The sequence below is a fragment of the Chelmon rostratus genome, chromosome 24, assembly GCF_017976325.1.
Source record: "Chelmon rostratus isolate fCheRos1 chromosome 24, fCheRos1.pri, whole genome shotgun sequence".
Classification (NCBI taxonomy): domain Eukaryota; kingdom Metazoa; phylum Chordata; class Actinopteri; order Chaetodontiformes; family Chaetodontidae; genus Chelmon; species Chelmon rostratus.
Genome location: NC_055681.1, coordinates 7,239,097 through 7,296,946, shown reverse-complemented (window position 1 = coordinate 7,296,946; position 57,850 = coordinate 7,239,097). Strand labels below are relative to the sequence as shown.

Sequence of the window (57,850 nt, the reverse complement as noted above, 5' to 3'; positions counted from 1 at the left end):
CTTTTGATGACTAACAGTGGAAAAAAAGGAGCTCAGCAGATAAAACCTCCTGCATGGATAGCTCCTGCATCTACCTGATCCCATCACCTCGCCTATTAATATTTGAGTGAGGTTTTTACATAAGTGCTTTCTGAGGTTATGGCAGGAGATGTTTTACATCCACATCCTCTGTTTTCTTCAAAATGCCACTGGGCTGATGGATTCTGAGTCAGACGTGAGGAGACTTGAAAAAAAAAGAAAAGCCGTTTGGCATCCCCGCCACCGTGGATGTTTCTCCTGCGAGACGAGTCGCAGCCAAATAATTTCCTCTAATGGAGACAACTCCCACTCAGAGCTCAGCTAATGTCTGATTCTCCTTTTGCCAAACGGTGGGTGGTAAAAATGATTAGAATGAACCGAGCTGAGCGAGCAGCCTGGCCTTCAGGAGATGTGAGACCAACAAAATGTGGCGATATGAACAGAACTGAATGTGAAATGTCTTGCGACTGCCTGCCAGCCAGGTGTGCTTGTATCTCACGTGGTGCTTCTGTTGTTGATGAGGGTTATGTTCGAAAGACTGTGCATTAGTAGTGCAACAAATTAAAACAAAAACAGAAGTTACGTTTGGATTACAAAAATATAAATATATATTTAACACTATGTGCAATTGAGATCGTGTTAAAAACCAGTTTGCAAGTGAGCAGAGAGGTATAAAGTGCCTAAATGATTAAAACAGTTAGCTAAAAGTAATGGATAAATGAAACCACTAGTACAATGGTTGAAATGTTGTAGGCTGATTAGCTGGATAAAGGGTGTAAATAGCTGGCAGGAATAGATAAATGGTGGATAAATGGTTAAGCTAGATATATTGAGGGATATGCGGTTAAATAGCTCAAACCTAAATGACAGGTACCTTATTTTGTTTTATCTTCTCAGATCTACATTGTATTTCCACATTTTGATTACCAGTGTTTGTCTACTTTTTCTTGCTATTTGCACTTCAAGTTCCCGGTTTTCTTCTGGCTGGGAGCTTATGTAATCAGGAGATTTGCTTTGTTATTATTACCTCTTAAAGTACCGACGTCAACCGGCAGCCAGCCTTGACATTAACAAGCCTTTCAACAAGTTAGACGTTTATGAGCGAATTCTCCTGACGTTTCCAAACTTTTAAAGGCGACCCCTCGTGCCTCAGTGTCTTCAGGCAAAATGCTGACTGCCGACTGGCCTTGTGAATGACACAGCACTTTAAAAACCCCTGTGGACAGCAGGAGGGGGGAAAAAGAGAAGAATCCACTCCTCAAGAGATGAAGACGATCACAGAAAATGCATTATTCAACTCTGGAAAAGCTGTTTTCTTGCCCTGAGCATGGCAGCAATCCACGTTTTCTGGGCATTCAAGTCATAATTTATATCCCTTCAATTTGTATCCCTGCAAAATTAATTGGCCTTCAACCAAGTGAGAGCTCAGAGAGGGTAGATCAGGGTGAATTTGATGAGAGACAGATTGACTGAGTTTAATGAGCAGTCTGACAAATAATTTTTCAGGCTTTTTGAGGATTAAACCAATTTTAAAAAATCCATCATTGAGCTCAGTTGCCATGCTCGAAGTAATATTCACACAAAGACACACACACACACACACACACGTTCAGTGATGACATGAGGCTATTTCACTGTACCTGCTGTGAGATGGCGTATCCAATGACTGTGTCTCCCTGAGGGACGTTCCAGGTCACCATGGCCGAATGCGCCCGCAGCTGGGTCACAGACACGTTCACTGGGGCCGCTGGCACAGCTGTTAAAACACACACACACAGACACACACAAAAATGAATGTCCTACTGCAGCAAAGGCAAAGTATCACAAAGTGAGAGAAGTAAAACAATACACAATGTGGCCAAAAGTATGCGGACACCCTAAACAGTCTACCCAGTAAGCAGACATTAAGCTGCATCTGTAACTGCCTCCACTCTTCTGGCGTCAGGCTCGTAAGCTGGCCACAGGGATTTGCTCCCATTCTGCCAAAATAGCATGAGTGTGGTCCAGTGATGTTGGGTGGTGCACAGTTGGTGTTCCACTTCATCCCAAAGATGCTGGATGGGCTTATGGTCAGACTTCTGTACAAGTTCTCTCACAGCAGACTGGGAAAACCATTTCTTTGTGGACCTGGCCGAGCTCAGTCATGTTGAAACAGGGAAGGGTCAAACTTAAACTGTTGCTACAAAGCTGGAAGCACTCTGTCTAAAATATCATTGTGTGTGCTGGCAAGAAGATTTCCCCTCACTGGAACTGAAGCCTTTATCAGAGGTGTCCACATACTTTAGGCCATGTTTGCATACAAAACCAATTGGAACAAAGCTATTATCTACTATATTAAAGATGAATATTCTTATTGTACGTGAATGTTGCACATCATCCCTTTGGCCATTCTGAAAGACTATTTCAGCAAGTTTAACCATTTCTTTGTTTTTGTTGCATTTAATCAAATTCTTCTGTACAAGTTCCCCGAAATGTGCAATATAAATAAAATAGCCTTTCCTCACATATTTCTGTGGAACAGGAACAAAAAGTTAAAATTCCACATTGAGTGAATAAGATTTAAATATGATACCTCCATTTGTGATAAATAGTCCTTTTAATTAGTTATACCAGTTTGACTAATGGCGAATTAAACATCTGGCTCATGAGACAATACAAAATATGTTACTTTTGAATGGAGTCAGATCAGCTGCTTCCCCCTGTTTTCAGTCTTTATGCTAAGCTAAAGTAACCATATAGACATAAGAGTGGTATCAATCTTCTTGCAAGTAAGTCAGCAAGAAAGGGAGTTAAGTATTTCCAAAAGTGTCAAACTACTCTGTTAGTGGTTGGGTTTTTTTTTTATCAGAGTGAGGAACAACTTCGACTAAAATGCGAAAAAAAAAAACAGAATCAGAAACACGTTCAAACTTATAACCTGAACCAAAATCACTGACACATCGAACACTTAACACGTGTCTGTACCTTCTGAGGGTGATTCAAAGAGGCTAATAAATCTCTCGCTGGACGTCCTGAACACAAAAACAATGACGGCCACGTGTCCCATCAGCTGCCTGTCCAAGTGTCCTTGAGCAAGATGCTGGCGAGGATGACTTTCCCAACTACTCTGCCAATGTGAGTCGCTTTGGATAAAAGTGTCAGCTCAATGACCACAATGTAAATGTATGGCCATGTGCAAAAGATGAGAAACACACACACACTGTACTTACACACTTGAAGGCTCATACTAATGACTCTCTGGGGACAGATTAAAATTAATGGGAAATCTGAAGAGTGTGAGATTTTTTTATGTCACTAAATCATCAGTCAAAGCTGTGGCATTCAGAAGGAGAACAGCTGGTATTAGGAGGGAAGAAAAAGGTAAGTGAAAAAGAGAAGAAATAAAGGGTTACAGAACGGTAAAACAAGTCAGAAAACAGAATGAGATGAAACAAGAAGATAAAAAGAAAGACTAAATCAGACAAAAAACAGAGAGCAAGACACAATGAGAAAGAAAAAGAATAGAATGACATTTAGCAGCAAAAAGACGGGCAAAACAGGCCAGAAAGATCCAAAAGAGAGAAATGACAAAAAATAAAGAACAATATAGGACAAAACAACAGAGAAAGATGAAACAAAAAGAAATACAGAGACAGAGGAAAAGACGGCAAAACAAGACAGACTGACAGACAGAAAGACATGAGCAGGAAAGAGATGAGCAGTTATCTTTCCATGACTTCCCTCTTAGTGATGATATGATATCTGATGGAATCAATAAGTGCATTTTTATTGTGAGTCGAGAGCAACTGCACGAATTGACGAGTTCAGTTCATCCACTCCAACTTCTTCTTCTTTTAGTGCAGGACAAGAATAGCACTCCACATTTCTCATCAATTTCTCTGGCTGCAGAATACAATTAATATGTGCCCACTGGAAGTGTGTGTGTGTGTGTGTGTGTGTTTCCATGTGTGCATGTGATTAAAAAAAATAAAAAACATCATCAGAGGGAAAAAAGCCAGCACAGCAGCAAATTAGGGCATCAAGGCTCAAAAAGGACATTAAAATGCTGAGGCTGAAATTTGAATTCTCTTCACATTGTGTGTAAGAAAATAGAAACAATAAAGATATGACAGCTATCGTGCTTATTTTATCTTTTTTCCAATGGCAGCAACGTGTTTTTCCAGTTCTCAACAAATCCTCAAATAGTTAGCTAACTGCTGTATATTCCCACAAAGAAGGATAAGAAAAATTGCCATAAAAATATACTGCCAATCACACATCAGTGCAAAAACCTGAGAAATCTGATTTTTTGGCCACTTCAAGGCAGTAGAAACAAGGTGTACACACAACACTAACATTTCCTCATCTTTTAAGTTGATGCGCTGACCTTGTTTACAAACAGTTGCCGGTGAAGGTAACTCCAGTATTAACTCTCTTATAGCTCTGTTTTTGGTCTTAACAAAAACCTGAGGGAAAAATGAGAACACAAAGTATAGCACAGATGCAAGAAATCTGAATTTTTTATTTAATTTTATTATGCAATTTTAGAATTTTAATAACATTATTTCCATTGATTGGTCTTTGAGGGAGGGCTGGAACTGGTAGATGTAGGTCAAACAGGTGTCTTGAGAGGACAGTCCAGCGCCAGGCCATAGCTGCAAGCAACAGAAGGGACAGCAGCAGCCAGTTGTTGAGGGAGAAAATGTTTGAACACCCATATGATTTGGCCTATTTTTTGTGGCAACTTTTTTTTTTTTTTTTTCACACAATACGTGGTGATTTTGGAAGGTGGGAGGAAACCGAAGCACTCGGAGTAAACCCACGCAGACACAGGGAGAACATGAAGACTCCACACAACAAGACCTGGGCTGAAACCAGGACCTTCTGTGAGGCTCCAGCGTTGACCACTGAGCCACTGTGTCGCCCTGACATGCTGCACCACGCCGCTCAGACGTTTACCGCACTGACATGGTGCTGCTCCTCCTGCTTGTTGTTGTTGTTTCTGAGGTCGACATGTAATATGAATATAGTTTTAAAAGCAAACTTAAGACCCATGTTTTTAGTCTGGTCTTTACCTCCATTTTAGGTACTTTGTCAACAGCCAGCAGTAACAAAAACAGTCAACAATCACAGAACAACAACATATTGCACAGAGGAAATAATAAATGGAACAGCAGATTAATCAATCACTTATTCAGAAAAAATGTCATCTGATGAGCGAGCATCGGACCCAAACGGAATTACATGTATGACAGTTCGCAGTCTGGATGATGATTCCTTCTCTTGTGGACGGGGCGACGCAGGTGGTGCTGTTGGGATACTTCCATCCCGGAGGAACGGTGGCCGCCAGTCATCCGGGTAGAGGGCCGGTGGTTCCTCCACAACCTGTGGGGCAACGTGGGAAGATCGCAGGACTTTTTTATTCAACCAAGATCCTATCCTCTGGTCTACTGGCTTGGTTGCCTTTTGAAGCTTCTTATTAGTTTCTTTGAGTTTTAGTTTTAAGTCGTGCAGCTCCAAAAGCCTTTCATTCAGTAATTCAACCAAATGGATTCTGGTGTTGTCCATTTCATCAGTGGCTTTGTGTAACCGCCGTTGCAAGTCTTTTATCTCCCTGGACTGATTTTCATTCTTTTTTACAGCACATTGGATCTTGTCCTCGAGGATCTTAATTTGTAGTTTATACAGGGTCTCTTTGTTTTTCTCCATCTCCACATCCTCATCATTGTCTACGTAGTGTCTTTTGAGAGCGATGATTTTGGCGTTGAATTTCTTGGGGTCATGGATTAAAGGCATGCATGCCTGCAGATGCTCCTTAAAACGCAGCTGATAGGTCTCCAGTTCGCTGACCCTCGCCCTCATCTTGTTAAGGTCTGGCACAGAGGTCCTCACTTTGTATCTTAGTTTCTCAACAGTGTCCGTCAGGACGTTCTTCTCTGCTTTCAACTTGCTTAGGTCCTTTGTTAGTTTGGTGACTTCATGTTCTTTCTTTTTTAGTTTTTCCGTTAGATCCTCGTTCATCTTAGTCATGTCTTTATTTTGAGCTGTGACAAAAGCACAGTTGTCTTTCTCCATATTCAGCAGCTCTTGAAGTTTTGACTTCCCTTCCCGCATAGCAGCGATGTCATTCAAAATAGTTTGAATTATGTCATCTTTCTTCATGACAGTGCGCTCTAAATGTTCCACTTGATCAGTCAGATCCTGTGTCTTGTATACCAGAGGTTTATTTTTCTCCTCCACCTTTTCAAGATTGCTCTCATACTCTCTGCGGTTGATTTTATTTTGAGATTGTAAGTCAAGTCGCTGTTTTCTTAGCTCTTTAATTTCTTTGTCTTTACTACTACTACTTTGACTGAACTCTTTTTCGAGTTTGGCCACTACCGTCTTGTGCCGCTGCTCTTCCTCATTCAAGCGCTCCTTCCATTCCTCCACCACTTGCTGGTGTTTGTTTTTCAGTTCCTGAAGTTGCCTGTCTTTTTCCTCCTTTAATTTGCTTTCCTGAGCCAGCAACTCCTCCGCTGGCACCCTCTTGTCCAGCTCTTTTTTCAGAGACTCGAGCTGATCAGTCAGTTCAGTAATTCTTTGCTTTGATGTCTCGCACTCTTCCACACGAATACATAGTTTTTGTGTGAGTGATGCCTCAGTCTTTCCAAGTTTTGTGCTTTGGGCTTTCAACTTTTCCTCGAGAACATTGACTTCAGTCTCAAGATTTCTTATTTTCATAAGGTTGGAGAGGTTGAGTTCTTGCCAGAACTTGTCTTGTCTCTCATAATCCTCCTGGAGCTCCTGCAGCTTCCAGTGGAGCAACTCCTCCATTGAGGAGTATTGTTCAGTATGTGGTTCTTCCATTTTTTCACTAATACTACACACTTTGTATCACAGGTTTGTTAGAATAATGAATTGGATGTTCTGAGTGGTCTGAGTGGTCGAAGACATAGGTTATGGATGTGACATCACTGCCCTTGATCTTTGTGGACTTTGATCTTAGGCCCCGCCCACAAGCAGGCAAAGATTCAAATGAGGCAAAATTGCATTTTGTGCCTTTGATCTCTGTGGACTTTGATCTTAGGCCCCGCCCACAAGCAGGCAAACCATCCAATGAAGCAACATTGCATTTTGTGCCTTTGATCTCTGTGGGCTGTGCTTTTAAGCCCCGCCCACAAGCAGGCAAACCATCCAATGAAGTAAAATTGCATTTTGTGCCTTTGATCTCTGTGGCCTTTGCTCTTAAGCCCCGCCCACAAGCAGGCAAACCATCAAATGAAAAAAAAAACATAGAACAAAATTCAAAAATAAACAAGTATGTTTTTCTGTGTGTGCCTGTTTGTGAGCGTGCGTGTGCTTGTCCACTTCCGTGTATGTGTACCAGCTATCACAGAGAAAGAGGCTCAGCAGCAACAGTAGGTTAGCTTCTGCTAACAAGCCTATATATTAAAGTAGTACTGTAATGTTTTTTGAGAATCAAGAGAATCAAGAATCCTTTTATTATCACCCAGTATTGCGCTAGAGCCTAATATGAGCTCCTACACACTGTGGTCTCACAGCTGCGAACATCGCACCCCCATGCCTTCCTCCTCATGTCTGGAGATTTTAATCATGCTTCCCTGTCCTCAACTCTCCCCACCTTCACCCAGTATGTCAAATGCCACACCAGAGACAATAAGACACTGGATTTACTGTATGTGTAAATGGCAGTGAATTTTGTTTGTGATATTTAGTCCTGCCACTTTATTTTTGTGCTTTTATTTTGAAGAGCGCCGCTCGTACTTTGCCACTTCCTGTTTTGCCGAAGCCAGGCTTCTTGCTCCAGTCTCAGAAAACAACATGCACAGTGTCACGAAATGGGCGGACAAGAAGTGTAGTTTTATAACTTTTACTGAAAATGCTGAACATAATACAGTTTATACGCTGCTTGGTGGATATCAACTTACTTCCTGACTGCCTGACGCGTTGCGTGTGACGTATGAGATCATACCGATCAAAACCCCATCAAAATAAAAGCTATCTCATCACACACAGGTTGCTCCAGAGCTAGTAAAACATGCAAACGAACTATTTACTTCTTGTATGCTGTGTTGGAACTTGTTCAAAGTTATTCTATTGTGGTTCGCTTAGTGTTTTTTTTGTGTGTGTGTGTGTTTCATATATCTTGTGTAAGGAGTGTGACCGCGAGGTGTGTGTGGAAGACAGGCTGCCAGCAGGCTGAGTTCAAGTTTAGCGCCCTTGGAAAGCAGTATCATTCATTCTATTTTCAATTGGCAATCAAAAATGAAAAAATAAAAAAGTGACAGATTATTTTGTTTTTCGTTTTTTAATGTAACACAAAAAACGAAAAAATGCTTGGTTTTTAATGTTTCAAATCCAGGATCAGATCAAAAATACGAAATGTAAAAACGGGCCACAGGAATGAATTTGATTTTAATATTTAATTGATCGGGTTTATGTGACCCCGGAAATGGCTCTGTGCGCAGCAGTTCGGGTAGTGCAGCAGGCAAGACTGCATGGCAGCGCTGGAACCACACACTATTTTAATCAAACAGTTGTTCAACAGCGGTTTGACCCGCGCGGGTCTCCACGTTGCAGCAGATGGGTATTCTGCAATGCTCGGAAATGAGCGTCAGAAGATTATGTGCCAGAAACAATCTGCAGAGAAAAAAAAACATTTGTCAGATGCAGAGCTAGTGCGCCTTGGTTTGATCCATGTATGAGGTAAGTTTTCAGATTCAGATTTCTACAGTATATTGCAAATATTATAGCAAACATTACCAGTAAATGTGTAATCTCATGACAGACGGGTCCATCATATGGTCGGAAGTTCATGACCGGCTACCTGTCTACACTGGGGCTGCATGTGAATCCCGGCATCAGTACACCACAGTAGGTGGTGACTTTTTTTCGTTAACATGGCATGTCCTTTTGATCATGATCCCGTGGATGAAGGTGCAGCAATACTGCGCAGAGAATGAAATATTCAACGGGAGATAGTTATCAGACCACGCATAGATGTTCTTGCTTTTCCAGACAGTTATCTTTTTGAGCGGTACCATTTCACGGCACAGTCCATCATCTACATACATGATCTAATCCGTCCTTACATTTGCAACTTTACCAGCCGTAGTCATGCCCTGACATCTCAGCAGATATTGTGTGTTGCGCTGCGTTTTTTTTTTTTTTGCAAATGGGAGTTTTCTTACAATGTCGGAGATGCAGAGCACTTGAGCAAGGCGACTGTATGCAGGGCGGTGAGAAAAGTGTGCCTCGCCCTGAAACGGCTTTTACCAATCTTTGTCGTTTTCCCTGGACATATAGTCATCAAGGAGGAGGTCCACAGGATTGCAGGTGAATGATGTAGAGATCCGTTAAATGAATTTTAAATTATATTTGGTTAATGACGTGCTGCAACCTCAGACTGGGATTAGTAATTTTAATGTCTTTTAGGATTTCCCAGTGTGATTGGTTGCATAGATGGCACACATATCCCCATCACAGCTCCTTCACATAATGAAGCAGACTATGTGAATAGGACGTCCATTCACAGCATAAATGTGCATGTACATGTAGACTACTGTTTCAAAATGTTAAAGACTGCATCATAGTTGAACATCTGTCATTCTCTGCACTGTCAAGATCATATGTGATGCCGGATACATTATTTCCAATGTGGAGGGTCTGTTCATGACTCAAGGATTTATCGCGAGTCTAACCTGAGCAACAGACTGCAACGTGGTAAGCAGCCTAAAGATTTGCACAATTCAGTTGTCTCCCTCCTTTAATATACTCTAACTATACATTACAGGAGAGTTTGACGGCCTTTTGCTGGGTGACAGGGGTTACCCATGCCAACCCAGGCTGCTGACCCCTTACCCTGACCCTGAACCAGGCCCCCAACAGAACTTCAGTCAGGCTCATTGCAGGACGAGAGCCCGGGTGGAGATGACCATAGGCCTGCTGAAAGCCCGTTTCCAGTGTCTACGTCACCTGAGGGTGACCCCTGCGAGGGCCTGTGATATTATTGTGGCTTGTGTTGCTCTTCATAATATTGCTACTATTAGAGGAGAGCAACAACCTGCCCTACAAATGGACGACCCTGATGATGACCCCTTCCACCTGCCAGCTATGCAGGATGGCAGAGCAGTCAGAGACACCATATGCCATAATCATTTCCGAGATGAAGTCACCATCATCACCACCACCACCACCACCACAGCAGTCAAATAAATCAATAATACACATTTCATTTGGTCTTCTTTATTTCCTACAAATAAAAGAGCTTGTTTAGTTAATGTTCCAATTGTTAATATAATTAACATAGTTCACCATGCACCCACCTATAACTAGTGCTCCAGTATTGTAGTTTCTAGGTCTGCAATTTCTATCTTGCGGTCCAAGTATTGCATGTCTTTTTCAGTTTTTTGTATTTTTATCAGGAGATAAATTTTGAAGATTTCTTTTACAGGTAACTGGGAATACATAAGGAGGACATTAAATGATACAGTTGCACACAAATTCCACAGACTGAACCTCTGGTGTTTACTGAATATTCATCTCACTGTGTCAATGTGCAGTGGAAGTTGAGGGACCTTCCTGCTGCTGCACAGCCATGCCCTGTTAAAAAGGATGAGAATGTGTTAATACTTCAGTGTAGGCTAAATGTCACACTCTATATTCCACCAGAATGTTAATAAATGTAAATGGGAAGGCAACTATCAGTAACATATGAAGATGTTACCTATAGGCCTTTCTGGATCCCCCTCTGTGAAGGCAGCAGTCAGAGTTTCGTTTTGGACTTCATCCTAGATGAGTGATATGTTTCAGTATACTTAAATGGACCATTTTGCAAAATCTTTGGAGTATTGCCTACTTACAGTTACAAGGTCTGTTGTGGCTTGAGGTGGCTCCACCAGGCAGACAGTACCATCAGAATCTGTTGGGACAAACGGAGAAAAAAAAGACATGAAAGGAAAATAAATATTTTTATGAATAGGCTTTAATATATATATATATATATATATATATATATATATATATATATATATATATATATAGGCCAAGGCATATTACATTTTATGAAGGCACTTGTGTCTTGGGTGGTGGTCTCAGAGGATGAACTCCCTCCAGGGATTCCCTCAGCCACTGGCCTTCCAACATTCTGGCTTAGGGCCAGCTCCACTGCCTCAGTTGGAGGTGGTGGTGCTGGGCCACCCCCCGTTCTTCGTGCATCTGCCTTCTTTCTGTTTGCCGAGTAAAAGTCTGTGTTAGTTTAAATATAGGCTTAATTATTTAACATAACATGATATAGATGAGAACACTTTTTTTTCATTTTTTAATTTTATTTCATTCATTTACAAAAAACAAAACATTATATGAACACAATATACCCAATTTTACAATGAAAGGGAGCAGAAAGAAGAAAAAAACTTATATTTATGTGTGTGAAAACAGAATTATGTTGGGGATAAAACAACTGCACAAACAGCCACTTAATATTTACTTTACAATGTAAAACATGATCAAAATGAGGTAGCTACCTCCATGAGATCGTGCCGAGGTCTTACCTGTTTGAGCAATGTTTTTATATTTCAATTTAAGCTGCTGCTAAGTGCGCTTCTCCCCCGCGGGATTGCACCGAAATGAAATAAATTAATAGGCTACCATTCAAGCAGTTTTGCCCTGTAATAGTATTGTGATTTCAAAGGACTACATTTATACTCACGCATTGACCCAAGCAGCAATGTACTCCCACGCCGTCTCCCTCTCCTTCGCAGCTGCAGCGGTGTTGTACTTCCGTCTAAAAACATGTTCATATTCGCTGTAAAAGCGCATTAAAATGTCTAATTCCAGTGGCGTGAAGTAGGCAGTCCTCCGCTTCCCCGTTGCCATGGTGACTCCACAAATCGGGGTTCCATTGATGATGTCTTTTTATAGCTGCGGTGCACGCGCTTAACTCGAGGTGAACCTACTCTGAGTTAACAAACTAACTCAAATCTGCTGTTGTGGAATCGAAAACTCAGAGTTTCGTATGTCAGAGTAGATCAACTCAGAGTTCAGGGTTACACTCAGAGTTTGGTCAACCTGCTTTGTGAAACGGACCCCAGATCGATAGATTGTTGTGACTAGCAAGCTAGCGTAGCTATGTTTGCTAACTCTCATTACAAAACTTCCGGGTCACGTACATCCAACCAATTAAATATTAAAATCAAATTCATTCCTGTGGCCCGTTTTTCCATTTCGTATTTTTGATCTGATCCTAAAATTGAAATATTAAAAACCAGGCATTTTTTCGTTTTTTGTGTTAGATTAAAAAACGAAAAATAAAATAATCTCACTTTTTTCTTTTTTCATTTTTGATTGCCAATTGAAAATAGAAAGAACGAATGATACACGGATTTGTATGCCTTGTGAAAAGAGTGTTTCATTGATTTAAAACAAGACAATTTGTCATTATTTTTATTTACATATGAGCTGTAATTCATTACTGTTTAAAAACTGATTATTTCATGTAAAATTCATGATTTGAGTTTACTAAAAATGATTGTTTATTAAGTTAAAATGTGAACATGATTTCTGCATTATTTTCTGAAATATAACACCATGCATGGCATTTGTATTTTTGTCTGTTCTCATAGTTTTCATGGTGTCATAAGGTGACAGATGGTGTTGAAAGCCAGTAATGAGCAGAGCGTGTTAAGGTGGTTTAAGGTACCAATGTTTTTTGATCTGTACAAATTGCACTTGCATGGTTTAGTTTTGGCACATAGACTTCTGGGGGATTTTTTCCTTCAAGATGATTGTTGATGTAAGTTAGTGGCTAACTGAGTTGAGAAAGCATGGAAACAAATGTAATCGGGTATTTATTTTTGTTTTGACAAAATTGTTGTTTGAAGTCAGCAAATGAGAACATGATTGCAGTACACACTTTTGTGCTACACAATGTGTAGAAAGTCTATAAACGTTTTATTTCTGTAACATCCAATGTCATTTGAGTTCTGTACTCTCTGGGACATAGATTAGAAGCATATTTAGATTCATTGCATTGATCAAATTCAGATCAATGCAGTGGTCAATGCAGATGATTATTACTCCATTCCATATTCTTTTGCATTTGAATCTACTCATATTAAATGGATAACTATTAAGCACTTTTAGCTGTTTTGCTTTCTTTGATTGAACTGCCACAGCTTCATAGAGTTGTTTTTTTTTTTGGCCTGATGCTCTTATTGATGGTCCATGAAGTCCTAAAATGACACAACCTTTGGAGCAGTGACAACCAGGACAAACACACCAGCCCCTTTCCTGTCAAAACAAAAAACTGCAAAATTTTCGAGCTGCTGGAGGCAGCACTGCTGACACCAACTCTCCAAACAGTGGCGGCTGACTAAAACATTTTAAAAAACCATTGAGTTTTCAAGCTGAAAGCATCCAGTCAGGCTCTGTGGAGTATGACCGTGAATGTCAAGCTTTATCTCGGGCTAACAAGCTAACCACAGCTCATTATACAAGCCAGCCTTCCCCCGCTCCCTGCAGGACATGCTGGACTGCCTGCCAGAAATGGTCTGGATTCATTAAAGCAAAGAATCCACATTGTTTCACTGCAATCTGTGATATAGTGCATCCTCAGCTTGTGCTTTCCTACATTTCCCAGAATTCCTTATGACAGCTCACAGGGAAGGATTAAGAGCCTGTTGCACCCAGAGTGTGTTGGTGGAGTGAATGAAAGCATGGCAAGAAGAGAGTGGGAGTTTTTTTTTCAGTGGAGAAAAAGGAGCATTTGTGGCTGCGATGTCCTGTGGCAGCAAAGCATTCTGGTCTATTCCCTGATGCCGTGGGTGGAGAAATTGGCCACTGTGTCTGTTCTGTGATAAACTCCTCTCTCTATAATTACTGAATGTCTGTGTTAAATGGTGGCTGTAGAAAGACACTCTTGATCGTGAGGATCTGACTCAAAACCTGATGTTTTTGGCTGAAGTTTTCCATTTCTGAATCACCTCCTGAGATTAAATTCTGCACTACATGGACAAAAATATGTGGACACCCATACATGACACACAAATGTGATTGCTGAGCATCTTATTTTAAAACCATAGGTGTAAATATACTGCTATACCAGCTTCCACTCTTTTGTGAAGACTTTCCAAAATTCAAGTATAAGAACCTCAACGGAAGTTGAATTGCATCAAGGGAAGATGCAAACACAGATTCACTCCAGGCTGCACAAAGTAAGGAGAATTTGCAACTAAGTGTGCAGAAAAAGAAAATTCCTGCTGATTTCTGAGATCAGTCAGGGGCTGAGCACAGGCCAACTCCACACATGGTGCATACGTCTGTGTGCGGGCGAAAGCTAACATCTGAGCAATACAGTGGAGCAAATAAACAGTCTGCACCAACAGGCCAGAGGTCAAATTCAAGTTATATTCAGACTGACTTTAGCTCTGTATTTAAAATGCAGCCTCCTAACTTAACTTTGAGCTAAACACCCACAAACGCAATGCAAAGATTTGCTTTGCATTCAGTCCAGATAAATGTTTTGTGCTGTTGGTGTTGTTCCAGCTCATCCTAAAGTGTTAGATGAAGCTGATTTCAGGTCAGGTCTGTGCAAGTTCTTCCAAATCAAACTGGGAAACCTTCTGTGAGGACCTGGCATTGTGAAACAGGGAAAGATGCCACCAACATGATATTGTGCAAAGAAGCGTGTCCACATACTTTTGCACATGACACCACAGGCGGGCATTTATGGAGGAATTTTCAAAGACTAGAAGACATTAAAAAAAAAACACCCAAACAGTTGTCCATATAATAAAGAAAGCAGAAGAATCCCATCCTCCTCCTACACACACACACAGACAGACACACTCCACAGAGGAAAACACATTCAAAACCATGTTCCCTTGTCTCTGCCAATGACAGCCAAGATCCTCCCGAACTCCCATCATGTTACGGCTGCTAAATCCCAACCGCTTTCATCTGTCAGGGCTGCAATGGAGTGCACGCATGGTGAATAGACTTCTGCAATTACATTATACACACCAGGAGAGGAGATGAGAAGGGAGGCCGAGATAGAGTCAGGAAGACAGAGGAGAGGAGATGGAGATGAGAGGACGACAGAGAGAGGGAGAGGGAGGATGAAAGATGACAGGAATATGACAGAACAAGGGATGAATGAGTCAGAGGAAAAATAAAAGATGGAGAGAGAGCAATTATCTCATATCACGAGGTGGGCGAGTGGATTTTTCAATCTTTTGGTTTTGAGAGGAAAGACAGACGAAGGGCAGAGTGAGATAGATGGACGGAGAGGGAAGGAAAAAGATCAATGTTGGATGGAGTGGTAAAAAAAAGGCGAGAGATGGAGGGAGGGGGGAGGGAAAACAGGGAGTAGGAGGAGAAGTAGAATGTGGATATTGATTAAATGATGAAATATAGCAGCTCAGGTGGGTGTAAGTGAACACATACACACACACCATCCTCACATGTCCTTGTTTGTCCTTCATGTTTCAGGCTGGTTTGTCCCAATTAATTATTTATTCCCAGTCATTATTTTTTAAACACTTCAGGAGGCTTTTAGCCACTCTTCAAGGCTATAATCGCTCTGCACAAAGCCAAATTTGTGATTCGAAAGTTTCTCACCTCAAATTCTCTAAAATCTAATGATATAAAATATTTCCTGTCACCATGGACAAAATGTAACATAACATAGAAGTCTCACACCCCTCAACCTGCTTACCAATGGAAAATCAGCTTTTAAAAAAAAGGACATTAAGCCACAAAAGAGCCACAAAAAGTCAAGACTCAATACCCCAGCAGTTAATCTTTAGTGAGCTTCATTGGTGATTTGAGCTGAATGCTATTGTTCGCAATGGAACTTGCTTACAACGATAATGCTAACATATTGAGGAGGTATGTCTACCATGTTCACCATTGTAGTTTAGCATGTTAGCATGTTCACATTTGCACTAAACTAACAAGCTGCAACTGAAGCTGATGGGATTATTCGTTTTTTCAGCCATTTAGCCATAAACTAAAGTACTGGACAAGTTTCACCTGATGGTGACGCTGAGTGAAAAGTAAAATTCATCTTCGTGGGAATATAACCGTCTCAACCTGATATTGTGGTGACGCATTCAGTATTTGTCCAGATATTTCACTCAAAGCGACAACTGTCAAACTCGTGGTGGCGCCTCAGAGTAAAAGTCGAATCTAACATATTTCACAGGATAAAAAGTCTGTGCCAATCTAACAGACATTTCACAGGATAAGTGAAATGACCTTTGACCTGCTGGTGGCTCCAGATGAAATGTCAGGGGATTGCTGAAGTCAGTGAGATTCATCCTCTTGGGAGCATGAATGTCTGCACAAAATTTCACGGCAATCCATCAAATTGCTGTTGTGATATTTCAGTCTGGATCAAAGTAAGGCCTTCAGTCAGTCTAATTCTTGCTTGTGATGCTATAGGGATGCTGTGTCGTGTTTCCAGATGCCAATAATATAATAATTATGTAGAAAACTCATGAAAAGGACGAGAACTGAGAACACATTAAATACTTTTGGTACAGTGGCAGTATTAAAAACACTAATCCTAATCCTGCTTTTGACGCAAAAGTCAAATTAAAAAGAATGAAGAAACAGAACAGAACAGTCAGGATGTGATTACTGGGGATCTCCTTCATCTTTGTCCTCATTTGGTCCTCAGAAGGTCAGTAAGACACACACACACACTCACACACGACGTGCCGTTCATTTGTTGCACAACGCGACGGACAAAAGCTTCCACCACACTTGTCAGATCCAGCCCTGTGCTTCCCTGCAGCCCCTCACAACTACAATGACTGCGTCTCCAGCAGCGACACAACAACAACAAGCCTCGTGACAGCCACTGTTTACATCGTTTCCCCTCTGAGTAGAGTAGCTTGTGACGTACGACTCGGCCCGGACAGTTGACAGTAAATCACAGCGAAGTAACAGTTTGCTGATAGACTCAGACAGCCTAATCTGGCTAATGGCTCCCCACCATGTCTGTGATGGATGGACGTCTGTGCGTGCCTGCGTGTGTGTGCTCGAGATACAGTAACAACCTGTGCATGCTGATCAAGATACAGTATGACCACGGACGGAATGAGCACTTGGGCTCAGACACAAGGACCCCCACCTCCTGCACAAGAGCAAGACCCACAGGCCGAAAGACATGCAAAGGCATTGTTTTGTGTCTCATCTGTCTTTTTAGATGTGCATCTCTTGTGTGGTTGTTTTGCATCTCTTTTTCTCTGAGGTCTCTATGTGTCGTTTTGTAGTTGTTTTGTGTCTCTTTGTGGTCCTTTTGTTTCGCTTTGTGGTCCTTTTGTGTCTCTGTGGTCATTTTGTCTCTCTTTGAGGTCATTTTGTCTCTCTTTGAGGTCATTTTGTGTCTTATTGAGGTCATTTTGTGTCTCTTTGGGGTCATTTTGTGTCTCTTTATGGTCATTATGTCTGTCTTTGAGTTCACTATTTGTCTCTTTGTAGTCATTCTGCATCTCTATGGTCATTTTGTCTCTCTTTGAGGTTGTTTTGTGTCTGTTTCTGGTCATTTTGCGTGTCTGTGGTCATTTTGTGTCTCTTTATATTGCATTTTCATTTCTCTTCTTGTGATTTGATTTTACAGCCATAAATGTTAAATATGTTGTGTAAAAGAGTAAAGGTAATGCAGGACATAATAGGTTGGATTTTTAATTCTTGTGTAAATCTATGAGTCACCTGAAAGTTGCTAATCATTTTCAGACTAATGATCACATTATGCAACAACATTTTTGAACCAGACCCAAATGTCAGCAATTAGCTGAGAATTTTAATTTGCCCTCGGCCGGCCAAGTTAAGTCATTTCCCACAAGAGCCCATCAAAGCGCGTTCTGCTGAATGCCTGAGCAGCATCGCGGCAGTGATGCTGCAAAAAAACTGAAGAAACCCAGGTAGAGGACACAGGGATCATTCAAATCATCAGGGTGCCCGAGAACACCACAGCAAGAAAAGAGGATAAATAAAGACAACCAGCAATGAAGACAACAGCGATGTGAAGCAGAGCAGAGAGAGAGCCTCCCCTGCATGAATAAAGAAGCACTTTGCCCTGCTCCTATTTAATAAAGACCTCTTGTGGCCACAGTTGGGTTTTTATACCTCCTACGTGCTGCAAATATTCAGCTCCCTCTTTGAGCTCCTTTCCAAAAACCCTTGCAGGTTTTTCGGTCTGAAAATGAACTGCTTTTCATTTCATTTCAAGGGTTTTCATCTGGGAGCAGTGAGATGGAACGCAGATAAACTAAGGTGGAGTGCAGCCAGATCTGACCAAAATTTGCCTTCTTGAGCACAGAGATCCACCCCTGACCTTGATGCCACATACATATGATCAATATTCTCAATACAAGGGCCACTTACACAGCTATTCCCAGAGCATTTGACCACCTCCCATGGTCAACATCAGTGAATGGACCTTGCTGAGAAGTCGTCACATGACTGAAACACTGACTCAGGTGTCAACAGGTGGTTGTATTTGAGAGGAAGAAGATCATAACCTCTGCCTCGATCTTCACGGTATGATACCTGAGACTGAGGCGATGTCTTCCTGGAGAGTTGTCTCTCCCAGGTGCAGTTAACGCCTTCTTTTCAAACCACATTTGTTTGCATCCTAAAACACTGTGTGCACAAATCTGTTCATCCTCCCTTTGGTCTCATTTTCCAGCGGTTTTAACTAATGCTAATGCTGAACAAGAAAAAGCTCTGGTTGCTTTTCATGAATGAAAATCCTGATTTAAACCCGAGGCTGAGAACAGCGTGGTTAATGAGCGCCTGCAAAGACAAGCTGTTTATGTCATGAGCCGGGAAGATGAAGGCCATGTGGGGAGGAATAAAAGCACACTTCACTGGCTAAATCAATACGGAGCCTCGTAAACGCCCGTTTGCCGCCTCTTGGTCGTCGGCCAAGGGGAAGCACGTTGATTTGGTTTTGTTTGCCAAAGGTTGCTCTGATTTTGTGGAAACAGAAAGAGCGGGAATCTGACCAGCAGCTGGGATGATTTAAGCGCTGGTGCTTTCCTGCCACAGCTAATTAAACAGGCCAGAGCGCGAGCGAGAGATTGCTTTGAAATTCCAATCCCCTGATAGACATTCAATTAAGCTTCGACAGTTTTACAACAGCTGTTTGTCTCGTTGAAATATCGAGCACAAACATGGTACAGCAACCCCCAAATCACCCTCAATCAAACAGCCGAAGCAACATGTTAACGTAAATCTCTGTGCTGCCGATGAATTTTCAGGGTTTTTTCCCTTAAACATCCAGTTTCTCCTTTCGTTTCCCCTTTAGTAGCTTTCAGTTTATTAAAAGCATCTTTTTCCACACTGTCTGACTGCACATATATCAGTGTATTCTAACTTCACTGCAGCGAGTGAGTGAAATACCCAAATCCGAGACCTAAGGGTGTCATTTTAATCGTTTTATACAGATTTCCCTGAAATTCAGCCTGACATATTTGGTATCTTTGGAAACTTTGGGATCCCCGCTCAAATTGAAAATCCAGTTATCTGTGTTCGAGCGATGTTTGGCTGCACAGCATGAGTTTGTATTGACTGGACCACCAGCAGGTTAAGGGATTAAACGAATCAATGCAGAGAAAAAGACACAGATAAAGAGATGCTTGCCCCGAGAACATGCAAAACATCCATCATTTTGTTCTTTTTTTTGTCCACAACACAGTATGAACATTGCCATTTTTTCCCATGTCTTTGCTTTACGTTGAGAAAAGATTTTCTTGGATTAAAATTAAAAATAAAACGTTCATACATGAAGAAAAAGACAATAATTTCCATATTTTTAATCGAGGCTACATCTTTTGCGAAAATCTGTTCTGTATACTGAAGAAGTCTTGCAAGATGGACGAGCTTCAAGCAATGGCTCAGCAAGTGACAGGATGTTATCACCTCAGAAACACCTAAATGATCACCCGACCTGCTTCGACTACCATCAAAATGACATTACAGCCTATTTATTGTGTAATTTCTGTTAACATTGCATAGAAATGACCTGTCTTCTGTTTAATCAGCCTGTAGTTGTTCTTCATTAAAAAGAGGTGGATGGAGAGGCAAACATTCAACACAGATTTGGACTGATAATTGTCTGATTTGCTATTTTGATGAGATCAATATTCAGTTTTTCTTATGTAGTTTTCCATTTGTGCACATGTGTGATTTTAAGATTCAGCTGGCCTGCTGAATTTGATATTAGGAAGAAATATGTTTGCATTTGATGAAGCTACACTTGAAACACACACATGTCACATCCTGGTGCAGAAGCTCCTCATTATCTGAGCTGTGCCAGCTGTCTGCGCCTTAAAAGTCCTTCTGGACTTCACTCTGATGCGGTGTTACTGCGCGGATGCAGACAATTAAAAGCACAAAGACGCCGAGTGAGAAAGGGGAACTAGTGAACAAAGAGACTCACTTGCTCCGACCATGCCCGGTGGTTGCCAGCAGGCCAGCAGCAGCAGCAGCAGCCCGAGGTCCAGGTGAAGGGACGCGGTCATAACCTCCTCCGTCTCCGCGCACACCTCTGGCTCTTCAGCACGCCCTCTGGCTCTTCCTTCCCCCCCTGAACTCTCCTGCGTCTGACTGGAAGTTCCCCCCAACAGGGTCACCACTATTTCCACAGCATCTCCATCCTCATCTCCAGCCACAGCCTCTCTCTTGTGTCGCTTTTTATTCCCAACTCGCACAAAGTAGGTCAGTAGGCATGCGGCTGCGAATTCAGATAACGCCGACTGAATGGGAGAGGACACTTGTGAGCGCCTTCAGACGCGCAGCAGAGCCAGCATAATCCCGCAGCCCGGAGAAGCTAACAGGTAGTTCGACCCTTACCCTCCTCTCGTGTCCGGCGGGCTAAATTTTGCGTCAAACTGGCAGCTGGAGGCGCAGAAATTCGCCTCCGTCCGCGGCAGGTGGAAGGTCGCGGGAGTTTCAGCACCGCGGACAGCGTTCAGCCGGGTCGGCAGTCATTTCAGCGGAGAAGAAGGGTGAGAAATCGGCGTGGTTGGAGGATTTGGATGAAAAGGAACGGAAAGAAGAGCAGGACAGGGTGATGTTGAGCCCGCGTTGTCTCACTGGAGGAGGCTTGAGACGCGGGAGCGCAAAGGTGGTCCGGCGGTTTAATCTGGCGGATTAGAGGAAGCCTGCAGGATGAGAAAATGTCTGTCTGCGGGAGCTTCGCGGTAACTCCTCCAGCCAAGCACACAGCACACATAAACACAGGAGGAGCAGCTTTCAGCAACGACACTGACACATCCTGTCACTACACAGAGGATGGAGGAGGAGGAGGAGGAGGAAGGGATGAAGGAGGGAGGGGGAGAACGGGAGTGCGCATTTCATCACTCTGAATTGCCTTTATGTTGTCAGTGACAAACTGTTGACACTGTGATCAGGTTACAAAGACACAGTAAAATCACAATAAAATCCAACTAAACAAAATCAGAGTTACTTCAGAAGTGTTACTTATGTGAAAGTACTGACGTATATTAAAAGTAAAAGTACTCCATGCAGAAAAACACCTCAAGTGGCTGTTATACTATTATATATTGCATCATTAGATTAGTCTGACTCATGCATTCATGCAAAAGCAGGGTTTTGCTGGTGTCGTTCGTTGAGGTGGAGCTCATTTTCAACCACTGTGCATGGGACTGCAACGAATGATTATTTCCATTCTGATTAATCAGATGATGAAATCTGAGAAGCTGTCAGATGAATGTAGTGAGTACAATAGGACCTCCTCAAATGAGCCTCCTCAAGAGAAAATTACTCAAGTAAAGTGCAAGAACCTCAAATATGCACTCGAGTAAATACATTCAACAGAAGCAAACATAGTTGTACATTTACTCAAGTACTATCAACATGCAAATTTGAGGTATTTGTACTTTGACTTCAGCATTTCCATTGTGTGCTATTTCATACTTCTACTCCATTACATTTAAAAGGGCTACTTCACTTCCACTTCAGGTTGTAAAGAATGAAACGTTCAGAAATTTCAAGTCTCAGCACATCCGTAGCTTGCAGAAACGCACAATGCCAGCATTTATTCTAAAGTTGTGGGCCAGAATGCAAAATAGTGAGCCAAAAACTCCTTCCACGTCGTCAACTGATGCATTGTTATCATAAAAAATATTGATTATGAGGCTTTAAGCGGCTTCTTGAGATGCATCATCTCCTTTACAAGAGAGAGCTGGCCAATATGGCAGCATGGAGTGGTTAGCAGAGTCAGAGAGGCATAAAGGAGAGAGCCTGAGTATGCAAAACTGTAACAGTACATAAAGCACATTAGCAAAGTATAGATTCTAGTTGTGGATACTTCAAGGCCTGAAGAGACAAAACAATCCAAAGCATGCCTGGAAGACATACAAGATAGATTTAGTGCAAGAAAGGCATTGTAACCTCTCTACTCTTGCACTATTAGACCACTATAAACCCCTGTAGCTTCAGTGCAACAGTGTCACTGAAGTATTATAAGCCTGAAAATGTAAGTAAAGCAGTTCTCCAGTGTAACATTAGAGTGAAGGGTTATAGATGTTCATTATAAAGCAAAAGCAGCTCATTTTCTGCTTGTTGTGTTTCTAATAACAATAACTTGAACATTCATGCATCTATAAAGCAGGAGACAGAGCACGCTGACCTTGCTTGTAAAATCGACTCCATAAACAAAGGACGTGGCTATCGACCTTGTGCAAAGCCTTTTCTATGGTGTGAACTGCCGTTTTTCCCAGATGTGCTGTCAAAATAAAATAACTGTTTAATAAAAGCCTGTGTTTGACACCTGTGGGGCAGCAGTGTGCGTCTTCACACGTCATAAATCTTTGGTTGAAGCTTGAGATTTAACCTCTGATTCATTTTGCCCATTTTCTTTGAGCATCGCTCTTGTTATATCTCTGCAAAGTGACACCGTTTGACATTTCTGACATGACAAATTGATTCAACATCAAAGGCCGTGCGTGTTTCTGCTCTTGATATTCTGGGATCAAATGTCTCACCAGCCTTCAAAGAGCTGAGCAACACAGGCAGGTAGTTGTGTTATTTGGTGAAACCGCGACAAAAATGTGAGGCTGCAGTCTCGATTCTTCATCAGATGAAAGTCAGGTGTCTCTGTGCACTTTGTCAGGAAACGCTGTCTGCAAATAGAGTGTTCCATGTTAAAAATGTAGGTGTCAAACGCTCATGTCAGCTGCAAACAAGCGCTCCATCCAGAGAGGCGTCTCCAGCAGATGGCTGAACCTCCCCAGACTCGGAAAAACTCAAAAACATTTTAAGGTTTAATGAGTGCGCAGTTCACCATATCTTTTGGAGACAGTAAAGTCCTTCAAACTCCAGAAAACATTATAAATACGCAGACTATTTCAAAATATGTGGTCCAATTCCAATTCCAAGCAGCTTTTACTGTGTAAAACTGACGTTTTTACCCAGAATAATGAGTATACACAGTTGAAAAACACTTGATTTCTGAGTGCACTGTCTCTAAAAGCAGTTCTTGTATTTCCTGTTGGTATAAAACAATTCAGTATGTTCATTTATTGTATCTACACAGTAATTATGGAGTCTGCCCTAATATAAACCCTGTAATATCACCCTGCTGCCACCTGAGGTCGCCAAAGTGCGACTGTTTTCAGTGCACCTGTCAGTTTTACTGCCTCTTCACTGTTGCTGCCTGCCTGCAGTATTAGTATTAGTGACATATTCTGATTGTTGTTGTGCAGGCTTCTGTTTTCACTGCACGAACTCAGCATCTACAGGATGGATGCAAATCAAACTTTGCAACATCACTGTCAATTAAACACGCAAAAGGAAAACAATATACTTCCTCTGCAGATTTTTTTTTGTTTGTTTCAGATAACCTTCCTGCAGCTGTCTCAGCACCACCCATTTGCTTTAATTGTTTCCAGCTGTCTGCAGCTTCTCCAGCTCTGGGCTGCTGTCAACAGTGACTCAGAAATCAAGATGTTTTTAGTATACACACAAAGTTTTACTGGTGCAATTATGTGACTTTCCAATATGTTTTCCACAAACTTTACACTTAAAAAAAATGCTTGGAATTAGCAAGTAGCACAGACTTGAAAAACAGTGGTTAGAAGTTTTGCTGTCCCAAAATTTGAATCAACATGTTTTAATCATGCCACAGCAATTGAGAAGCTTCATAGCTTTGTTTGGAAGTTTATGGGGTCACAGATCTTTGAAATAAAATAAATTATGCGTACAGACATAAAATCAGTATTTTCTTTTGTTGACTGTTCAGCTGGTTCAGACATCTGCTCGGGACGCCTCCCTGTGGCGACTGTTTTGAGCAATTGGGAGAATACAAAAGCAGGGAAGATCAAGGACATGCCGGAGGGTCTAAATATCCCATCTGGTGTGGGAACGCCTCGGGATCCCCCTGCAAGAGCTGAGTCATCGGCTGGAGAGATGGATATTTCTGCTCTGCAAGGGCAGAGAGCAGCATCTATTGAAGAAGTGTTGAAAAAAAAAAAGAATTTGAAGTTTTCAGGCTGGCTAGCAAACTGCAAACCGGATAAAAAGTTTCAAATACACTCACTTAATGCCTATTTAGGCTGATTACTGCACCCCAAAATGCAGAGGACTGTACCTGCAGAATCAGTGTCTTTATATTATTTTTAATTGCCTCATTGCAGTCATGAAATGTTTTAATTGTAAACATTTTGTAAATTTGTCATGAAAAGCTTTTTAATCTTCAGCTTCATGTGCTAAAATGACTAATAAATCTAAAAACATGCATGCTTATAAAAGAAATTAGTTAATGGGGAGTATGTGAATCTTAACATAAAGTGTATTTGCCTCTGAGATGCAGTGAAGTATAAAGTTGTGCAAAATGGAAATACCTAAGTATAAGTATTTGTACTTCATTCCACTGGTGGTTATTTAGCAATATTTGAATCCTCTCTGAGAAGCTTAAATACTCTGATCTTTAGCACTGAAACATCACAGTTTGTTCCAGCCGGAGTGGCTTTGTTGTTAAAGTTCCACTTTGCTGCACGCCTTGATGAGCTTTCTCTCGCTGCACTCCCAGGAGGACTTGTTGGCAAAATAAATCAAGTCTTGCTCCCTTGTTTATGGCAGTATGCTAATGTGTTTCTGCTGTATGAGGCTCTGACAAAAAAAAAGCAGAAAGAAAAAGGCCTGAAGTTAAGATGCAGAGTGAACGGATTAAAGTTTGCCTCTGCTTTGAATAAAACACAATGCAGAATAAATAATGATGGAAGCTTCTTTGACTAATGTTGGGCTGACATTAGGCCTTTGATATTTCAGCTTGAACTCTTTTTTTTTCTGGGATTTATTTTGAGTCCTGCTCAAAATGCAAGCTTAGGCTGTGTCATTTCTGAATTTATATTGTTTTCTGATACTGTATTAAAGCTGATTATCACAGCATTTTTCATGAAGGATTTTATAATTTTTGAAGTCTTTGCTGATTTTTAACGGCTGTACCTGACGATTTGCATGTTTTCTTGTCTGTAAACCGAGCACCAGATTAAATTCGCAGTCAGCAGGACTCTTGTTTACTTCTGTGTCCCGACTCTGTCCACAGAGGGGAGCTAGCAGCCTGCAGAACATTATTTGTCCCTCGGCGACGCAAAGATTATGAGTCAACCAACTTCAGATCACGTCTTGCTCCTGCAGAGCAAAGACATCCAGTCCAGGCCCAGTGAAACAAGGCCACATCACTGTGTAAATATACAGCATGATTTGTCCGTGCACTAAGCCGTGAAGCAGCAGTGATCGACGTTCAGGGATTGTGCTGCTGCAGATGTGTTAACTGCAAACAGCTGGAGTCAAAATATTTAAACACAGAAGAAGAAAACAGAGAGATGCGCTAATTACAGAACGCACACAAACAACAGAAGCATGCATCACCACAAATAAACAGAATTAACAAAATGGTGTAAATTCATAGGATCAATGTACTGTTTATAATCTTCAGTTAAAGTCCAGACTATGCTCTTATGACCAGGGTTTGCTATTTATTTTAATTGTTTAATTGCTTAAAGCACCAATCATCAACCAGCAAGATTTTTTGGAGGTTGGTCCTGATGCTGACATTTTCAGTATCTTGTTCTGCACACATCTTGGCCAACAGGCGACACCTAACACCCTACCTTTTACATGAATGTTGCTCATCTAGGTGCATCCACCTCCTTAACCCCACAGGATGTACTCAATGAGAGGGAAAACTAGAAGGGATCACAGCCTCTCCATCAAGAGCTCATTTACAAAACCTCCAGTAAAATACGCACGATTTAAGAAGCAGCGATGCTAGCAGCTCTGTGAGGCTTACATGCTCACAGTGACAGGGCTAACATGCTGATGCTTAGCAGGTATAATAATCATCTTCTTAGTTGAGCGAGCATGCTAACATTTGCTAATTAGCGCCAAACACAAAGGACAGCTGAGGCTTATGGGAATGTCTGAAAGTTTCACAGCAATCCAAACCATCCATCAGTTGTTGGAATATTTGACTCAAAACCACAAATATCAATCTAATGGTGGCGCCACGAGTCATGAGGATTCAGCCTCTGAGGAACATGAACCAAAAAACAACAAAACAACAAACTGACGACAACGTCTGAAAGCTGCTGAACCAACACAGTATTAACATCAGTTATGACTGTTTACATTTGCTCCTAAAATATTCATGAGACCATGTTTATTTAACAGACTTTATGAGCAAAAGAATGAAAATATGTCCCTGTTAAAAAAAGCACCAAGCTGCGGGGTTCATTCCGTTTTCTCACAGCTGAGTGGTTTATGCTACCTTACAGTATCCCTCAGAGATGTGAATGCAAATTAAATCACATAACGACAAGAATAACAAATCACAAACGCTCCCTGCTGGGGTTGGACGGTTTAATTTATAATGTTTCAAGTCAAACGCTGTCCTGACATGACTCTCTTAATTCGTCTCATATGTTCCTGCTTTTATTATTTGAATTTTTTTCAGACTTCTCTTGTTTTCACACACCATGAAAACCGCTGGATCTTTACTTGAGGGGGAAGAGAAATGCTTGAAATTACAAGGCCTAATTAGAGTTTTCTTGAATTCTCTGCTAATGACGAAAGCCAGCCATGCATGGGCTAAGTGAGCAGCTCCACATATGGTGCTGCAGCCATGAGGAACGCCAGTTTTAGTGAGCAGCACTGTGCGGCCATGTCCATCTTTTTACATAATGTGAGTGAATGAAAGAAACAACAGCAGCGAAGGTTTGCTGCTTTGACGCCTGACAAAAGGACGATAAGACAAAAATCTGAGGCAGACTCCGTCCAGAACTTCATGCCGGCAGATGAAAACAAACGAGGCTTTTGTCTCAATGTGCAGCTTCTAATTAATGCATGGAGCGGCATACAGACGTGAGCACAAACGTTTCAGCCTCATTCACGGAGACGTCTCAGCGCTCTCTCATCTACATCTCGTCTGGTTTTGATTGTGTCGTCTGTGATTTGAGACATTTCCTTGACTTTCTTTTGGATAATTGTTCCTTTTCATCCCTTCACACTTTACTTTTATGACATTTGGTGGGCAAGAGGTAGAGAGCCGCTCACATTTTGTGGCTTTGGTTCTTTATTTAGATTAAGTCCAAAAAGATGTTTGATTTGATCCTTGGCTGTATTTTGCTGTTAAATAAAGCCTTCCATTAAATATTAATGTTTTTATCAATGGAGTATGGTGACAGCTTATTAATAAAATTATGTGTTTTAGTTGTATTTCATTCATGTTATTCATGTATTTGCTTATTTTAACTGGGTTTTTTTTTCTCACATTTGTTATTGCTTGGATTTAGTGTGTTTGTTGATTCATAAATGAATCAGATTTAAAAAACGGTGCCACTGTGTCTCCAGAGGCCTTCATATATAGGTGAATATGACATTTCTTGGTAGATTACCACTACTCAAGACATGATTGAATGGGCCTAACAGGCACAGGACCAGGGGCCCCAGGGGTCAGAGGGCCCAAGGTGGGCCAGACCCTCTGTTTGAAGCAACTGTTATTTTTTCCTGTGAAAGAAAAAAAAATAACCTCAAAGAGGCAAAACAAGAAAGAAATGCAAAATGACTGGAGAATAAAACAAGCACAAAAACAATAAAGCAACCACGAAGAGGTGCACAACGACCACAGAAACACAAAAAGACCAAAAAAGAGAAAAAAAAACAACCACAAAGAGCCATAAAATAAGTACAAAGAGACGTAAATCGACCACAAAGAGATATGAAACTGCAGCAAAGACATGCAAAATGACTAAAGAGAGACACAAAATTTCCACAAAGTCACACAAACAGCTGCGTCGTTTGTTTATGTGACCTGTATTCCTGGTGTATTGCTCTGATAAAGGAGATGTGAGGGCCTTCTTGTGCTCAGGGGCCCATTCTCTCATCATCTGTCCATGGGGACACGATGGGTCAAAACCTCCACAGGGCAGCTTGAGGTCCAGCACAAATTGTAAAGTATTAAAAGGCAGAATAGTCTCTTTTTTTGGTGACGTGCCAAAACATGGTGAACAATGAATGGGGCGCCATCTTGGAAAACATCTGAACAAACACCAGCCTGATAAAACAAGAAATGGGTGAAACAGGAAGGCAAAGACCTTGAATTGCTCCTCTGAACTTCAGCTTTGTGTAGCTGAACTTTAGATCTCCATCTTGCCTGGCACTAAACTGTAATGTACACGTCTGAAACACCACATACCCTCACTGCAGAATGTTCTCAAATCTGTTCAAATCTGTGTTTAATACCGAAATCCAGGATTTTCTCTCTCTGCTCTGGTCATATAGATTTTGATCAAAAATCCTTAAATCTGCCTGAACGTCCCATTTGCACATGCACATATGTGATCCCTGAAAAAAAAGCCTCATATTATGCTTCACACTCACTGCACACATTCAACCTCACCTTAACCTAAAGCTCTGAACCCTAAAATTACCATTTAACCAATAGCTTCCGTCGCCTATCCGTGCTTGTGAGCACATTTGGTCCTCACAAGTATAGCGCAACCACACAGGCCCTTTGCATACACTATAAAGACGCACATACACACACACACACACACACACACACACACACACACACGCACGCAAACAGCCACACTTCCAGTATATTCAGGGCATCAAGGCTTCAGTCCCACTGACACCCAGGGGAACTTGTGTCCTTTGTCAAAGCAACTGGTTCTGCCACACTGGCAGCTTCAGCTAGAAGGCAGCCGTGTGTGTGTGTGTGTGTGGACGAGAGCTGGAGAGTATGAAAGAGAGGGAAATCACTGGATGCATGTGTTCTGTATGATCATTATGCACAGTGGAAGGACACGCTTCAGCTTCACTGATAAAACTTCATCGACGCAGCAGCTAATGGTACCAGCTGACAGGTGGTTTGTAGCAACAGCGCTGCAACGAGTGCCTAGCAACAAGGCCAGAGACAAGATGCATCAGCACTTAGCCTGTCATCTTGAAAAAGGAGGAGCTGCAGCCAAAAATTAAATGCAGGAAAATTCCACATCCAATTATTAAAAACACTTTTCTCAGCGTTATTAATTCAGAGCCGTGGAGTGGTGCAAAACCTGAGGCCATTCCAGCTTCACACAATTATCTTAGCTCGGCTTTTATTATTATTTTATTGCATTACCATCTACTATATCATCTACTAGTTCTTTGAGGTTGTGTGCTGGAGGATGGGACTGATTGTTAAGCTTGTTCTCAACATGCATCCTGTCGTCTGTGCAAGCAGCTTATTGTGACCCATATTTATTTGGTTTATTGCTAGGTGGCGACCTCTGGTGGATGTAGTAATTATGACAGGCGCAAAGAAGGAAGTCAGGTGACATAAAGAGCAAGAAAGTCTGCATATGGCGTAAACGACTAGTCGGATTAATTGATGAGTTGATCAACAAAGAAAGTAACCTGCAACTACTTTGATAATTGATCAGTAAACTTGGGTGTTGACAAAATAATCAGCAGATTAATGGATAATTAAGGAGCAGCCCAAATTACAATCATGTCCATTGAACTACCAATAATCTCTTAATTTTTTGCACATTTTTCTGACTCAGGTTCCTTGCAACCTAAAACATTTTGTCATCATTCAGCTATTTATTCCATCTAAACTAAACCTACTGTATGAACGTACAGTACATCTGCAGCTTTAAATATTTAATAAATGCAGTCTGGCTGTTTCAGTGGACTCGACTTCGACTTGCGGCCCCTGAGGTTGTCTCGAACGTTTGTGTTACGGGCCCTCTAACTTTGCTCGCGTCAAAAACTGTCCTTCTGAGGTTCAGTGATGCTCCTCCGTGTGTGTGCGAGTGTGTGTCGTCGGCAGCCTCTGGCATGGTCAGGTCCAATTTCTATCACTGTGCTCTTTGGACGGGCTAAGAAAATGGTTTGCTCTGCTACTGCAATGCACCAGTCATCCACTCGCTCATCTATTCACCTATGAGTTCATGTGTCTTCCCGCTCATTCGCTTGTACGTCCATCTGCCCATCGATTTATCCATCATCAGACCTGTGCGTTGGAAATCATCTCCATCGCAGATGTGTACTCTGCAGTGCTTGCCCTGCAGTTACCGTACCCATAATCCCCTGGCTCATATCGCTGCAGTTCAGCACATGGTTGCCCTGCTCATCATCCTCATCTGATTTCACAGCTGTATGTGCCCGGCATCTTAACATGTCAGATCATTGCATGGCATGAGTCTAAATCCTATCTGGATGTTCCAGGGGAGCCCATGTGTCGATGCATTGTGTTGATTAAAATAGATTTCCGGCGTACAGTATTTGATGACTCAATACCAATGTTCTGTCCGGTAATACCGCCAAGGCAATCCTCGGATTGACATCCGGAGAAAGATTCTTCACCTCACACTTAAAATGTAAACAGCGTTCATCAATAAAACCTGTGGTGCTACGAAAGCCAGACAAGTCAACTGCAAACATTCCACCAGAATAAAGAACAAACTGGAGCTGCGAAATGCAAAACACATTCGTGCCCTTTGTTTTCCCACAAGAAAAGACCAAAGTGAAACTCAAGAACGGCTCCCTCATGGTGTCATTTAAAGCCGCCAGCATGCGACGTTGCAGCTTTGCTTTAATGTGCCAGAGAGGATTTTAAATCCTCTCAGTTGCATGCAAGATCCAAAACAAACAGGAGAGTCTGGAGAATCGGGTGAGCAAGAACTGAGGCCTCAAATCTACCTTTATACTGAAGACATTTTTCTTTCAACATTCAGACAAATGTCCTTTAACCCAGTTGCATCTCCAGATTTTTGAATGTGTTGAGCTCTCTTTACTTCAGTCTGTCTGAGCAGGTTTTGCTGGATACAACTGACTGTGAGGAGGTTTGGTGGAAACACCACAGAGTCTGGTCGTGGGTGTGCAGTCTGATTTTAGAGTGAGAGCAAATAGCAAAGGGATGAAAAGGAACAAATATCTGAAAGAAAGTCAAGAAAATGTCTCTAAAACATGTCTCAAATCACAGACAACACAAAAGAAGCCAGACGAGATATAGTGAGACTAAATCACTGCAGGAAGTGGCCAAAAGAAAAGTGATCTGCAGCCTAACAGTCAAGAAAAGGAAAGTTTCAAGTGGAACAAAAAAAGTCACACCTCTGCTTTCAAAATGCTCTCGCACAACTTTAATAAGAGCAATTTCCTGTACAAAGCAGTCTTCCTTTTCTAAATCCCTCCAGAAAAATCAAGGTTAATATTTCATTTATCCCCTTCAGAAGACAGCTTGTAGGATTAAAATGGAAATGCAGCATCCCTCCATGACTCAGTGTCGTCTACTCATCAATGTGTAATATGCTCTCTGTGCTCTCCCTTGATGCGTTTTCTTCTGTGGATTCGCAAAAACCAAACTTCCTTACAAGCAAATGTTATTGTACCTTTTATCCTGCATCTACGTGGTACAGTATCCTTTTTTTTTTTTTTTTTGTACGCTAATAAAGCAAGAACACAGCGTTTGAGCCCACAGGAGTCAGACACAGTCAAAGTTCCTCACCAAACAGAAGTCTATTCATCATCGGTTTTTGCCGGGAGGCGATGTGTTCCCATTACTGGCTGCATTGACCACGTCAGCGGACAGGGTCAGGCGATATTTTCCATTAGGAACATGGAGTTGCTTTGTGCATCGCAGCTTTAGAGTTATGGGCGAAGGCTTTTAGAGCATGCTGAACACTTATGGGATGTTTATTGTTCCCACGACACAAGAGTGCTTCAGTTATGGCTGTCGGGGATAACGTCTCACCATAAAAGAAGATGGTTAGACATTATCAAACAGAAAAGGGTTCAAAAGGGCTTCAACTTTTTATTTCAGATTACATTTATTTATATTCAAGTACCACTTCCTTTCTATTTCCTTTTATTTTCTGCTTATACATTAATGCCCCCCCCCCCCCCCCCCCCCCACCTCTTCATGCTCCACAATAATATCCAAATCCTCTTTTATGCAAAGCCTTATGGGTGTTGAAAGATCTTTATAGCTGACAAAAGCAGAGGCAATGCACTTCAAGATGATCTTTAATGATTTAGAGCAAAAAATAGGAGTTAGAGGGTTTGTGGGGTTTTCAAAGACCTAAAATATATTGACAAAGACTTCAGAGTCCACCTTAAAGGTTCCTCCAAATGATATTCATGATGATAGATGTTTAAAGAACCATAAGGCATCTTTTACTCTTTTTAGCCTAGTTGTCGGATGGTTTTATGGATGGCAGAGTACAGTATGTCTGTCTGCTGGTTGGTCCACCACCTTGATCCAGACTGAAACATCTCAACAACTATTGGATGGATTGCCCTTGAACTTTTGAGGCGGGATGAATCCAAATGATCACATTTGCGTTTTCCTCTGATGGACTGCCATGATACAAAACCAATAAATTCCCATCAGCATGAACTATACTTGGCGTTTAGTGGTCTCCCCACTTCACGCACCAGAATCAGCCATCTGCGTGGAGCTGAGAAAGTAGGCAGACTAGACTTGAACTTTTCTGTCCTTTTTCATTCTTGACACTAATTCATGTGTACAACTGAGTCCAACACTGTGTTTCCAGGAGAGTCTGACAATGTGCTGTTATCCCATTAAACGATTATCATGTCTCCATCCCCTCTACGACAGCCGGCTTCGAACTCCACCCCGTTTAATCTTATCTGCTACCTGTTATCTGTTATTATTTGATAAAATGTAAAATAACCTTCCTCCAGACTGTCTTAGGCAGATGGTAAATATTACTGTTGCTTTATTTTAATTTAGGTTGTTATACAGCAGTGTGGGGAAAATGATTCAATGTTGGGTATGCATTTGACTTCTTGGCACAAGTATGAAAGTATGAATTAACACTTTCTGTGGTCCAGGTGAAGTACAATTAAACTGCCCTGAATAATGCAATGACTGCATTAAAAGCCTTTACAATAGCCACATTATGAAACAACAAATTCCAATGAAGACAACACTGTGCTAACACGTTCCATGAGGAAAAGCTCCAACAATAACAAAAGGCAAAGTAGTTGATGATTCATAAAGTAGAGTGGGATGTCTTCATTGTAAAACAACCACCACTGTAGATGGAAAATCTATTCCTCTGGGAGTGATCACTCAGTTTATCAGAACTATAACATTGAGCATCATCTGAGTAGAAAAGCAGCAGGCCCAGAATTGTCCCTTGTGGTACGCCACAGTTTACATTACGAGCTGCGAAGGTTATATTTTCAACCTTCTGAAGTATTTTCTCATCAACAGGGCCAAACCATGCTTTAAAAGAGTGCTTGCAACAATACACATTTTCAAAAGCTCCAGTCAGATTGACTCGTCGTAACAGTGATTATCACGAAACAACAGTCGGGATACTGTTGATCCAGTCAATGAGTTAAGCAGAAAGATCTGAACCACAAAAGCAGTTTCTGTGAATTGTTTTTGGACTGATACCCACTAAGTTGGCTGGCTGTGATCCAGTTCTCTGACAGTCAATGGTTACACGCTGCTGGTTACTCATGGAAAATTAATATTGACTGCAGAGGAAGGTCTGGCAGAAATAGCTCAAAGCCAATATGACCAGTCCCTCTCTCTCTCTCTCTCTCTCTCTCTCTCACACACACACACACACTTTTCCATGACATGAAGTTTTAGAGTTTCTCTGACCTTTTTCATCATTTTCTAGTTGAAATCTTACTTTCATACAACTGTATGAAAAAATGCACGAACATCACTTTCAAAGATTCAAGACATTTGCAATGCAGTTTGCATAAACTGTGGTCATTTTCATACACTTCCGCAGTTTTTTCACACTACGTGGTGTGAATGGGGTCAACTCAGCCCCTGTTTTATCGCCATTCTCCTGTGTCCATCAACCATCAGCTGGATTGACCATTACTGTGATTTCCATCACTCTCTCCTTCACGCCCGTCTGCCTCCATTAGGACCCTGGCACCCTGATAGGACACATGGGTGGCTAAGAGGACAAGCTCTGGTCGGGGTGGTGTGGTAATGGGGGGGGTCTGTGCATGCTGGATCGGCCTGGGTTCATCACCTTGCTGGAGGCCATGGGTGGGGGGGGTTAGTCAATTTATAGGGCCCTGGGAGCTGCCCCAGCCCTTAGTGTGCCCATAATCTGCCATCTTGGTCCTAACCTCCCAGACTGCACCTCCTCTCTCCTGACAAGGAGCTTCCCTTCATCTTAACCGGTAAGCAGACTGACCTTTGACCTAAAGAAGTGCCTTGTTAAAAATGTGTGAGTGAGTAAGTTTAAACCTGATATAGAGATCTTCAGCTGACAAATACTGTCAATTAATTCACTATATAATTATTTATGATCTCGCTTTTTCATTTAGATGGCTTATTACGTCCCTCTAAGCCATTAATACTGCTCCATCAAACAACTTTTGGCAGATTATATGTCATTTCTCCAAGGACTGAGGACAGAGTGCATTTAGCAGCAATGAGGATTAGACTTCACTCAATTATACAAGAATGTTATGTAAAGTAGTTTTTTTTTTTCCAGGGCTGCCACCAGTCTTGGTTTTGGGTTTTGAAGGTGAGCCAACAGTGTCGTTGGAATATAAAGCAGATTTCCTCTGATGCGGCGCTCTATTTTACCCCACACACTCTTCCTTTTAGGATTCAATGTGGAGCAAATTTAATGCTCTATTTGTAGTTTATCCCATGGGCCATTTTACAGTTGGGTGGGCAGGTACAGGCATGGTTACCATTTTGTGTCGTATAGGTGGAAAAATTAAAAGCGCACACATATTGGGAGCCTCATTACCGAGTATTTATTTTGTCCAATACAGGGCTAAGACTGGATTGTGCGTGGAGAGCATCTGGGCGAAATGAAAACAATTGGCAGTGAGGTGAAACACGGTCTTCATTGTCTGCATTGCCCCTAATCCAGACGGCAAAACCCCGCTGTTTGCTTTTCCCTGGCAGCTCCCGTAAACGTTCTGCCGCTGCCGTCCAACCCTAATAATGTCAGATTAAGCTCTGCACACAACTGTCCATCTGACACGAGGGCTGGATTTGTGCTGGATTGGAAAATCTGGATGGGATGCCTCCAAAGCTCTGTAATTCTGCACATACACACTCACAGATTGACACACACACACACACACACACAGCAGCAGATTAAAAAGCAGCGAGGCTGGAGAGGATATGCATGTCATGGTGGTGTGTTTGTGCACCGTTTGAGTTATGTGCGTGTCTCAGTGAGTGTGTTCGGTTTGACCGCGACTTCTTTGAGGTGTTCGGTTGCATCAAGCCCAAAAAGTTCCTCAGCGGTCCTGAGCGAGTCCCTCATGGCCTCAAGTGCTTTAAATCCAAGAAAAGCATAATTTGAACAAGGAGCTGGGTTATTTTTGTGTCTGTTGTTAACGACGACGACAAGGACGATGACAAGCTCGGTGGGTTTCAGGGGTGCTCGACCCTCCCCTGGGATAGATGAGCGCCCCGGAGGCTACAGTTCTGAATCAGACCACCTCATCCCGAGACATGCCCCCACGATGCCCGCGTGCCTCACTGGGCATGCCCCCCTTTTGTTGCAGCCGAGGGAAGGGGGGGGGGGTCGTCTGACGAGGCGGTGGGTGATGGTCACCCAGATTACACCTCATCATACGGCCTATTTACACTTGACACCGAACAGTATGGCAAACAGTAGCAACAAAAACTGCGCTCTCTGAGGATGCCAGTCGGTTTCCTTTCGTCATATAATTTCGAGAACTGTCACGTGTTCCTCTGGTCGCTCATGTGACCCTGTGATACCGACCAATAGGGTGGCACAGTTTGTCCTGGGCAGAGCAAAAGGAAGAGGGGGAAAAAAAATCATTTTGCCTTTGCGATTTTTAATCTTGCAACGCCGAAAGTGGTCGTCATCTACGGTATCCTGCGCGACATAAAGGTAAACTCTCTTTTTATGGCTCTTTTGAAGAATCATTGGGTAAATCTTGGGTCCAGGTGTTCTTTTGCATTTTTTCCCAGAATGCTCGCATTCAAATGCACAAATTATTTTTTCATTTAAAAAATAATGAGCACAGTTTCTGGACTTCCAAACGCATCAAACTGTTGAGAACTTGCATGAAATACAGCTCCATGCTGAGTTGGGTAAGGCCATTCAATAATTAATTAACTTTATAACTTACCCACAGTCAAGAATTATCATTATCCTGATAATGAGCTGTGACACAATACGACTTATTGATATAATGCGGTTATTTGAAGTAGATCAAGTCAACATTTTTGGAAGTTATCAAATAAGGCGCCTGCATGCGGTGTGGAAGTATGTTGGTTTTCCCCCGGAGAATAGGCAATTTTATGCTCAGTCGATTTTGCTTTCAGGAGTCTCTTGATTATCATTGTTTGGGTGTTCATTGTCTTGGTTCAGACTCAAGCATGAGCGATTTTATTGTTGAAGAATTGCCACTGAATGGGCAACATGAAACAAACTGCAGTTAATCTTCTGCTAACTATGAAGCTGGACCTTTTCCACTGTAGGATTGATAACGTAACATGAGTGGAATTGATACATCAGTTCCCCCCGAGATCATTATTCCAATTATCGTCACAGTGATATTAGCGCTGCTGATGGCCTCATTCTCGGCCAGTCATACACCAAAAATGTCATTCGTCATTACCTCAAAAGCTAAGCGCCGTGTTTGAGTTGAAATGCGCCGATGAATAACTCCTTTGTTTGGGTAAAAGCTCTCCGTTTGCCGGCGAGATCTAAAGTGAAAGTGTGGTCGTGGCTGATGATGCTAAAATACAGCAATGTCTGGAACAGGTTTGGTTTGGAACAGGGAGCGAAAAGAGGGAACCCAAAGAAAAGGGGGGGGGGGGGGCGTGCTTTCAAGCCGTTCTGCTCGGCTGCGCTGCGAAAGCTCCACGTATGGAAGCCATGACTTTGTGACAAGCAGTGATCTCACATTACAAATTGTGGCAAATCTAAAATGGCCGACCTAATGCTCAGCTCTTAGCGCCGCATTCACAGCGCAACATGGTGTGCCTGCTTTGTAAAGCCCTTTACACCGTGCCACAGCCAGCGCCGACTCACTGAAGCTCCCACCCCCCGTACTTGGGACTATTTTAAGCCAACACATAGTACTCCATGAGGTACTTTTAAAGCCAGTTGGCGATAGTTGGTCCCTGTGTCGTCTTTGCTCGTTGCATTCTCTGATTTGACCGGTTGCGGTGGCCGGAGTTTTGATTGTGATTTAGGCTGAGCTATCAGGATGCTGGGCTGCTGATGTGGGCTGACAGCTCTTGAGAGCACTGTCATAGTGGCGTATAGGAAGGCCGATGGGGTAGACGCCCCCCCCCCCCCCCCCCCCCCCACCACCACCACCACCACTCCGCCACACCGCACCACATACAACAAAAGCCTGCGCCAGACGAGACAAGAGCTGCTCATATACCAGTAAACTGAGGGCGAGATCCTCAGGACTGAGCGTAACTCCTCTCAGTTTCTTCTCCTCGATCTGTCTGCGGTTACGACTTCTGACAGGGGCGACCAATTATTCATCACCCTGCATTCCTGTTGCTCTCCCTGACACAAACTTGGTCGCAAAGAGGTTTTCTCGCCATGCTGAATTTCACGAGTTGAAAGAGGTCCTGAAAGTGAGAAGTTCCTCCATGCGGAACGGAGATGCTTTGAGCAGACCTCGTGAAAACATATGGATCAACGAGGTCACCCTCTGCGCTCCCCCTCTGCTGGCCTACATGCGCGCTAATTTTCCTTTTGTTCACCCTTAATTGGAGCACAAACACGTACGTCGGGAGATCTCTGCGGCCGTGGGTCCAACATATTGGCTGCATTACAAGTAAACCTTTTCTTATGGTTGAGTTGATTAGCTGCACACGTCTGCAGCAGAGTTCTGCCGTTACTGTTTCTGCAGTTCTGTCAGAAATAATTCTCCTGCAACACCTGCACGAGGAAGCATCTGTGGTTTGTCTGCACACCAGTGACAAAAAGTAAAATGTTTTCATTGGTTAGAAATGTTTTGCTTGTATTTGCTGAGACGCAGTGATCAAGATTTAAAAATGCCCTCTAGCAATGTCTGGGATATCAAAAAAAACATTCTGCACGACTGTGGCATCTTTGGATTCTTCACACATTTTACCTTTTCATCCCCATAAAAGCAGGTTATTCAATAGCTGTATACAGTTTACCTTGAAAATGACCTTGCTTTGTGCCACACTTAACCAAAACATGTCCTCCTTAACTTTCTGAGTCACCAGCTACCACTGGAAAACAGCTGTTTGCCACACTGAACATGAACTCTGAGAGAAAAGGCTCAAATTTAAAGTCCAATGTCGCTTTAAGATATTTCAGGAGCTTTTGTAACCACATCTATTTTTAAAAAGATGGCGAATGCAGCTGTTTAAAGTTAGCTGCAAAAGGTCAAAGAGCTCAGAGTTGGACACCTCGTCTGATAGCATGTGAACATCACAGATAAACTTAGTTTGGGATTCATTAGGACTATTTTTAAGGGCAAGTCTGCTTAGCAGCAGCACAGAATGAATCCCTGTACTGGCGCTGCTCCAAATGCAGAACATCACACGCCAGAAACTTGAATCTGGACGTCTTTGACCAGAAAAGATGGCAATTAAAATACAAATTTTCCTCGACTTTGCATTACGTCACGTTTCCAAACTGAAGAGGCACAAGCCTAATTTTTCATGCTACTTAGTCATTTTCCCCTCGCCTTTACAGTTTCATTGCAAAACCACGTTCATCCATTTATCCAAAGTCTCACTTGAAATTTATTATTCAGTGTTGGTACAAATGAAGAATTTCTGCTCTTCTGATGCATTTGGTGAGCCTCTGCCTTGCAGCTCAGGCCCTGGTGTACAGTCATGCAGGGTTTTATATCAAAACGTCATAATGACATATCTGTAGATACGTGGAGATTAGGATGGAACAGATGAGAGGAGCTTTGGCCTAGATTAGACTGCCGGCCGTCCATTTAATGATTTTCTTTACAGGATTTCAGAAGTCTCTCTTTCTCTCTCACTGTTTGTCTGTCAGCAGTTTGATTTACAGTGTGTGAATCTGCGCTGCTTTTATGGCACATAACGACATGAATGAATGAATGATGACAGAAATCAATTTATTAATGTCTTTTATCTTTAAATCTTCTGTTTTTATAGTGTTTTCTTGGGATTTAAGTTGATAGTTTGTGTCGCATGATTGCCTCCATTTACCCAGACATGATAGAATTGCTGAATTATCTGCATAAAGTCCCCCATATTTGCAGTTTCTTTAATAGTCGGAAGACCAAACATATTTTAAAATGTCCAGAAATGTGACATAAAATGCACAGCTAGAACTCTAGGGTCACTGACCTCTCAAGCAGTGTACAAGCAGCAACAGTTTTTAAATGAATTTACCTACAATTTGTACCTAATGTGTGAGGTGCTCCTTCATCTTCCTGCATCTGAAAGCTCTAAAATGGCTTAAAAGTGAATCCATTTGGCAGAAATTCTACATTATCACCTCTCAAAACCACAACAATTGACAAATAAGAGTATGTCAAAGGTAAAGGAGAAATAAGTCTTTGACTTTTTCTCTCAATATTGAATTTTGAAGATGCACACTGCAGCTTTTTCACGCTTCACATCAAAGGGGTCAGAGCAAGTTGATGGTCACTTAGCTTAGAGTGCAAAGCTGAGGAAGAGGGGCGTCCAGGTTTATATGCAGCGAGTGCTGTAATGAGATGCCTCCATATCTGCAGCCTGCCTTCTCCCTGTCAGAGTCACACAAGATATACTGGCTTGAAGCAGCTAATAGCATCAGTGTTCATTAACGATCAATAATATTTGCTCTTTCCAGCGAACCAAAGCATCTTACAAATGCACTTTCACATGCCAAATACCTCCCCACAACCTTGCTTTTTCATCCACTTGCGAGTGTTTTTGCATCATTCACACTCCAGTGGCTCCAGATAAGAGCAGCATTGTTCCGAGTACATAAAGAGATAAAAAAGAGGGACCTTGGATTCAAGTTCTTCAAGAGCGCTGCACAAGTCTTTTCTGTGGCGAGCGCTGAGCAGACGCAGGGAGAGATGGGAGGCGAGGGGGTGGGCGGAGGGGGGGAGCCATTTTGTGCACTGCGTTGTCCAGCCGAGCGTAAAGCGTGATTAATTCAATAGCCGCCATAGAGGAGGAGGCTAGCAGCGCTGCAACACCGAGCATGACCCACTTTCCCCATCAGATGTCATGAAAAATTCCCTGCCATCCCTCTCTGTGGTTCTCATTTCCCCCTCCAACTTCCTGCCTGATTAACAAAGAGACGGGGGAGGAAAATTACAAAATCAATGCAGGCGCATTATGTTAGAAATGAGTGGCCACAGAGCAGATTCCACTCTGAAATCTGGTAAAAAAGAAACAAACAAAAAAAAGCTTTGAGGTGGATGTTTGGTTGCTTTTAAATGCAGCTCGCAGACTAAGAATTTCAGACCTTAAAATAAAAAAAAAAAACTGGCTATTTGCTGGAAGGTTTTAGCCCATTGGGGCAAATGATTCACAGGGCCTTGACCTAATTCTATTATGCTACAGGATGTATGAACAAAATACAGTCTGGGAGAGCAACTATTCAAACGCAGCTCTCAACGCTGACCTCGTTCATCGCTGAGGTCCGGCACTCTCGTTTTTGTTGACCTAAATCGACAGTTTCTATGTCTTAATCACAAGGAGGGATATTTCTTTCTTAATTGTGCATGAGTGGAGACAGGAAGTAGCTACGGGCCTCAAAGTTTCTAAAATAGAGGTGAGAAAGTGTGTGGAAATGTTATTTAGTCAAAGGCATCAGCTTTCAAACAGAAATCTTGGAGTAAAAGCCTTAAAGTCTCTTCTTCAAGCGCTTCTATGCCTCCTCTGAAAGGCGACGTGTACTGTGCCATCCATCGTCAACGTTAGCTTCCCGTCGACAGTCTTGGAGGGTTTTTTTCCTGCCCCCCTCTCCTGCCCCTGCAGCGGACCTGCACCGCTGGCTTGGGTCTTAAACCCGGATTAAGGCTTTTTATGTAATCTGGTCTCCTTTGGGAGATTGGAGAGACAGCTGGCAACAGAATCCCTGTCCTTATCTCTCGAACCTCCGCTGGCCTCCAACCAGCACATCCCTCAGCTCTCAGCGCTGCATCCAGCGTAGATTAGAGGAGGAACGATTTCTGGAGCCAGTGTCTGACGGTACAGTCATACTCGTGCAAAAAATGGCATTTTTAACTCATCTATTTACTTTAAAACGATAACAGCAACACAGCTAAATCAACTGCAGCTGAAAAAATTCGTCAATTAATAGTAATCAGCAGCTATTCAGAGGCATTTGGAGTCCAAAGTCCTGCTTCATTTTGCAGACTTTCATGTACACTTTGCCTGTTTAGCACCTTTTAAACATGTCATCCTACTCAGCTATATGTCTGACTTCTCATTTTCTCTCTTAATTATAGTATAAAGCTGTCAGGAGCCCAAATTACAAGAAAAAAGACAGAGGTGCCTTTATAAAATCTGGAAATCTTGAACTCAAAATATTCTCATAGAATAGTTAAAGGTTGTAAAATACATTGTTTTACTATTTATACACACAAATACAGCAGAAAAATCAAACTAAAATGCAGTTTATTTCCATGTAAAGAGATTTTATCCCGTTATAACTCAAGCTAAAATACTGTGTCTACATGATACAAAAATAATGTTGCTATCAATAAAAGATGAATTAATGTTTTTAAACTGTGTTCCCAGCCTCTTAAATATGAATTTGTGGTGGTTTTCTTCACTTTCTATCATAATAAACTGAATGTCTTTGCGTTTTTGTCAATTTGGGCTTTAGAAAATTATGATTAGTATTTTCTGACATTTTACAAATGAAACAACTCAAGAAAATCATCATCAGAGTTATTGATAATGAGATGCGTAAGTGCATTATTGGTCGTTTCTGTTCATTTATTAATTGACTTGTCTACATTTAGTTGAAGATGATGCTATTACCACCTTGCTTTCATTTATTATCACCGTAAAGTCAATATATTTGGGTTTTAGACTGTTTGTCACACAAAAGGAGACACTGGACAACATCACCTTGGACACTGTCTCTGCAATATTTTCTGACAAAACAAATGAATGGGTTAACAGGAGAAAATAACTGCCAGATTAAATGATGTGAAGTGTAAATTTAAGCAAACCTTGAACGCTTCATGGTGAGGATAACACAAAATAAGTACAGAAGCTGAGAAGAGCCATGCTGGGAATTATTTATTTTAATGCTGTTATCTTGAGATTACATGTCCCTTATCTTGTTATCTTGAGATAATCGGCCCCTTAAACAGCGGAAAACAACAGGTTGTTTCCTCTCATCACTTCTGTTTATCACAGATCAGGTGCGCCATGTTAGCATGCATAGATGGCGGCTTTCAGCTGCTCGGAAATAAATCTTTCATCTCACTTTAATTTGAGCACACGGGGCATCTGTCTAAATTCGCTGTGCATGCATTTGATGCGAAAAGTTCAGGTGTGGAGATGCTGTGGGTGCAAAGGGACAGGCCTGCAAGTCTCACAGCAAACCTGACGGCCTTAAAAATGTCTTTATCTCAGGCCTTATTTCAGCAGCTGCTGGCTGAAGCAGGGAAAACTAATTTTCTTGTGATAAATTAACCTGTTATCACAAGAAAGCCAAAAAACGAACTGCAGATAGGATGTTGTGCAGCAGTTGCAGTACAAAGAAGGAAAGAGTGCATCGTACAAAACATCAATAAACTTTCACAAAATTCACAATGTACATAATGGCAAAAATATAAAAAACAGAAAGATGAAACATTTTTACTAGATGTTTTCACGGTGCAGGACCACCCATCTATTCCACATGTGCAAGCGTTTCAGCTGTTAGATTAGGCTCCCCTTGTGTTGGTCACGAAGGCCCCGACAGGGTGACGGCAAGGTTGAGCAGTTCAAGAGACGATCCTTCAACCTGCTGGAGCATCCACCCGCTGCACCGTCAGTCCGATTATCCCTTGGATTGCGTTTGACTCATTTCAAATACTCTCATTTATTTGCTGCAGAGCCCATAACTGCATATTCCATCAGCTAATTAGCGATCACACGAGGGAGGGAGGGAGGAAAAAAAAAAAAAGAGTCCATTTCCACATAGCAACAATGCCTCTGATTGGCAGACAGTGACTTTATCTGTCTCTTCAGTCAAGGTCAGCTGCTTCAGGAGCTTTTCTCCCCACATATCAGCTTTTAGTGAACTGCAGCATGGATCAGAAACGTAGGAAATATCATTTACTCACATCTGGTGCTGAGATGTTTCCCTGCAGATGTTTTTAATTCTGTTAAATGTGGAGGTTTGTGCTGATTTTTGTGTGAAATGCTCAAAAATGTGTTTCATTTTTCTGCCTGTATCCGTATTGGTACACAACAAAAACAGGCGATCTCTTATATTAAGTCCTTTCAATTCACATTTTCCGGCCCAGTCTCTTCCTCCAGACACTTCCTGGTTCATGTCTTCATTTATTTTTCGTCTACATCATCAATAATTATTTCAACATTAAAAATGCACTGAGATGTTGTCGTTTTGGCCATCATTTAGATCCATTGACTGAAACTTGGTGGTTCAATACGATCTCACATTATAAATGCCAGAAGTTTTAAATGTGCGCTCTGTGGACCAGATTACACATCAGCCAGCCCTGACTGCACTGTGTCCATGGCTCAGATCCACGTCCTGGGCTGCGGCGTCCTCTTGTGGTCGCTCCCGTTACTGAACTCTTGAGTCATTACATCACTTGTCAGCCAGAATTAGATGCGTTCCGGCTGAAATGGGCTCGATGAAAATAAACATGGCGCTCAGCGTTCGATGGCTCATCTCGTGACCGAGGAGACATATGCTGACCTACATTTCAATGGCTTTTATTGCCAACTGCTGTGGTCTGCATCAGGGGCTCATTTTCTCAATTGTGGCCAAGATTGTTGGAGCATATTTACATCCGACAAAAGCTTCTTTTCCCCTGGGTGCAAAAATCTCATGCAGTTAACCCCTGTTTCTCTCTCTTTCTGTGCATTTATTGTCCTGAAACACTACCAGGCCCCAGGCTTGCTGTGTGGTCATTTAAATATAATACTAGTAGAGGAATATATTAAGCACATCCCTACACTTCAGGTAGGGATGTTCCTGACAACTAATCTCCCTGGGGTTTAAACTCAAGCTTAAACTTTTTGACCGGCCTAAAAGTAAGAAAACACCCATTAAAGTCTGCCAGCAGGCACGGTGCACCGTGTATTATTAACACATTACCTGTCATTTAAATACGCCCATTTAAATACGTTTCAGACTAACGAAGGTTGGAACGTTTAATCGACCAGTTGAACATTTCAGCCTCCCTGCATGCTTAAAATTTTAACCTGTTATCCTGCAATATGTGACTATAAAGTCTAATCAGGAAGTGAATTTAGGAAGAATATATTCAGTTTAATGTTACATTTGTCCCCCTGGAGCTGACTATGAACTGTACTTTGACCGCCTCAGGCCCCGCTCACTGTCTTTATTGCTTTTGTCTGGCAGGTAACCGGTTGGCTGACTCCACCATCACACTCACGTTGGCCCTTGCACTCCTCTCTCACGCGACCACGCCCCTTCCTTCACATCCAATCCCGACATGGAGCCCATCAAGGTCCAATCAGAAGGTGGACTGAATGTGACCCTCACCATCAGGCTGCTGATGCACGGCAAGGTACGAAAAAGGTTCTCGGCAATGAATTTCCTGTTCTGTAACGCTGGCTCTATTTCCAATTATCTGTCAAAAGGTAATAGATCATTTTTAGGGCCCTCCGGCACAAAATACACCTAACATTGTTTCTGTGTGTGTGTTCCTGCAGGAGGTTGGAAGCATCATAGGAAAGGTATTTATCATAAACACAACAAGCAGACCAGAAAGCATCATAATGCCTGTGGGACATAAAGCATCTCAATAATGTTCCTTTTCTTTACTTCCAGAAAGGAGAAACAGTGAAGAAAATGCGTGAAGACGTACGTAGAACCTTTCTGCAAATAGTCCATTACTGCAAACACTCCTAACGATTTTTTTTTTTGTCTCATAATGACCTTTCTTTGTTTGCCCCTCAGAGTGGAGCCCGCATCAACATCTCAGAGGGGAACTGCCCTGAGCGGATAGTCACCATCACCGGGCCAACAGATGCTATTTTCAAGGCCTTCGCCATGATAGCCTACAAGTTTGAGGAGGTATAACATTCATCACCGAACACTGCAAAGTTTTTGCCATGTTGCACAAGTGCAGTGGTGGAGGAAAAGTTCAGACTCTGGATTGCATATTTTGTATGCAAAAATTGTAATCTGTAAAGTAACTAGTAAACAAAGCTGTTAAAAACAACAACATTTTGCACAAAACATTTTAAAATGTCATGAAGTAGAAAGTGGCATGAAAAGAAAATACATCAAGTACAGGAACCTCAGGCTTGTACTTAAGAGCAGTGCTTGCACTCTAAATGTACTCAGTTACATTCCACCACTGTGCTTTAGTGTCTGTTGTAGTGACTTGTTTCCAAATGGAATACAAAGCAGGCTTGGCCCTGTTATGTAGGACAGAAATGTGCTGATCTAACCTTGCAGCACCCTTTGAAAGTGGGCCAGTACTGTGTTTTGATTTGGTGCCGTATCAGCACGCTTCCAGCTGGACCAAAGCGTCTCCACAACACCACATATAAACACAAAACTACATATATTACAGCTCAACTTTTTACAAAACTGTGTGTGTCTAAAATCATCATGCATTAAAATGTCAAATATCAATCTGCAGAGTCACTGATAACTGTCAGAAATATGGAGTAAAAAGTATGACATTTCCTTACTAAAATGTACAAAGAAATATCAAAATTCAGAGTTTTAACTCATTATGAAAATGGTTAATTTGAGTGTCAGAAGCCTTTCAGACTGCACTGCAATACGCACATTTTCCAGTTAAGTAGCTGCAACAGTTGCAAAGATTTGATTCAAAAAAGAAAAATCAGAAGAGCGATTTTTTTCAAATTAAAAAAAGAAGTGTGATGAAAAAGAACATGCAAGAATAGCATTCAAAGCAGCTATGATCAATATCTTTATAAGAACAATACATAAAAAAACAATATGACAATGTCAGCGAGGTTTTCAGCTCACTGTTTATCTGTTCACTCTCACCGCTCATGGTGTTGTTTGCAGGCGCAGTTTTTAGAGAAGTAGCTGTAAAAAGCAAAATGTACCCCACCTGCTCAGCAGCAGACAGGCACTGTTAGTGACTCGGTGCTGAACATGGTGGGGCATTTAGCAGCTTAAAAGTAAGATATTTCCACCAAAACATTTTCAGGGACCAAAAGTAGAGCAAAATGAGGATGAGCATTTGATTTGCATTCACCAGATGGCCAAAAATTCATAATGTTACTGTAACTGCCGCATGAGCAAGTTAGCAACTGTTCTGCTGCAAGCAAGTGGTCAAGTAGTACTTCAGCACAGCACTTGACTGCATGCACTCTTGTTATATTCCACCTCTGATGAGCATGAAGTGAGTTCTACAGTTTCTACTGATACATGCGTGCAGGTGGACTTCCACCGAGCCACAGCTGCACAGACATTAACTGCCGCACCCTGATAAAACCTGGTCTTTCTTGCCCACAGGATATAATCAACTCAATGAGCAACAGTCCAGCCACCAGTAAACCGCCTGTAACCCTGAGGCTCGTCGTCCCGGCCAGCCAGTGCGGCTCCCTCATTGGCAAAGGAGGCTCCAAAATCAAAGAAATGAGAGAGGTAGAGTGCAATCATCTCTATAAATACCATGTGACAAAAGATATTACCATATTTTGGAGGAAGTAATCCAGTTTCAGAGGGGTTTCATCAACTAGGCTACTTCCAGTTAATGGTGCAGCCATGAGATATTGAAAATCCCATATTTATTGTTCGTATAGTTCCCATGTAAGCTTTAAATCCTGCATAAATTAATGCAAATCTGAGCTCTAATTTTGCTGCTCTGGTATCAGCTTTTAAAATTGAAAAGGTTTTGTTTTAAATCATATGCTAACAGATTAATAAGTATTCTTCTCACCTTTAGTCCACAGGAGCTCAGGTCCAGGTTGCAGGTGACATGCTCCCCAACTCCACAGAGAGAGCGGTGACAATCTCAGGGGCCCCAGAAGCCATCATCCAATGTGTCAAACAGATATGTGTGGTGATGCTTGAGGTACAATCGGGAAGGGAGGGGGAAAAATATCAAGGAATGAACGAAATGTTTTAACACTGAACATATGCTGTGATTGCAATGCCTGATGTGGAAGATAAAGCAGCTGGTTTGCAGTTGTAATCCTTAAGATTTCTGGCTGGCTGGTTTTGGATGATTTTATGACATCAGAACACATCAAAAAATGCTTGAACAAGATCCTCAATTTGAAAAAAGTCATATTAAATGTCTGTGTCTGCTAATACCATTTCAAAACTGATGGATGTGATTATTTTGTCCGAGTTTGCTACCCTTCGCTGTATTGCTGCAAACACATTTGACTTCCCAAGGAGCTACAGTAAGAAATGAAGCAGAAACTAGCTTGTAGGCACATGCAAAAGTGAAGAATCGTTGATTTAATGTATCTTGCAGGCTAAAAACAGCCTTTTTTTTTTTGCTCAGGATACCTCAGCTGACTCTCCTTGACACACAAGTCTTAATGCTTTGGATCAAAGGGCTGCACACTTTGTCTCTCTTTTTCTTGCATCATTAATCTTAATGATTAATTATCTGCGCAGCCAGTTCTCCATTGGGCCTTCATGATGGCACCAGCCATGGATACTAGGAGATATGTGACATGACTGTAAGTCTCTAGAACATGGACCTCAACAGATGTTTAAATACAGTTTGTAGCGTCATCATTATCCAGTTGAAAGTGATGTTCCAGGTAAATCCAACTTTAGTTGTGCACTGATCCACGATTTGGACGTTTCCTGTCAGCATGAACACACAGTGAAGAGCACTTTTGTGTGAGTGTCACAGGTCGTCTTCCCTCAGGCACTGTCCCTCTCAGTTTATGCAACTTCTTTTCTTTCTCTCCCTCTATTTCTTTCTCTCTGCTCTAACACTCTCCACATCTCACCCTTCTTCTTCTTCCCCCACTCTCTCCTCCTTTGCTCTCCTCAGTCCCCACCGAAAGGTGCCACCATCCCCTACCGCCCCAAGCCTGCCTCCACCCCTGTCATTTTTTCAGGTGGCCAGGTAAGAGCAGACCCACTGGGGGCGTCCACAGCCAACCTCAGCCTCTTACTGCAGCACCAGCCACTGCCTGTTAGTGTCGCACCAGGTTTTATTCACTTCCCCCCCCCCCCCTCACTCTCCCTCACCTGCCCCCGAATAGCATGAAACCATCACTGCTGTTTACTGTGTCCTCACTGTCACCCATCACCTGCTGCCCCTCAAACCAGAACTGGAATAAACAGCACTAGTCATGTCATGGAGAATTTGAATAATAATAATAATAATAATAATAATAATAATAATAATAATAATAATAATAAGTTTTGGGGGGAAATTGGCCAACTTACCTTTAAATTGAAGAGAAGTGAGGAGGGAAAACATCCTTGAGCTCCAATTTGATGGGACTCCTTCAAATGGACAGAGCAAGACAAACAATTTGCTCACAAAACACAATCAAAGGAACTCAAGTTAAGTTAAAAACTGACTTCAGCTCTGACAGAACTGACAGAACTAGCTAGAAATAGCTAACTCACCCAGACAGAAGTAACCGAGATGATCAAAACATGCTGAGACAGGAGCAGCAACAGGTGAACACACAGCAGCAGAGCAGGCTCGCCTGTGCTAATGGGAAGCAGGTGTGCAGACAGTCGGCTAAATCAGGTGAACTGTGGAGGAAGGAAAACTCATTAGAGGAAATAAAACAAAACATCAACTCCAATCATCAGGGCTCTTAGATGTGTGCCGCTGCAAATGAAGCCAAACTCAAGTGGAAGAAATTCACATTTGAAGAGCTGAATTTTTAGGACTTTTGCTTCAAAGATGACACGTTGAATCTGTTACAGAATTTAAAAACAAAGAAAAATCCTCACAGATTCAGAATCAGTTTTTAAAAATGGTCACAGATAAACTTCTATATTTGATGACCCTTAGCATGTTTCATGTTGCCTTATGGTGCGAGGGTTGTCCATTTATCAAGAAGAAAGTGATCAATTAACAGGAGAGCTGACGGTTAAAATGAACAGATTTCCACTGAATTCTGGTAGATTTGAAATTCCTGTGAGGGACAACAAAATGCCTAAATCTGGGGGTCGATCAGCATTCCTGAGCTGACCTCATGCATGACATGTTATTTATTTTGGCTACAGCACAGCTCTTGTTGCTGTCTTGGCAGATAAAATGAAATTTTGCTCGGTTCTGACCTCTGTGGCCCCCGCGGCACACATCCAACAGGTCAAGCCATGTTCCTCCTCACAGGGCCGATCATCTGGTTTCCTCCACGCCCTCCCCGTCACCTCCCTGCTGTCTGTCTGAGTTGTCCCTTATTGATTTAGTTCAACTGGATCTGATTGATGAATAGTAGCAGAACATGACAGGGAGCCTATAGTGCATGACTTTCTTGTAATGTGGCTACAAATGAGTCGATCTAGTGCTTGAGTTGTAGAAATGTGATTTGTCTTAAATTACACACTGAGTCAACATTTTTGCCTTGTCGAAAACTGATTTATTGCAGCACGTGTTGTATTTTTGTGGGCTTGTTCCGATGATGTGACAAGATAACAATGAGCTCTTCTTCTCGTGTTTGCAGGCTTATACCATTCAAGGACAGTACGCCATCCCGCATCCAGATGTGAGTGCTAACCCCTGCAGGCAGTCCACACTGCACTCCCCATCATTCTGTCTCGCTGCATCCAAACATTTCTCTCTTTGAGTCGCCGGCTCTTTGCTCTCTCTGCACCCATATTAATATTAATTGTTAATATTAATACAGCTTTTTCTGATATGTAATTCCTATATCTTCTAACTTTTCTGACTCTTGCCTCCCTGCCCTTTGACATCAAACCTCAGGGGGCTTGGCCTGAGTAATTCACCAGATTTGGCTGGAAAGTTTTTCCAGATTTCCTTCTTTTTCTGAGCAGCTAGTGGTTTCACTCCACGTCAATTTAATAAATCAGTGAAATAAAATTGAGAGCTGGAACTTCATAATGCTGCTCCACTGCAGCAGACACCACGTTGCTTTCACACGTATTCATTATTTCTTTGGCAAAGTCTGATGCATTTCTGAGCTTTCAGAGCTGAAAAACTCCTCTTTGTCGTTGTCTTCCAAGGATTTTCAATCAAGGCCTAAATGGCAGTCGCCAAAAAGCTTTTCAGCCATGTCGTCGGAAAAGCAAAAGACAAACAAAACCTTCTTCAATGGAAAAGGTTTCTGGTTGCAATCTGGTTGTGACATTTATGGGCCTCCTGTAGGGTAGGAAAAGACATTTTGTTTTCACTTCATTATTCAATTTGACATCATATTGATGTCGCCGCTTTGTTTTTTTTACTTCCCTCTGTCTGAGAAGTCACATTTTGGTCATATTTAATTTTGAAGCGTTGTTTTCTGATCTGCTCCTGTTTTTGTTACTGCTGCTTCGGCTGCTGGCCAATAGGGGTCGCCACAGCAGATCATCTGTACTCAAACACTTCGTGTAGCCATTTTAAATTAAAAGCTCAACCATTTCATCAGACCATTCTGTGGAAAAGCCTGTGACCTGCACAGTTTCCGTACAGTACTTCAAATATAGCTGCTGCTTCTTTTGGCACTTTTATGCGAATATAAAATACAGTTTGGCTGAAACATTCACAAAAATACAGCTGCAGTGATGCAAATCGGACAAGTGTCGAAAAAGTATGATTATATTATTGAATTTATTCAATTTTGTGTGATGGATGTCTGCATTATAGTAAGTTGGCGTGCATGTTATATAACAGGAATGTGGCTTTCATTTGAGAAAATATGAAACCTTTATCATGTTGATTAAAGAAATATGGTCGTTATTGCTGTAAGCCTGCTTTCAACAACCTCTACAGCAGCACCGATCTCATCCACGCTCTCATTTTTTGTGGCCCTGGCACCACAATGACATCCTCATTCTCAGTCCCAGCGGCAAAGCTCTGACTGGCTCGGTTGTTTTTCCAACTGAGGAACCAGATTAAACGTATTAAAATCAAAAAGATTCAGAGATGTTACACAGACGAGTGAAAACAGGCGAAGAAAATGATTTAAATATGTTTGGGAAACATGCAGAAAACACCCAGCATGATCCTTTAAATGAGAATGAACATGTAAACTCGAATGGTCACATGTCTAAATCTCAACGCGGCCAGGTGAGAGCCCTCTGAGCGTGGTCTCAGACCTCAGGCCAAGCCCTCTGTGAGCTGCTTCTTCTGTCTTCCGTCTCTCTCTCTCGGTCTCTGTCCTTCACCTGTCTGTGCTGTCGTCCTTAGATCCTCTCTCGACTCTCGTAGCGTTTCGGACAGGCCTGTGTGTGCGTGTCTGCGTGAGCGTGTGCGAGCGTGTTTTTTAACGATGACCTCATAGCTCTGCTGTCCTCCTCCTCCCCCCCTCAGCAGTTGAGCAAGCTCCACCAGTTGGCTATGCAGCAAACCCCCTTTACCCCCCTCGGACAGACCACCCCTGCCTTCCCCGGTACGTACCCACCTACACGACGACCCTCTTTACCGCAGCTCCTTCTCTCGTTTTTACCTGTAGAGACAAACACATTCTCTTCCTCCTTCTTCGCTCTTTCTTTTCTTTTCCTGTCTCTGTCCTTTCTCTTTTTTCTTCTTCTCGTCGTTCTCCTCCTTCTGGTCTCTGTGGTGCACTGCCATTGACATGGCCTGCTGGTGGTCTGCTCTTGTTGATGTTGAGGTTTCTTTTTGTTCTCTGGTTTTCCCTTAGCATCCTTTCTTTAAATAAAGTCTCAGATCATTTTTTTCCCCCACTTAGAGAGTAGAATTCAAACTGTCAGTGTATTATCACCTCTGCAGTGTATGTAGGCTCTGCTCAGGGCTGAGCCAGACCTTCCATTGACACTCAAATGCTACCGGTCAATAGACAGAGAATGAAAAAACTCCAGGACTACAGCTCATCAATGCTGCTCCCTCAATGTGCCAAACTCTATTTTATGTCCTCTTCCTTCCCTCCTCTCTCTGTCTGTCTGCTTCCTGTGTTCAGCAGCAGGTCTGGATGCCAGTAACCAGGCCAGTACTCATGAACTCACCATTCCCAATGATGTGAGTACATTTGTCATAATATGCAAAATGTCTGCTCGTGACTGCTTTCATCCCCCCCGACAGATATTAATTCGGAGCGAAACTGCAAACAACACTTTCGCTCAAAATGAAAGATCTGTCATTCATAAAACTGACAGAGCGTCCATTTTTGAATTATAACGGGCTCCTCTTTGCCTTCAGGATGACGAGTTTTTCAAGATAACTTTGTCAACACTATTGTCACACTTATTCAGCAGTTCTGATCATTTGTGGCCACTTTGTGCTAATTTGTCAACGCTGCTGAAAAATACTGCACCTTAGAAGAAAAACTCAACTTTCAGAAAATCCATAAAGGTTAATGTGCATATTTACCAACTCCATCTTATCCATTTTCAGAGTCTTAATCATGAATCTTAATTGATTGGTTGAATTATTAATTAAGTTGCCAAAATTGCTGCGTGCAACAGAAGCAAAGCGTGACACTGGTCTGGAACTGGCCGCTATCAAAGCACAAATTCACAAATGTGGCTGGACCACAATGTCAAAAACTCCGGTTTGTTATTTTTTAACGCGGCTTCCTGTTGAAGTTTCTAGCGATACAATCTGACAGCGGTTCAGATGCAACCATTGAGATCTCCCTCTTCACAGCAGAGTTATAGTGCAGCCAAAGGCACTCGGCTTTTTAAAGTGAATGTCCTTAATGGAAAAGACTTGTTGGACCAAAGTAAGAAGTATTAGCGTTGGAGCTGAGAGGCTGACAGTGGCTGGCCTGTACTCGCATCGTAGCGAGTCCACGTCTAGTCGGATAAAAATGTGTTCTGGCCATCCTAAGTCCCGCCCCCATTTTCTTCCCAGCTAATAGGCTGCATAATCGGACGCCAGGGAACCAAAATCAACGAGATCCGTCAGATGTCTGGGGCGCAGATCAAAATTGCTAACGCCATGGAAGGGTCATCGGAGCGCCAGATCACTATCACAGGGACCCCCGCCAACATCAGCCTGGCCCAATACCTCATCAATGCAAGGTCAGAGCTCAGCATGGATATTTCTCATCTTAATCACAACATCGAGTGGGGAAGCATTTGTCTTTGTTCTTCTTTCTTTTTGCTGTCGACCATTGTTGTTAAATGGGTTGCACTCTGCAGCAGCCAATTAGCATAGCTTAGCATAAAGACTGGAAATAAAGGGAATTGACTAGCCTAGCATCCAATATCAATGTCTAGATACTTAGAGAATTAGTTGTCACTTTCCAATGATCCTCCTTCAGGTTTCGAGACGTGGCGGCCATGTGGAACGACCCATCTTCCATGACCACATCCTGAGATCCCTGACTGGCTCCTCCGTTTGGCCCTTTCCAATGACTGACTACCGCAGACAACCCTGATGAAGCCCTTCGGACTCTGGCTCTGGCTCTCCGAAAAAACCCTGACCCCCTTCCCGCCCTGGTTCAAAGTTGTTCATACGTCAGAGAGGGATGGGCGCTCGTTTTTATTTCAGAGAGCCAGATTAAATAAAAAAATAAAATAAAAAGAAATTCTCTGTTGGTTAGGTTTTTTAGAGAACTGTTGAAGCATGTTGAATGTTTATTAGGAACAACTTGTGTTAATCTTCTTTTTCTCTCTATCTATTGCTTTCTCTCTCTCTCTCTGTCAGTGCTGCGTCATAGAACATCATTTAAAAGTAAAAAAAAAAGTACTCGTAAAAGATTGAACATTTTTGTAGCACGTAGTTATTTGCATATTACAGCTGCTCAGTGATGCTATCGGCAGAGTGTGTGGTGGGATGTAGCCCAATTATCAAATTTTGATAATATATTCTGAAAAGAAAAAAAAACAGGACTGTTCTGCTTTTGTCCTAATTTGCATCTTTGTCTACTTACAAATCCAGTCTCTACCCATGACTCTTTGCTGCATCACATGACCCTTTTAAGCCAATGGTATCACTCCTAGAGCCTCCCTTCTCATGTTAATTTCCTATACTTACATTATTGCTTATATTGCATGTGTTCAGTGTTGTATCGTTGCGTATTTGAGTAAACCTGTTCAGTGTACGTGTTCCTTCAAATGTTCTTATTACATCTTTGCGCTCCCGTTCTTTTTCCGCAAACTTTTTCAGCATTTTTGGCCATTCACGTCTAGTCCTACTCCCTGCCCAAATGAAAACTCTCCGACATAGCCTCCTTCTATCAACACCGATTATTAGTATATAGATGCATGAATGGGAATTAGTGAAAAATCAGTGGCTAAAACACTAACTGAAAATTTAAATGATTGTTTACTAACTTATTATTATTATACTGTATTTGTTTTGTACAAAGACTATTGTGACTTAGCACATTAGTCGACTACGCGGCGCTCATGCAATAGACTATTCAACACTTTACTCTGGACTGCCTCTGGTGTGGGAGGAATTTGTTGGACTTAAAAGCCAAGTGTTGCGTCCAAACCTTTCGGCTTCCTTCCCTTGACTCTGGAAATACTCGCCAGACCGCTGGCGAAAAATTGGGTTTTTTTTAGTGGGCTTTTGAGGGGGCGAAAACCAAGGGAAAGAAGCCGACTCTTCACGGCAAAGAGGACTAAGCGTTTGGACGAAGCCGAATGGTATTTTTTGGGCCAAGGAATGTTCAGGGGTTCATTGGGGGGAACCCACGGGGCCTGGGCGGACGTGACCACTCAGTCTCTTTTTCAAGATTGTTCATCTTGTCTTGTTTTTTTTTGTTTGTTTTTGGGTTTTTTTTGGTCATACGGTTGGTTTTGACACATTAGGTTTGAATGTCTTTTTATTGTCGCAACTTCGTCAGCAACTTAATTGTTTTTATTTTAAAAAGGACAGGTTGGATGACAATTCCTGCTTCACTGGTTTTCAGTAAAACCAGCATGTATTTATTTATGGTGTGGTGATGCACATATGACTTTCTGTTTGTTGATCATGACACTTAAGCTAAGTTAGTTTTGTTGTCTTTAATTTGAGAGGGAGGTGTGGATGATATTTGGTATGATTCAGTATTTCAACCATCCCTCACCTATTCTACTCATAAGGATGCTCTAAATACTATTGGACAGCTTGAGTCATCTCATTCGCGAGCTTCAGCTGAGCTCCGTTAAGTTTTGACACGTACAAACAGCTGTTGAATGTTATTGTCGAATCACATTATCTACTGTCCAACACAGCAACATTCTGCGTTTTCAGTGTCTCGATTTCTGCATACATACCGCGACTTTTGTTTTATTTCCAAAAGCCTATGCTGACCTTAAAGGAAAAGTTTGACATTCGGGGAAATATATTATTTGCTTATTTGCCAAGAGTTAGATGAGAAGATTGATAGCACTCTCATTTCTGTGTGGTAAATATGAAATGAGCACCAGCTGCTGGTTAGCTTAGCTTAGCATTAAGCCTGGAAAAACAGGGAAGCGACTATTTGTTAAGTGAAAGAAATCAGTTTACCAGCTCACTAATAAACATTATATCTAGCTTGTTTAATGAACAGAGTCAGGCTCCCCCTGTTTTTAGGCTTTATGCTAAGCTAAGTGAAGCTAACCGTCTCCTGGCTGCAGAGAACTATCTCTCAGCAAGAAAGCAAATTAAACTTCATGTGCACCAACTTCCATCGACTCACCTAACTCTCTGCAAGAAAGCGAATCAACGCATTTCCCAAAATGTCCACCTTAAACTTTAAGCGCTTTGGTGACATGCGTAAATGTTATTATGTAAATGGACCAAATGCTGTATCACTATACTGAACCATGCATAGTCAGTAATTATTCTGCAATAATTCTTACATTTTTGATGTGAACTCAAGTAGTAGTGCTAGCATTGAAATCATAAATTTGTGTTTATTTTATTTTGAGTTGTCATAGCTTGTACTTAAATGGGGATGTTTGTCAAATGAACAACCTGAAATTATGGCAAACTTGCTTTTTAGAACAGTTAGCTGATACCTAAGAGGGCATTCTTTCACAACAGTACTGTACCAGTAAAGAACATCCTCAAGGGTATTATGGTTTTTAACTGTTATCAGTGCATGTGTACCATTGAAATGTCTGCTTCAAATTAGTACACATATGTAAGAATTAAAAATATGACAAAACAAGGATTGGTAATGCTTATTAGCACAGCTGGCGCGTGTGTTTGAGAACGATCTTGTTGTGTAATATGAATTTGATTGCTATAAGCAGGAATCTTGAGTTGTAAGTGATGGCAGTGTGATTTTAATAACATCAATATTCATGTGTTACTCAGTGTTTGAAAACTGTATTTACATTTGTGTATATGGCTGAGTATACTACGACTTTGAAACAAACTGCAACTAATGCAATAATAGGGTGCAATGTGCAATTATTTATTCCGTTATTTCCATATTAGCATAGATACTGGAGAGCTGTGTAGCTTGCTGAAAAATGCTTCTTTTTTTTATTTTATCCACTTTCCATGTGGCAGCAACAACAGGAAAAAAAGAATGACTAGACTTTTTTTTGTTTTTCAGCTTTTGTTTGTGTGTATTGCAGTTCGGGGAAAAAAAGTGATAGATCTTTGTAACTATTTTTGATTGATTTATTTGCTATGTGCAGATCTATATTAGTTGTGAGTAATTACATAGGCTTTAAATTCAAAGTGTTGGTAAGTATAAAAACAAATAAAGTTTCATTTTTTCTTTCTGTGACTTGTTTTTCTCTGGTTTCTCTTTGCTTGTTTTGCTTCTTGCAGAAAACTCATAACTTCAGATCATTTCTACATAATCCCTGTGCGCACATTAAGGCCTGGTGAACCATGAGCTGACAAGGGTCTATGTCGAGCAAAAACTCCCTGGAGAGATTTGATAGTTATTGAATACAGATAATTATTGTATGGTGAAGTGATTATGGTAATTAGATGATGAGCTTTAAATGGGAATCTCATCTATCCTTTTTTTAAAAGACAGCTGTGTGATTTTGCTGGAACAAACATTAAAATCAGATAAAGAAAGGCAATTAAATATTTAAAGTGATACAATTAAGTGCTGCAGCTTGCTTATTGTTTAGAGCAGTGGTGGTCAAAGAAAGGTTTGTGGACCTCTTGAGATCTTATAGGGGTTTTGTGGAGGAGTAACTATAAT

At 41.8% G+C, this 57,850-nt stretch overlaps 1 protein-coding gene across 1 annotated transcript; it reads left to right on the top strand.

Moving 5' to 3' along the window:
• Positions 1 to 34,641: 34,641 nt before the first annotated feature.
• LOC121627198 (poly(rC)-binding protein 3-like) lies at positions 34,642 to 57,413 on the top strand. The gene is made up of 13 exons (XM_041965951.1): positions 34,642 to 34,707; positions 45,063 to 45,231; positions 45,377 to 45,400; positions 45,495 to 45,527; positions 45,624 to 45,740; positions 47,166 to 47,297; positions 47,599 to 47,727; positions 48,670 to 48,813; positions 50,309 to 50,354; positions 52,085 to 52,192; positions 52,727 to 52,779; positions 53,614 to 53,783; positions 54,026 to 57,413. Exons 2-13 carry the CDS (start codon positions 45,157 to 45,159, stop codon positions 54,078 to 54,080), a joined length of 1,086 nt encoding a protein of 361 aa, XP_041821885.1. The 5' UTR covers positions 34,642 to 34,707; positions 45,063 to 45,156; the 3' UTR covers positions 54,081 to 57,413.
• The last annotated feature ends 437 nt before the right edge of the window (positions 57,414 to 57,850 follow it).

Coding starts and splice junctions, on each gene's coding strand:
- LOC121627198 (XM_041965951.1), top strand. CDS start 45,157: ATGGAGCCCATCAAGGTCCAATCAGAAGGTGGACTGAATGTGACCCTC. Junction 45,528..45,623: donor TGAAGAAAATGCGTGAAGAC/GTACGTAGAACC, acceptor TTTGCCCCTCAG/AGTGGAGCCCGCATCAACAT. Junction 45,741..47,165: donor TAGCCTACAAGTTTGAGGAG/GTATAACATTCA, acceptor TCTTGCCCACAG/GATATAATCAACTCAATGAG.